Source organism: Oryctolagus cuniculus, chromosome 10 (assembly GCF_051225735.1).
Source record: "Oryctolagus cuniculus isolate XC-2025 breed Fujian yellow rabbit chromosome 10, ASM5122573v1, whole genome shotgun sequence".
In the NCBI taxonomy this organism is placed as follows: Eukaryota; Metazoa; Chordata; class Mammalia; order Lagomorpha; family Leporidae; genus Oryctolagus; species Oryctolagus cuniculus.
This window is the reverse complement of record NC_142876.1, coordinates 38024072-38096160: the sequence shown is the minus strand read 5'-3', so window position 1 is coordinate 38096160 and position 72089 is coordinate 38024072.

Here is a 72089-nt window from a genome sequence, read left to right as displayed (position 1 = left end):
CCTAAGTGTATGACCCAATACTATCAAATTATTAGAGAATATTGGGGAAACCCTGCAATACATTGACATAGGGAAAGACTTCTTGGAAAAGACCCTAGAGGAACAGGCAATCAAAGCCAAAAGTGAGAAATGGGATTACATCGAATTGAAAAGCTTCTTTACTACAAAGGAAACATTCAGCAAAATGAAGAAGCAACCAACAGAATGAAATTATTTGCAAATTATGCCACTTATAACGGATTAGTAACCAGACTATATAAAGAGATCAAGAAACTCAACAACAACAAAATAAACAACCCAATTAAAAATGGGCAAAGGATTTGAACAGGCATTTTTTTAGAAGTGGAAATCCAAATGGGCAAAGACACATGAAAAAATGCTCAGGATCACTAGCCCTCAGGAAAATGCAAACAAAAACCACAATGACTTTTCATCTCAGTCCTGTAAGAATGGCTTTCATAACAGAAATCAACAAACAACAAATGCTGGTAAGGATGTGGGGAAAAAGGTACCCTAATCCACTGTTGATGGGAATGTAAACTAATTGACTGTTGAACGCTTTTTCCTTACAAATAAGATTGTAGTATATCTTGTAGTTATAATAAATAAATTTTGAACAAGTTGAATATAGTCTGAAAATTGATCTACCATATGACTCAGTCATTCCACTCATGAGTAGTTTTCCAAAGGAAATTAAAATAACATTTGAGAGAGTAATCTGTACCTCCATTTTTATAGAAATTAATTCACAATAGCTAAGTCATGGAGTCACCCCAAATGTCTATCAGTTGATGACTGGGTAAAGAAAATATGGTATATATACATGATGGAATATTATTCAGGCATAGAGAGATTGAAATCTTGTCTTTCTGCAACAAAATGGATGCAATTGGAGATCATTATGCTTATTTAGATAAACTGCTCCCAAAAGATCATATATTCTCTAATTGGTTATAAGTAACATATCAAGTATAAAAATTATAATGTATATAAGTAAAATTAACATTTTAAGATTTGATTATTGTTTATAGTCCTTGTCTATATTCTTGAGAAACAGTGGTTTATTTAGTGTAAGATTAAGGCTGTTAGTATAAAGTAAATTAAAAGTATATAATTGTGAAAAATAAAAGAAAAATAAGAAGGAAGGGGGAGGGAGGTGGGAGTGGGGTGGATAGTTATGGGAGTATTACGATGCTCTAAAACTTTATATATGAAATACATGAAATTTGTTTTATTTATATGAATTTTTAAATGAAGGAAAAAAGAAAATTGATATCCAGCAAGAAGAAAAGCTTATTAAGGCATCAGATGGGTAAGATCTCTCTCCACTAGCCAGATCCTCCTTCCTGTTCTCCTATAGATAACAACAATGGTCAATTAAAAACCTTTCAAATGAGTAAGATTTCAAATAACATTGAGGCAGGATGTCCATGGTCATCAGTTTAACAGAGAGGCATGAGCCATGAAATGATAGAGGGAGAAAGAATAAATATAGGAAAGATTAATTAAATGACTTGTAAGCTATAAATCTGAATAGGGTCATCAAATTCATTTTAATATAGTGACTGTTGGGTTTAAAATGTATATATATACATTTAAATTGATAAATTGGTTGCAGTATTCCTTACTAATGAAATGTATTTCAGTGTAAAGCACAACAAAAACAAATACATTCTTGAATAGAAAATGTCATTTGACTTCTGAGTTGCAAAAGCTAACTTGTAATTGGGATTTCTGGTATACCTAGAAATGAAGAAGGAAGATCCAGTATCAATATTGGATTGCCAGATATGTAGAGGAAATGTACAGGCAGATTTGGAAACTTTTAATAGATAAGCTAGCCACTGATTTTTTAAAAAGGGATTTCTGTATCAAAATGAACTCCTTAGACAATTTACCTAAATACCATTCCCTATAACCTTGAGTTTGGGTATGACCAAAAGAAATATAGAATGTCCAAAGAAATGTAGACAGAAATGATGGGTGTTGCTACTGTTTGAATGTCCTCTCCAAAAAATGCTGAAATTAAGTTGCTTTTGTAATAGTGTTATGACGTAGGTCATTAGATCTATAATATCATGGCTGATCTGTCATCATAGAAGAAAGAATGCCATTATCCCAGGAAAGGTTAATTATTACAGGAGTGTAGGATGAGTTCTGGCTGATTTCCCCTCTATGTATCACATGTGCTGACTGCTTTTCTGAGACATTCTGATGCAGCACAAAGCCCTTTGCCAAGTGCCTGGTGCCATGTTCTTCCATTTTCCAGACTTCAAATCTTCCATTATTTATAATGACTCTGCTGTGTTATCCTTCCCCCCACCCCAGGAACAATTTATTTAAGAACACAAATTTCATGTCTTTCATAAATACAACTTTAGGATTATAAGGATTCTTCCCAATCTACCTGCTCTCTCCCCTACACTCCCACCCTTCTTCCTCCTCTTCCTCCTATTTCCATACTCATTTTTTTGACTAAGATCTATTTTACATTAACTTGTTGATGCACATATGATTAACTCTGTAAGTGAAGAGTTCAACAAATTGTATGAAAAAAAGACTGTTCTTCAACATTTGAGCCAAGGGCTGTTCAGTCATTGTATCTTGAAGTGTTAATTTCACTTCTATAGATTACCTTTTAGGTGCTCTATTAGTTTTCACAGATCAGGGAGACTATATGATATTTGTTCTTTTGGGACTGGCTTATTTCACCAAGTATGATGTTTTCCAGTTTCATCCATTTTGTTGCAAATGACAAGATTTTTTTTTCTTTTTTTTTTTCTTACTGCTGTGTAGTATTCAATCGTGGACTTTGACTTTATTCTTCCCAATTTGTATTCCTTTAATTTCTTTTTCTTCCCTAATGGCTCAGACTAAAACTTCCAGGACTATATTTAATATCAGTGGTGAGAATGGACGTCCTTATTTGGTTCAGATCTCAGTGGAAACAGTTCCAACTTTTCTCCATTCAATAGGATGATGGCCATGGGTTTGTCATAAATTGTATTTGTTGTGTTGAGAAATGTTCCTTCTAACCCAATTTGCTTAGAGTTTTCATCATGAAAAGGTGTTGTTTTATCAAATATATTCTCTGCATCTATTCAGATAGTTATATGGTTTTTGTTTTTCAATTTGTTAATGAGATGTCTCACACTGATACATTTGCGAATTTAGTACCATCCCTGCGTGTCAAGGATAAATCCCAAGTGGGCCAGATAAATGATCTTTCTGTTGTGTTGTTGGATACGACTGACTATTATTTTGTTGAGGATTTTTGTATCTATGTTCATCAGGAAAATTGGTCCACAGTTCTCTTTCCCTGTTGTACCCTTTTCATGTTTGGTAATTAAGGTGATCCTGCTTTCATAGAAGGAGTTTTAGAGAGTTCCCTCCCTTTCATTTGGAGTTAGTTCTTCTTTAGATGTCTGGTAAAATTCAGCAATGAAGCCATTCAGTCCTGGGCTTTTCTTTCTTGGGAGGGTCTTTACTACTGATTCAATTTTCCGTCTTGGTTATTGGTTATTTTCCCTGTGATGTCTTTTATCTTTGATTCATGACTCTGTGACTTAATGGAGTATCTGCTCTTTCCTATGAATACTCAGAAATGTGTGCTGGGTATCATCAGAGGGCTTTGCTCAGTGCTCCAGGGTGAGGGGAGTGTCTAAGGTGACACCAAAGTTGGGCATGGTAAATCTCCCCCCCTCTTTTTTTACACTTGATCTTAGCCTTTAAAAGGCCAAGAAGCTATCCCTCCACCTTTTTTTTTCACAAGGGAGGTTTGATTACCTCTGTTAGCATAGTCTCATGCTCACCTCCTCTCTTCAAAGGAGACTAATGCTTGGGCACTTGCCCCAGTGGATCTAATTTCCATCTCTGCTGCCAGAAGAACCACACAAAGGATCTGTACAGTCCTCAATGTGAATATGGATCCTGAAGCAATGCCCCCACCAGGGAATCAGGGAGCCCAGTGCATGTGGAGCTGACCACAGTGACTGCCCAGTGTCCCACTCATAATCTGCATGCTTCCACAAAGCCATAGTGTTTTCACAGTCCCAGCACACAAGGCTCCCAAAATTATAAGCTCCCAGCCCCCTGTCAGTTCTCTCAGCCAGACTCAGTCATCTCCTCTCAGTTGGTTCCTGGGCACATGGACATGAGCTGGCGCAGCTGTTGTGTGTGTCCAAAATAGTGCCTGCCCTCTCTCGGATTGTTACAAAATGCCCTTGCTGAGTGGTTGGGGAAAGATAAATGTGGCCCCCCTTTTTTCCCTCTAGGTTAGCAGGTATGCTGTCTCTTACAAGGCTCCAAGCCAGACTCCTGCTAGGCTCTTCTTGTGGCTTGAATGCCAGTGGCTTGGGCTGCTGCAGTCTGGTCTCACCTCACTCCTAAGTTTATGCTTAGACTCTTGGCTGCTAGGGTCCTGTGTTGTGTGCAAGCATACTTTTCACGTAGGTACACAGTGTCCCTCTAATTTGCATGGAGTTTCCTCTACCATTTCTCCCTAACTCTTCCCTGAGATGATGCTCTCTCCACTTTTTTTGAACTATCTTCCCATAGACCAGAGCAGTAAGCTCCCTCTGTATCCCACTATCTTCTGTGGTATTCTTTTATAGCTGCATAAAGATGGTGCACAATTCAGGTGTCTCCTCTGAGTAGAAATTTTGACACATTTTCTTTTCCTAAATTCAAGTGTAAGGCAACATTGGTTCCTTGGTCTGGAGATGAGCCACTAACTGGCACAAATTATATATTTATTACAAAAAGGAAACTCCAGTTGCTTTGTTCAAAGTCCTTGGGATTCAAGGATTTTTTTAATGCAGTAGAACCCCTCATATCCTAACTATTAATGGTCATTTAAAATATAAATTTCTAGGCTATATACCAAACTTCTTGAATCATAATGCAGAGCAGATGAGGCCAAAGATTCTCTATTTTTTTTATCAAGATCCTCAAATGTTAGCCTTACTATTTTTTTAGAATTCATAGTATATGAAAAGGCTTGTGAAAAATAGTTACAAACAATATGTCAAATTTAGATTACGGATGGCCCTAAATGCTAGACTTAGAACTTTGGCTTCTATCCTAAGAACATGAAAGACTACATATAATTGAGCAAAGGAAATTTATTTTTATGAGGTACTATGGATAGATGTGTGTGGATGTGAAAAACAATACAGCAGGTGCAGGTATTTGATACAGCAGTATAGATGCCAGCATCCCCTATTTAAGTGCCTCAACTGAATCCCAGTTCTGAATCCAATTTCTGTTTCACGCTAATGCACACACTGTGGTGGGAGGCAGCAAGTAATGACTGAAGTAGTTGTATCCCTGCTACCCACATGGGAGAACTGAATTGAATTCCAGGTCCCTGACTTTAACCTGATCCAGGCCAGGCTGTTGTGGACATTTGGGGAGTGAATGAGTAGATGGAAAATCACTGTCCATCTGCCTATGTCTGTCTCTGTCTATATCCTTTTCAAACAAGAACAATAAAGCACATTGACACTGTTGCCACATTCAGGACACAATGTCACTATTGTAGCTGTTCTAACTCTGTTATTGTGCTTTTTAAATACAGAATAATAACCTCTTAGATGTATACATATGTTGGAGATGTGTAAGGCATACTGTTACTTTGGAATTGCACTTTAAAATTTATGTGTAAGTTGAAAAAAAAATGTTTGGTAAAATAAACTATTAAAAATTTTCTCAAATAACGAATTGCTAGAAACTGAGAACTAAGATACTGAGGAACATTGAACTAACTTTCATTTTGCGTTTTTGTCTTTGTACTAAGGAGTAGATATCCTTAGAATAGTGATGGTAAATTTGCTAGGTGCAAATAATGGGATCTATCTATCTATGTATTTAGCACTACCCATAATATTGAAAAATTGGTATATAGGTAGCTGGATTTTTATCTTTTTTTTCAAGATACAATATGAATTATCTAATTAAGTGTAAAGTAAACCATTCTACTTTTCATGATTCAGATTACACATAATTACACCTTTATCAAATCTCTTGCATCTTTCTAAACTTTCTTACCTGAAATTCTGTCTACATCAGGATGGAGTTGACCCAATATTTCTCTCATTCCTACCACCCCTACTACATTAAAATTTGACTCTGGTATCAATTTGAAAATTACATTTGCTTTACATATTTATGGGTTCAGACTGAATACAGAACATACAGGAGATTACTTTGAATCATGTCCAGATTTTCTGGAGCCAATCAAGAATGAAAAACTCTGTTCACTACACTGTTGTTGAGGCATTACTCCTTATTTTTAAATGTTTATTTCTTTGCTAAACGTATCTATTCCTGGCCCATTGAAAAGGAGATGTGGCATTGAAGCAATTTGTCTCAAAAAATAAAGGAGAATGAAAGACAATCTCTACATTCTGACAGGAAGATACGCTTACTTCCCACGTGGAACTGGTGGAAAGGGTGACTCCCCAGGGTTTGGAACCAACAATGGGTGGGCCAAACTATTGTTTCTACAACAGAATAATGACATCTCTGCTGGTAGGGAAATGGCTTTGGACAGTAGACAGCCAGTACCTGGCCTGTACAATATGTGGACTAAACAGAGGTGAGTGAGGCGAGGAAATGTTTTTAAAGATTTATTTATTCATCTGAAAGTCAGAGTTACAGAGAAAGAGGGAGAAGGAGAGAGAGATCTTCCATCCACAGGTTCACTCACCAGATGGCTGAAAAGACCAGCACTGGGCCAGACCATGGGCAGGAACCTCTTCCAGTTCTCCCACAAGGATGGCAGGGGCCTAAACAGTAAACTTTCTTCCTCTGCTTTCCTCAGGACATTAGCAGGGAGCTGGATTGGAAGTGGAACTTGTGGCACACAAACTAGTACCCATATAAGATTCTGGTGTTACAGGTGGTGGCTTAATTTGTTTTGCCACAATGCCAGTCCTAAGGCAAGAGAAATTTATAAATAAAGAGCCAACACTCTTGGTCAAGCAGGTGGAGACAAATGTAAGTGTTGTGTACACTAGATGTCATTTTCCATTTCTATAAGGATGCATGAACTTTTCTGTACCCAGTCACCATTTGAGGAAGGAATAAATCAGTGAACCTATCTTTGAATTCAGAGAGATGTTAGAAAGTCAGTTTAACAAAATATTTATCTGAAATATCTTGAGATATTCTACATAGATTGATTTAAATCGGCAGAGACTTCGGTGATTTTTAATAGGTGTTTATGGGAGGATGTGCCGCCTTCATCATTAATAGGCATGCAGAGCAAAAGTAGAACAGTTTTCTACATTTCTTAATTTTACTCTACATTTTACTCTTTGCATCACTGAAGTCTGGAACATCTGAGAGTACAGAACAAGATACAACCTAGGACACTATTGACTGCCTTTGTCATTGTGTAGGGTCTTGTCTGGGAAAGAATATTACAGTAGAACAATCAAGAAATGGAGAAAGAGGACTGACTTTCAACGGTATCTTTACTACACTGACAGTGTATCCGCTGTGGGGCTGTTCAGATTCATGAAATAGTAAATCTCCGTTTCCCTCCCTCTCTTTTTCTGTGTGCCTTTAACACTAAGCCAGTTTGAATGGTATTGCAGCTTACTAAAACAGCATTAGGGGCATGCAGCTGTTAAGGTACCACTTGGGATGTCTGAGTCCACATTGGAGGGACTGGGTCTGAGTTCCTGCTCTGATTCTGCTTCCAGCTTCCTTCTAACATGCATCCTCGGAGTCTGCAGGTGATGATGTAACTTGTCACCCATGAAGGAGACCTGCATTAAGTTCCTGACCACTTGCTTCAGTCTTATCCTGACCCAGTTGTTGGGCCAGCCCTAGGTGCTATGGGCATTTAGGCGAATGACCCAGCAGATGGGAGATCTGTGGTCTGTCTCTGTCTCTCTGCTTTCCAAATAAATAAAATTAATAAGAAATAGCTTTCAAACAGAAGTACTTCTCCATTGATTAGCTGGGCAACCTCAAACAATTTATTTAATACTTTGGGTCTTTGTTTTCTCATCTGTAAGAAGCACCTTATAGTGTTTTTACATTTTTCTGTCAAATCCATACAACATTTAGAGGACCCATTGTGTGTTTTCTTCATGGTACAACACCATTCTAAGAACTATATATGGACGATGAATACCTGGCTAAACTGCAATTTTTTTCCCTTATCTTCTAGGTCAACAGCATTTTCTGGTTATTATTCCTGGGGTATTCCTTTGTGCTAAAAAGATATTCCTGTTTTCTTGAAAGCTCAATGTTCTTCCATATCACTGAAAGCTGAAGTATAGAGGAAAAAAAGCAGTTTAAATTAGTTTTTTTTTTTTTTTTGGCTTCTCACTGCAGTAAAACATAATTTGGCTGAAATAATGAGATTCAATTGCTCATAAGTAAACTGCAGCTTAAACAATGACAGTTGGGCAGTATTTGTTGTTGAATCTCTTGCTTCAATGGCAAAATTTGTTATTGACTCATTTTTGATGTATTTTCTATAGATTAAGAATTTGGTAAAGGGGGCGAAGGAAAAAAATTACCGGAGTGCTAGGCTGAATTCTTTCAAAGTGCACACTAGTGTAAATCAAATTCTGATTTCTTTTTTAAGCACTTCTAACCCTAAGTTACTGAACATAGATTCTGGAATGCAAATCCAGTTATCAAATGTTTTTGTGTCATTTATTCTCCAATTATCTAGATTTAATTCAAATATTTTCATTTGTCTGAATTCTAATTAAATATGATTATATTATTGTTAGAAGAGTTCAGTCAGTCATTATTTTAGTGTGTTAGAAGGAAAAAGCCAATGCACATGGGTTGAAAATCACCTTTGAGGGGCCGGTGCTGTGGTGTAGGGAGTAAAGCCGCTGCCTGAAGTGCCGGCATCTCATATCGGCACCAGTTTGTGTACTGGCTACCTCACTTCAGATACAACTCTCTGCTATGGCCTGGGAAAGCAGTAGAAGATGGCCCAAGTCCTTGGGCCCCTGCATCTGTGTGGGAGACCTCTCTCTCTCTCTCTCTCTCTTTCCTTTTCTCTCTGTAACTCTTTCAAATAAATAAATAAGTCTTAAAAATAAAACAAAAGAAACTTTGAGACACTTTACGGATTTATGTGTGTCTGTGTTTAAGAGAGAGAGAGAGAGAGAAAGAGAGAGAGACATACAGGTTTACTGACATTCCCTATTCATGCTTTGTTTGAGAAATAGAATGAAAATACGTCACTAAAATAACACTTCTAAGTGAGAGAAGGTCATTCTAATCATCTTCAGTCTCCTTTTGTAAACCTGTCTCTATATTTTTAAATGTCCTGATAATCTTGTCAGTTAATAGTCATTCTTCTGGAATGTTACAAAAATCAGAATTAAATTTTTTTTTCAGCACATTTCTAGAGAAAAAAATCCACAATCCAAAAACCAAAAGCAAACCTCTAGAACTGAGTGGGCAAGCAGTGGCTGAGCAGCAGGCAGCTAAACGAGGTAGACGAACGGTGCTGAAACTGGGTCCCTTGAGTCTTCTCTTGCCTCTCTGACTAGGAGGGAGACCCTACATCAGCTTCTTAATGTTGTTATCTGCAGGAAGCCTCAGCTGTGGTGACTCAGTCACCTCATTCCCTCCTTATGAAAATGCTTGTCCTGAGAGATTAAAAAAATGGACTTGTCTCTAGGAAGGCAGTGAGAAAGACGATCACTCCGTTTGTGTATGTACTTCAGCCTTCTCTGAACTGGGCACTGATCTTGATACTTTCAGACTCCTTCCTGGCAAAGCCTAACTACCTTTTGTTCTAGTCTCTCAAAATGTTATTGCTTTCTAAATAAGAGATAACTAGTTGCTGTTGTCCAAGGAATTGTCCCACTCCAAACTTCACACTTTGAAATCTAATCTGGGATATTAAGAAGTGGTACCTTTAGGAGGTGACTACAACACAAAGGCTGATCCATTGTGAACAGGATCAGCCGCATTATCAAATGCCCCTGTGCATGTGAGAAAATAGTGAGAAGAGGCTGTTTTTAAAGTAGAGAGCAAGCCCTCACCAGACTGTGAAACTCCTAATGATTTGATCTTGGGTGTTATATTCTCTATAAATTCATGTTGCTTATAAATTCCTTGATTTAAGGTCTTTGTTAAATTGGTGTAAAGAGATGAAGACATTGCATCACCAACTAGTCTTCTGAAAATCAAAATATATATTTTTTAAATAATTATTTATTTTTTTTCTTTTTTTAACTTTTATTTAATGAATATAAATTTCCAAAGTACAGCTTATGGATTACAATGGTTTCCCCCCCATAATGTCCCTCCCACCCACAACCCTCCCCTTTCCCACTCCCTCTCCCCTTCCATTCACATCAAGATTCATTTTCATTTCTCTTTATATACAGAAGATCAGTTTAGCATACATTAAGTAAAGATTTCAACAGTTTGCTCCCACACAGAAACATAAAGTGAAAAATACTGTTTGAGTACTAGTTATAGCATTAAATCTCAATGTACAGCACACTAAGGACAAAGATCCTACATGAGGAGTAAGTGCACAGTGACTCCTGTTGTTGACTTAACAAATTGACACTCTTGTTTATGGTGTCAGTAATCAGCCTAGGCTCTTGTCATGAGCTGCCAAGGCTATGGAAGCCCCCTGAGTTCACTGACTCTGATAATTTTTAGAGGAGGCCATGGTCAAAGTGGAAGTTCTCTCCTCCCTTCAGAGAAAGGTACCTCCTTCTTTGATGACCTGTTCTTTCCACTTACAGAAAGAGGTAGAGCCAAAGAGAAAGAGAGAGAGAGAGGTCTTCTCTCCGATGGTTCACTCTCCAAATGACTGCAACGGCCAGAGCTAAGCTGATCCAAAGCCAGGAGCCAGGAGCTTCTTCTAGGTCTCCACTCAGGTTCAGGGGCCTAAGGACTTGGGCCATCTTCTACTGTTTTCCCAGGCCATAGCAGAGAGCTGGATCGGAAAAGGAGCATCTGGGACTTGAACCGGCACCCATATGGGACGCCAGCACTGCAGGCTGGGGCCTTAACCCACTGTGCCACAGCACCAGCCCCCCAAAATGTATTTTTTAAATCAAGATAATAAAGAGTGTTAAAAACCTACCCAACCTTCAATATTTACAGCAGTTTTATTTTTTTTTCATTTAAAATTCTTTACTATTTCAATTTAAAATGCTAACTAAACTCTCCCCTTGATTTCTGTTCCAACTCTGTCTTTCACACTGCTTGGTGCTGTTACTTAATATTTTTATACTATTTATTTATTTATAATGTAGATTTTCAGAGAGAGAGATGTTCCAATTTTCCATCCACTGATTCATTCCCAAATGTCTGCAAGATCTGGGGCTGGGCCAGGCCAAAACTAGGAACCTGGAACTCCATCTAGGGCTCCCTACGAGTCACAGGTGCCCAAGTCCTTGGTCCATCTTCTGTTGTTTTCCCAGGTGCTTTAACATGGAGCTGTATTGAAAATGGAGCAGCAGGGTTGTGAACCAGTGCTTACATGAGATGCTGGTGTTGCAGTTGTTGACTTAACCTGATACGTCACAACACTAGTCCCATTCCTTAATATTCTATGTAAATTAGGTAGAACTTACATGCAATGTCATTATTTTTTGTCACATCTGAACATATACCTTCAGTGGTTGTTGTCCCTTGGAGCAAGTATTTTTAATAGTGGTCTTCTAGTTCAGAACACTGAACTCCACTTTCAGAATTTTCTTCAAAGCTTATAGCAAGTTTTTTTAAAAAGTCTCAATAGTGGTGAATCTTCATCTCTTACAGATGGATTCAATTTTTAGAAATAGCTAAAAGTCATTCAGAGCCAAGTTTAGTGAATAAGATGTGTGATCAAGCTGGGTATTGCAGTTTTTGGTTAAAAACAAGATTTGATTATAACCTAATGAGACTTATATTCTTGTGTTGCTCATAAATCGCCTCTGAGAGGAATTCCAAAACTGTTCTAAAACTGTACCATGGCAATTTTCTTTAAATAGATAACTAGTCTTTAATGTTGAGAAAGCTTACACTGGTCATATAGAAGTTGAAACCTAAACACATCATTTTATAGATGAGAAAACTGTGGCTCAAGAAAGTGGCCTCACTTGCCCAAGTTTAGTAGACTAAGGAAATAATGAACAATTCTGAAAATCAAATAGTAGAAAAAGATATTTAGGAAGCAGTCAATCATCATTTCAGATGGCATTGTTTAAATCAGGATGAAGAATTGTACATATTAAAATAAGACTGGTACATTCTTATAAACTAAGGAGAGGGTTAAGACATTGGTCTGTATGTAATTTTAAGTGTTCCAAAATTGTTTTGTGATTACAAAACACATGGCTGGCATCAAGCTCCAAGAGACATCTTGAGTACAGAAAAATCTCATCAGAATTCAATAATCCTCATCCAAAAGGACACATGGTGTTTATTTGATTCAATTATTCATTTAAAGCTCTATTTGAAAAATATGGAATATTACATTAATATTTTGTCTATTTCAAACTTTCTAGAGGTGGAAGACTCATTATTGAAGAACTCAATTACAGCTCGAATCATTAAAATTTCTTTTTATAGCCAGTGCCGCGGCTCACTATGCTAATCCTCCGCCTTGCGGCGCCGGTACACCGGGTTCTAGTCCTGGTCGGGGCGCCGGATTCTGTCCCGGTTGCCCCTCTTCCAGGCCAGCTCTCTGCTGTGACCCAGGAGTGCAGTGGAGGATGGCCCAAGTGCTTGGGCCCTGCACCCCATGGGAGACCAGGAAAAGCACCTGGCTCCTGCCATCAGATCAGCGCGATGCGCCGGCCGCGGCGGCCACTGGAGGGTGAACCAATGGCAAAAAAGGAAGACCTTTCTGTCTGTCTCTCTCTCTCACTGTCCACTCTGCCTGTCAAAAAAAAAAAAAATCTTTTTATATTAAACTATATTTGCTATTTTACCTATATATTTTCCTACTCTTGAGCATGAAGTGCATCAGAATAAATATAAGCACTTTTTTATATATTTGATGACAACCATTAAGCAGTTTAAGTTGTCTTTTTTAAAGCTAAATACTCCATTACCCTCAAATATTATCCATATGAAGTAATTTCAAAAACTTATTCCCATGTGTATGGCTTTTATAACTTGAAATTCTCTTAGGAAATGGACACATTACAATTATTATAGTCCTCCTCAAAGCAAAAACAATTTCTCCATTCCTCTCTCGAAATCTGGGATCTTGAAGCATGTGTCTTGTAAGAGAGGTACAGCTGCCCAGAATGAAACTGCACTGGGCTGGGCTTTCTTTACATGGGAATTACAGACTCTATCAATGCAGGTCATTCCAAAGCAGCCTAAAGTAATATACTCATGAGAGTTTTTCCTCCTCTTTCAAGGTTTTCTGTTTTGTAATATTGAAAGTCAAAAATATCTAGAATCTGCCCTCTACTTGATAATATTTTCTCTGGATGCATATCTTCTCCTCCTGTGTACTTCACATATTATTTAAAATATTTCATACTTCTAAACACCTCATTTAAAATTTTATTTTATTATTTCAATTTTCTTTTTTTTTTTAGGAGAAGTCTGAGAGTTGGGAAGATGAAAGCTACCAGAGGTTAAATAAATTGTGTGTTATTATAAATCTTGTTTAGCAAAAACTACTTGAAAAACATCAGAAAATAATTGTTGAGTGTTTGCTTTTAAAAATAAGGCAAAACAAAGAAATGAATAATTGATTTTAATTTTTTTAAAAAATATTTTTTTCAGATTTAATAGGACATTGGGAGTCAGAGTGGGATAGTTACGTGAAACTAGTTTTGGGAAAGCTATTTCAAAACTATATAGTAGTGGACATTTAGCCTAATGTTTAAAATGTAGGACATTTGTGCCCCACATTGGATGGGATTTGATAGCTGGTTCCCTTGTTCCTGATTCTAGCTTCTGGATTTTATAGATTACCGAAGGCAGCAGTGATGGCTACTTGGTGCCCTACACCCATGTATGAGACCTGAATTGAGTTCCAGATTCCAGTTTAAATCCCATGGCCATTGTTGATATGGAGGAGTGAACCAGCAGATGAGAGCATTTTTTCTTTCTGTATCTCTTTCTCTCTCTCTGTTTATCTGTATCTGTATCAGTATCTCTATCTCTCTGTATCTCTATCTATCTGTCTCAAATTAAAAAAAAAAAAAAACTATTTAGCTCCGTATACTATGTAGCAAATTAGCTTTTTCCTGTGTTGATTATTCTGAAATAAAAAAAAAAAACTATCTTTATATCCAATTTATGAAGTTACTTGTTCTTGCTGGACTTCACTTCTAAAAAGAGTGTTTTAGAATTAACTCTCTTGCAGATTTTATTTTTATAGATCAGTCCTGAATTGGACTGGCGGGAAATAATTTTTCTCAAAGAACAATTTTGCACTTTTCTACCACATCATCTCTAAATATATTTACAGATTCTGAGCATAAATCTTTGGACAGAGTAGTCTGAATTCATCCTACTAAACTAAAACCCTGAAATTCTGATGTATTGAATGTTGGATGTCTATTAGGTTCCAGATACTATTCCAAGCCATGGAAATGCATCAGTGAAAGAAACAAACAAGAGATTCCTTCTGCCTTTACATAAGGTACACTCTGTATCAGATTATAATATGCATCTTTTAGAGGAGTAACAAAAAAACCTCTCTGAAAGGTGAAATTTAATCTGAGATTTGAAATGATAAGGAAAAGTCACCAGTGAAAGTTTGGCAGAAGTATCTACAGAGATGTAAGATGTAAAAAAACATAAATGAATAATGGGACAAATTGTTTAACTTGTTTTACTCATTGTCTGATTGCCTTTCATCTGCCTTTAGCTCCCTATGTTTTCATTTCTAAGAACACACTGAATATGAAGCAAAGGTATGTTTCTCTAGTTATGTGTGCTGAAACATTCAAGCATCGAAAGATGCTGCCCTCTTCCAAGAGAAATATGTTCTACATAACATTTGACTGAAAAGTAATATATCATTTTCATTCTTGTATCCTTCTAGGGATTATATTCCCATGAATATTCCAGACATTTAACAAAACCACAAGTATATTTTTGTCCTCTTGACCCCCCACTATTGACTATTAAATGAATTATGCAGTTTGTTCTCCTATTTTGGTCTGTGATGTTTAATTTGATTTTATTTTCCAAATCGTGTGGAGCATGGTTCTCAGTTATTATATAAATATTATCTAGATTTTTTAAAAGAAGAATTATTTATTTATTTATTCATTCATTCATTTGAAAGGCAGAGTGACAGAGAAAGAGGTAGTAGGTAGGGAGAGATAGAAATAGATAGAGATGAGAGAGAGAGAGAGAGAGTGAGAGAGAGAGAGAGAGAAGCTTCCATCTTCCATCTGCTGGTTCATTCCCCAAATGCCCTCAAAAACTAGGATTGATCCATACTGAAACCAGGAACCAAGAACTCCATCCAGGTCTCTCACATGGGTGATGAGCACTCAAGTCATCATTTATTGGCTCCTAGGTGCATCAGCAGGAAGCTGAATTGGGAGCAGAGAAGCTGGAACTCAATCCCATGTACTCTGATAATGTGATACATGCATTCAAGGTTCCAATATAACTCTGCACCATAGTACTCACCCTTGGATGTTTCTTTCAGGGCAATTTTGGGTATGAATTGCACTTAAATCAGTGGATTTTAGTGAAGCAGGTTGTCTTTCATAATGTGGGTAGACATTATGCAGTAAGATAAAGAAGTAGAGAGAACAAAAAGATAACCCACCTTGAACAAGAGGCAGTGCCCAGCAAGTCGCCTTCAAAGTTTATCTGCAGTTTCAACTCTTACTATTAGAAAATAGGTTGTCTTGAGTCTTCTGCCAGCTTCTCTATCACATTTTGGACTCATCAAACCTCCATGATTCTGTGAACCAATTCCTTAAGATTTCTCTCTCTCTCTCTCTCTCTCTCTCTCTCTCTCTCTCTCTCTCTCTTTCTCTCTTACCCCTATCCTATTGGTTCTTTTTCTTTTGAGAATCCAGACTAATATGGGAACAATAAAACTATCAGGTCTCATTTACTAAATAGACTCTTCCTCTGATTTGTTCATTTTACTAACCCAAGTTCATCAAGATAGATGATGGGCTGAACACACAAATTGGTAATAAAACATTTTTTAAAGATTTATTTATTTATTTGAAAGGAAGAGTTACAGAGAGGCACAGGCAAAGGCAAAGAGAGAAGTCTTCTATCCATTGGTTCACTCCCCAAATGGCCACAACGAGCTGAGCCAATCTAAAGCCAGGAGCTTCTTCCAGGTCACCCACACAGGTGCAGCTCAAGGACTTGGGCCATCTTTTACTGCTTTCTCAGGCTGCAACAGAGAACTGGATCAGAAGTGAAGCAGCCAGGACTCAAAACAGCACCCCTATTGGGTGCCAGCATGGCAGGCGGTGGCTTTACCAACTATGCCACAGCACTGGCCCCAATAAAACATTTTTATATGAACCCTAATGGGTCATAATTCACAGCAGTGTTTTTGATATAAACCCTTTGGAGGAAGAACCAAGCCCTATAGAAAAGTTATATAGTAATTGCAGGGGTGATGAAGCCATGCCCCAAAGTCTGTTTTTTAATTGGACTTTTAACCAAGGTTTAACAAGATGGGAGCAAGTTTGTTCATAACTCTTTATATATAAAGCAAAGAGACATATAATATGATTAAAATACTGGAAAATGGCAGATATTTTCAAATAGGATTTGATTGTTTATACATTTATATTTATATTTATATTTAATGCCTGAAAATGTTGGTCTCTGTTCTTTTTCTGATTTACTGTATTGCTTAAGAGTGGGAGTGGTAAGCAGAATACTGATGATACTTCAAGGAACTAAGATTCCTAGAAGCAATCTGATTTGTTCTAAATGATTCTGCAAGATAATGCCAAAGCCAGAACTGAGGGCTTCTGGTGCCCTTACTTATTCTTTACTATGCCATGGGGAGCATTGGGCATCTGCAGAGCAGGCAATCAGTTTAAATCAATTTAGTAAGGAGGCAAAAAATAAAAGTACCCTGTACTCAAAGGGATGAGTAGGTGCAACTCATGCTGCTTCCAGCCCAGCAGGTACATGGGAGACTTTCATGGCACACATCAGGAATCTTTGGCTTCAGATGGTAACAGCACTTAACGGGTGTTTGAAGTGCAGTTCCCCAGGGCTGACCTCACCTGCTTTAGTCACTTCTCAGGTCTGTAGGTGCTGGATGCCCTTGCATTGGCCATCTCCCCACACAGAAGTTTTCAAAGGGCTAAATAGAGACAAGGCTTTAAGTGGAAACATTGCTTATGTGAATACTATTTGTTTCCTTAAGGATAAGTGTTGGATGTGAGACTGCATAATGATTCAGAATCTTCCAAATGGGCCTAACAGAGCAGAGAAAGCATTTTTTCTCCCCAGAGAGGTGAAAATAAAGATAAAAAATGCAAGCTGAACTCTAGAGAAAATTCTCTCCAGGCTGGGATAGTGAATCACAAAACCATAGAACACAAAGAGAATTTTTAAAAAACTTTTTGCTCAGCCTCACCATTTCATGGAAATAGTTCGTACCGTATACAAAGTAGATATAAAATGCCACTCATTATCTTCTGCAGTTTTCACAAAAGCCCTGAGAAACTAGAATTATCTTATTATTTCCCTTACTCTCATTTTCTAATTTCTTATTATCTTATTCTAGAAGCTGCATGAAGAAATACATAGTAATGATAAACCATAAGTAGGATAAATAATATAATAAATAATTAACAAAGTTTCCTTTCATGACATTCCTGTGCCTCCATCATGTCTGACAGATGATAAACACTTCAAAAAATATCTCATCAATGGATTTGTCTGCTGATCTTTGAACTTGATTATATCAACATGTTCAGTGAATTATTAAATATGCAGTGAAGTATCTGATATTAAATATTTTAATTAGTGGTCAAAATTGTTACAACTCTTCATGATTAAAAGTAGCCAAATGTCCTTGCAATTATTTCAAGAAACAATGCCACTGGTACTTTAAGGCTTTTGGAACATTAATTATTGTAACACTTAAAGATACAGGTTATGTTCCAGAGCCAGATTTGTACTAGTGACACTAGCATGAGTGCAAGGAAGGAGTTCATGCTATTTCAAAGTCATTGACACAATTCCTCTTCTATGATCTGCCTTTTGGTAAGTACCTTCAGAGATAAGAAAGGAGATGCCAAGGGACTGTTATCTGAAGGATTGAGAAATAAATTTTAAAATCATGTTTGTACAAATAAAACTGAAATCAACTTTAATGTAAAAAGCATAAAAACATAAAATATATTGACTAAGAGTTGTTTCTTAAATATATCAAAACTACCAATCCAATGCTTACGCATTATTCAAGTCCTTAAGCCTCATCCAGAGCATCAACACATCTAAAATAATTTTTTGGGGGAAGAACTCTTTGCATTATGTTTTTTTAAGATATATTTTTCATTTATTCAAAAGGCAGAGTGACAGAGTGACCTCACCTGCTTTAGTCACTTCTCAGGTCCACAGGGGCTAATGTCCTTGCACTGGCCATCCCCAAATAATTGCAACCTTCAGAGCTGGGCCAGGAGGAAGCCAGGAGCCAGTAGCCTCCTCCAGGTCTCCCACATGGGTGTCAGGGGCCATGCACTTGGGCCATCCTCCATTGCTCACCCAGGTGCATTGGCAGGAAGCTGGATCCTAAATGGAGCAGTTGGGATCAGAAATGGCATCCATCTGCAATGCCTGCATTGCAGCTGGTGATCTAACCTGCTATGCTACTACACTCCCATTACATTTTTAAAAAAGATTTATTCATTTATTTGAAATGCAGAGTTACAAAAAAGGAGAGGGAGGGAAGGAGAGAGAGAGTGCACCAGCGAGCTTCCATCCACTGATTGGCTCTCCAGATGGCCACAATGGCTAGCTCTGGGCCAAGCCAAAACCAGGAGCCAGGAGCTTCATCTTGGTCTCCAACATGGGTGGCAGGGGCTTAAAGACTTTGGCTGTCTTTCATTGATTTTCCCAAGTGCTTTAGCAGGGTGCTGCATCAGAAAGTGGAGCAGCTGAGACATGAAACAGCACCTATATGGAATGCCAGCATTGCAGGTGGTGGCTTTTATCATCATGCTACTGTGTCAACTCCTGCATTATGTTGTTTTTCTTCAATATTTAAACAGTAGATGGAAGAACAGAAAGCAAAGTATTTTGTCGAAAATTCTACAAACTTGGCTTACAGTGCTGAAAAATAAACTGAAGAGTTACCATACATTAAATAAACTACCAGACTGAGGATAGCTCAACTTTTCCCTGAAAAGTATTTCAGAATAAATGGCAGCTCATGAAGAATCCATGTCTGGGGAATGCATATGGCTCAGCAGTTGCAACATTGCTTGGGATGTCCACATGCCATATTGGAGTCCTTGAGTTTGAGCCAAGGCTCTGCTATCCATTTCTGCTTCCAGCTAAGGTACACCCTGGGAGGCAGCAGCTGATGGCTTAAATAGATCCCTGTCACCCATGTGGGAGATGCGGATTGACTTCCATCTCCTACTTTTGGCTTGTCCCAGACCTGGCTGTTGCAGGCATTTGGGGAGTAAAACATCGGGTGAAAGATCTTTGTATGTCTCTCTGGTTCTGTTGCTCTGTGTTTTTCCACCTTTCAAATTATGCATATATTTGTATATTATATATCTATAATAATATATTATTATGTATAATATATATACATTGAATAATATAATGTATAATATATACAATGTATATAATGTATAAATATATTATGTATACTAATATACATATATAATAGTATAATATATGTTTGTATATATGTATTTGTATATTTATTTATATAAATATAAATTGTGCTTAAATTCTGGCTTGTTGTAGTTTCTGGTTCATACAAATTCCCATTCAATGCTTTGCTTAATATTGCGAATTTCTCAAATTGACTTATCTCTGGCACCTTGGCTTGCCCTGAAATGATATGGAAAGTGAGGTTTGGTGATTTGATTTGCTTTTGAAATAAAGTACTTTGGTAAGTCTCAGAAATCAAGTGCACCAATGAGATTGAGTGAATTCTCTTAAGATTTTCTTTTCAAATGAGAAATGATAATGTATTTTGATGGATATTAACTAATTTTAGTGAGCATATGATATGTTTTCCATATTATACCAAAGGGATGACAAAAGGTAGTTTGAGAATCTCATGGTCTGGACATAGACAATGACTCACAATACAGGGCAGTAAGTGCTATAATAGAAATACAAAAGAATGTCATGAGAACCCAGAAGACAGAATGACTTGTAGGTTTATTTAGACTGAATTCTGGCTCAGAATATAGCATATTCTGGTAGATACCGTAAATGCTCTTCAGAAGAACATATATTCTGCTGTTATTTTATAGATGATTCTATAAACGCCAGCTTGGACTCATTGGTTATTAGTGCTACACTATTCTATATATTTTTAGATTTCTTGTCTACATGCTTTATCAATTATTGAGAAAGGGGGATTGAAATCTCAGACTACATATAAGGATTTGTGTGTTTCTTTTTGTTGTCATATCATTTTTTTAATCCTGTGTTTTAAAGCTTCCCAGGTATTTTAAAATTATCTATTTATTTAATCTACTTGAAAGTTAGTGAGGCAGACAAAAAGAGGTGTTCCATTTGCTGGTTCACTCCTCAGAAGACCTCAAAAAGTCAGTACTACTAGGAACTTAATCTGGGTCTTTTCCATGTGGTGGCAGACTCAAGAACTTGATCCATTATTTCCCACCTTCCAGGGCACACATTAGTAGGGAACTGTAATCAGAACTTGTACAGGACTTGAATCTATGTACTTTAATATGAGATGGAGGTATCTGAAATGGTGTCTTTTTTTTTTCTTTAAGAATTATTTATTTACTTGAGAAGCACAGTTACAGACAGAGAGAGGGAGAGAGACAGAGAGATGTCTTCCATTTGCTGGTTTACTCTCCAAGTAACTGCAAAGACCAGAGCTGCACCAATCTGAAGCCAGGAGCCAGGATGTTCTTCTGGGTCTCCCTCATGGGTACAGGGGCCCAATAACTTGGGCCATCTTCCATGCTTTCCCAGGCCATCAGCAGGGAGCTGAATCAGAAGTGGAGAAGCTGGGACTCTAACCAGAGCCCATATAGGATGTTGGCATCACAGGTGAAGACTTAGCCTGCTAGACCACAGCACCGGCCCTCACAAATAGAATCTTTTTTTTTAAGATTTATTTTATTTATTTGAAAGAGAGTTACAGAGAGAGGTAGGGACAAAGAAAGAGGGGTCTTCCATATGCTGGTTCACTCCCAAGATGGCTGCAACGGCTGGGGCTGCACCGATCTGAAGCCCGGAGCCAGGAGCTTCTTCTGGGTCTCCCACATGGGTGCAGGGGCCCAAGGACTTGGGCCATCTTCTACTGCTATCCCAGGCCATAGCAGAGAGTTGGATCTGAAGTGGAGCAGCCAACTCTCAAACCGGCGCCCATATGGGATGCCAGCGCTTCAGGCCAAGGCTTTAACCTGCTACATACAGCGCCAGCCCCACACAAATAGCATCTTAAACTTTATGCAAAATATTTGCTCTGTTTTTGTGTTAAATGTGTAGAAATTTATAATTATTACAAAATTTGGAATTGACTTATTTATTATTATTAAGTAAATCTCTCTATATTTCATTATGATTTATTTTAAAATAGTATGTCATTATTCATTCTTTTACTTTTAGCACATTTGTGCTTTTATATTTAAAATGAGTTTTTCTTAAGTAACATAGAATTTTGTGTAGCATTTTCTTCCAATTAACAATGTCTGACATTTATTTGAAGACATAGACCACAGTCATCCCTTGGTACCCATGGGGATTCATACTTGGACCTCCATCACAGATACCAATATCTGCAAATGCTAAAATCACATATATAAAATGTCATATATATGCATATACCCTATGAACTTTCTCCTCTATTGGTTAAATCACTTCTATATTGCTTATAATGCCTAATAACATAAATTCTAGGAAAACAGCGGATACATAATATAGGGAATAATGACAAGAAACAGATACGTTCATGTCCTATACAGAAGTGGTTCTTTTGGTTTTGCTTTGGGTTATTTTTGGTCCACATTTGGTTGAATTTATGAATGCAGAACTTGCAGATATAGAGAATAGACTATTTACATGGAATCTGCTTATTGACATGGTTAGGTTTAATTCTACTTGGTCTGCGTGTTTTTGTTCCTATTTCTTCTTTTTTTTCTGCCTTTTGAAATAATTGTTTTTATGATTTTATTTTATCTTCTTTTGCCTTCTGTTTTTCAGATCTTTGTTTTGTGACTATAGTTCTTGTTTAGGCTTTATCTTTATAACTGATTTAACTTATGATGTTTTCCTTCTGTTGATATTATGCCAAACATGTTATAATAACCAATTGTTTAATCCACATCTTGCCTACTGATTTTTAAACCAGTTTTGCTTCTATTATAAACACTTTAATATATTGTGATTATTTTTGTCTTAAACAGCCCAACATTTTAAAGATCTAAATCATAAATTTATTTATTCAAATTGTTAATGTTTCCAAAATTTTCTTTAATTCTTTATATACATCTAGATTTTTCTTCTGCATAAAGGATTTCTTTTAACCTTTCTTATTAAATAGGTATGGTGGGAGTTATTTCAGCCTTGTCTAGTTGAAAAGATCTATTTCTAATTCATTTTTAAAGAAACATTTCGGTCTGTATAGATTTCTAGACTTTGTTTTTCTTCAAGCATTCTGCAGATGACTTCCCACTCTCATTTCTCTTAGACCCAACTAGAAGTTTGCTGTCATACTTGTTTGTTCCCTTGTTCAAAATTTGCTACACCTGAGCTACTTTAAGGATTTTCCTCTTAATTAATCATTTTTAGCAGTTTTATTCTTATGTGACATGCTAAATTTCTTTAATTTGGAGTGCTTGGTGTTCTTTGAAATCATTGGATTAAGGGATTTGGATTTCCTCAAATATGGGGAAAATATAGCCATTATTTCTTCAACTATTTGTTTCTGTCTGACACTTTCAATGATTTCAATTATAGTTCACTTATTCTGTGTTCACTTTTTTCAATTTGTTTCTTTTCTTTTAGTTTCATTTTGGAAAGTTTTTATTGCAATCTCTTCAAATTCCATAATCTTTCTATAGTAGTGTTTAATCTGCCATTAATCCCATCTGTTTTATTTTTCATTATGAACTTTATAATTTTAATCTCTGGAAGTTCTATTAAGTATGTGTTCATGCTTTTCATGTCTCTACTTAACATGTTCATTCTTTCGTCTTGATTGTTGAACATTAACTGTTTTAGTGTCAATTCTATTAATCCTGTCATCTGTGTAATTTCTGGGTCAGTCACCTTTGACTGATTTTTCTCCTCATTATGAATTTTATTTTCTTGCTTCTTTACATGCTTAGTAACTTTAATAATATACCAGTCATTGTAGATTTTAACTTGTTGGGTGTTGGATATTTTTGTATTCTTATATTCCTGTAAATATTATGGGTCTTTGTTCTGGAGCATGGTTGAATCATTTGAAAACATTTTGATACCTTCATATCTGGCTTTCAGGCTTTCTGGGGCAGAAAATATTAAACATTCAACGTAAGGTTATTTTTTTTTTCTGTTTTATTGAGGAAAGACTCTTCTATACCTGGTGCCCAGTGAATTATAAAAAATTTCACATTGACTGATATGAACACAAACTATTCCTGGACCCGTATAAGATCTACAGGTTGCTTTTTCTAATCCTAGGAAATAAATTTTCCCCAGATTAAGGCCACTTCCTCACATTCACCTTTTGATCAGTATCCAGGTGAATATTCAAGTGGTTCCCTTAGCAGATATATAGAATGGACTCTTTTCTTAGATATTCTTCCCTGCCACCCTTAGCTCTCTGGGTTCTCTGGATTCCAGCTACACATCATCAATTCTGAAAACTTTTTGAGATCCTTTTGGGTTCTCAGGCCTTATGCCACAGCCTGGAAAACTCTCCTGGCAACCAGTGGAGAAATCCATAAGATGTATGTAATTTGATATTTATATCTCAAGGATCAATACCCTTCATTGATTGATGCTCATCATCTTGAAAATTATTGTTTCCTATATTCTGTCTATATTTAAATTGTTTCAGATGGAATAGTAACTCCAATCTCTTGCCTTCATCTTGCCTAAAAGAGAAAAAAATCCCATATCCCAGTATTTTTGTCAAGGATTCTTCACAAACCTTAGCTCACTTGGATTACAAGTAAAATCAACAGAGCATATACATTTGTTTCTCTGCTAAGTTTCTGCTTGTCAACAACATGTTAAAGTATTTCTTTGGACTTTATTAGACATCTAGAGTGATATCTTGACTAAGAGTCTTCCTTTCCTTCTTCATTTGTTCCTTCCATCTTTCTTTCCCTCCCTCCCTGCCTCCCTCCCTCCCTCGCTCTCTCCCTCCCTCTCTTCCTTTCTGTCCTTCCTTGGGCAAAACTTAAACATACGGTCATTTCAAAAGATAAATAAGAACTATCTTATGACTTTATTTTGATCCACCTGAAAAAAAATTAACTTTAACATTTCTAAAGGTAAGAAAATTGACAAAGCAGATACACATTTTAAAGATAAACCAGAAATGTGATGCAGGGAATTTAGATTGTGAGTGGTCTAGGGAAGTGGGAAACATGGGACTTCCTATGACATAGTGTGAGTGACAGACTTTAATATCACTGGGTACACAGAACTTGGAACTTGACCTATATTATTAATAAATCCATAGTACAATGAAGCACTTTGTAAGAGGATTTACCTCTACGTATTTCATATTTCCAGAGTCAACTTTCTGGGGAGTATGAGTGGAATCCAAAAAGGGAAATTTATTAAGTTGATCTTGATCTGGGATGGGAAATCTTTTCAAATCTAAAATCTCTCCAAAGCAATGATTCTCTAGTTCTTTATTAATACTGTACTTTGAAAGATAGGAAAGGCAGGAACCATTCACCTTTTGTGTCTTTGTTCTCGGGAAGTTTGGAATAAGTTGTTTCTTGTTTCATTTGCATTTTGTATCATGTGACCTCATGATACTCATTTGTCCAACAATGTGCCCACTCCATACCAATATTTCTCACTATAGGTTATCTGACTGTGCATTTAATTTGGAAATGATTTGTGATGATGCTCAATGTCTCTCATCCTGGCTTTGTTAAACAGCTACCCTATGCATGCTGAGGATCACTGACTTTAGGGGAGGTTACTAGGCTCCGTGGAGGGCTGTAATTGTGTCTCCAATGGGTGAGAGTCCTGAGATCTGCTGGAGGACAAAGTGGAAATTACGACAGTGTATTTTATTCCATTCATCATGTCATGCTTGTTAGCATGCTGTTTTATAGCCACATTGCTCCACAGTAGAACTATTCCAGTGTGTAAATTCTATGTTTTTAGTTTCATTTGAAAAAGATAAGGTATAAAGATAAACAAGTTTATGTTTCTCACTCATCAACAAGAATTGTCCCCAGTAGGTCACAAGTGATCAATCAAGATAGCACAAAACTCCTCCCCAATGGACACCAAATATATTATCTGCAAAGAGGGAAAGAAACTAATAAGTAAGATTTACTAACTAGTGCTCAATTCCCTCCAACTTCTGAAGACACATTTGAATTGCCAGGGACAGACCTTGATGCTTCAAAAAATAATCTCTGCTTGTTGCTTGGTTTTTTGGACAGACAGTGAGGATTGGGCCCAAAACTATCGAGAATGTAGCTTTTATGTCATATATTTCCTGGTCAAGGCACTGTGAAACTCTGTCCTACCTCTAAAGGGCTACATATATTTGTTGTGGATTTCAAGTAAGTGAAAAAAATCATTCATTTTTTTCCTCATAATTTTTAAATATGAGGAAAGAAGACAGATTAGACATCTGATTTTTACTGTTGCAATTTTTAAACCATTGCATCAATCAAAACAGTATTTATTGAATATCTAAAAGGTATGCATCCAAGTACTACAAGCAGTGTAAATAAAAGTGAAGGAGAACATACTGCAGCTCTGATCTTGGTCGATATGAGTTTACAATAATTTAATACTTTAGGTAATAAGTAACTATAATTTATTGAGTACACACACATATAATTGCTAGATTCAGTATTAGATATTTTATATTTATCTCTAGGCCTCATAGCAAGTTTTAAAAGGTGTAAAACAATCTTTACCTTATGAATTAAGAAACTGGTTGCTAGACCTATTTAAGTAACTTGTCCAGTCACACAGTTTTTAAGCAAAAAAGCTGGGATGAAAACCTATATCTCTCTATTGCCCAAGTGTGAATTCCACCACACCAAACTAACTTTTTACAATATTTTCCTTTGGTTGATGTAACAAAGTTCTACATCTTGGTGGCTTAAAACAACAGAAAAGTACTCTCTGACATTTCTGGAGGCCAGAAGACTGAAAACAAGTTTCAGTCGCTCTGAAGGAGTATCCAACCTTTGTTTTTCCTGTAGCTTTTTGCGCTGCCAGGGACAAGTTGGTGTCAATTGTCTTCTAGACATCTTACTTCAGTCTCTGTAGTTTACATCTGCCAAGTACATTAAATGTATATATGGAAGATGTCCTAAACAGCACTCTGGCCTCAGAATCAGCCCTTAAGGCATGCAGATCAGGCTGAAAAGCCCATGAGAGTATTTCAGGCATGGAAAGCCAAGACACTCTGGCAAAAAACAAAACAAAACAAAACAACAACAACAACAACAAAAAACACAAACCTAAATGAAAGATCTCCGTGAGTGAGATCCCAGTGGAAAGAACGGGTCATCAAAGAAGGAGGTACCTTTCTCTGAAGGGAGGAGAGAACTTCCACTTTGACCATGGCCTCCTCTAAATATGATCAGAGTCGGTGAACTCAGGGGGCTTCCATAGCCTTGGCAACTCATGATAAGAGCCTAGGGTGATTACTGACACCATAAACAAGAGTGTCAATTTGTTAAGTCAACAATAGGAGTCACTGTGCACTTACTCCTCATGTAGGATCTCTGTCCTTAGTGTGCTGTACATTGAGATTTAATGCTATAACTAGTACTCAAACAGTATTTTTCACTTTATGTTTCTGTGTGGGAGCAAACTGTTGAAATCTTTACTTAATGTATGCTAAACTGATCTTCTGTATATAAAGAGAATTGAAAATGAATCTTGATGTGAATGGAAGGGGAGAGGGAGTGGGAAAGGGGAGGGTTGCGGGTGGGAGGGACGTTATGGGGGGGAAGCCATTGTAATCCATAAGCTGTACTTTGGAAATTTATATTCATTAAATAAAAGTTAAAAAAAAAAAAACAAAAAACAAACAAACAAACAAAACAAAACAAAACAAAAAAAGTTAATGGAGGGGCCAGAGCTGTGAAGAGCAGGTAAAGCAGCTGCCTGCAGTGCTGGCATCTCATATGGGTGCTGGTTCGAGTCCCAGCTGCTCCACTTCTGTTCCAGCTCTCTCCTGTGGCCTGGGAAAGCAGAAGATGGCCCAAGTCCATGGGCCCCTGCAACCGCATGGGAGACCTGGAAGAAGCTCTTCGCCCCTAACTTATGTTGGGTGCAGCTCTTGCCATTGGGGCCAATTGAGGAGCGAACCAGCATATGGAAGACCTCTTTTCCTCTCTCTTTGCCTCTCCTCTTTCTGTATAACTCTGACTTTCAAATAAATAAATGAATGTTTTTAAAAAAAATAAAAAAGAAAGTATTCTCTACTGAATATCTCAACACTTTTCACACAATATTTCTCCTTTATGTATGATACTGTGTTTTTACATTTTCATAAAGTCCTCATTTATATTGAATTTGACTCTATCCAAATACAGTGTGTAATTGTCTTAACTGATTAGGAATGCAAAGACTCAATTTCCTAATATGATCACATTCATAGATACTGGGGATTAGGACTAGAAAATATCTTTTTGAAGAGCACAAATTAAGCTCATAACATTATTGAAGTCCACTATATGTTGTATTTTTCAGTTTGCTACACTAGGAGCACATTCTTTGGGACCCAGATTCTGGCACATAATAAATACTCAATAAGCTGATGATGGATATCATTAGTCCTAGTAGTACAAGATCTTCATGCATTAGAAACTTAGATTTAGCCTTGAAGTGTCTCCTGAGTCTTTTTTTTTTTTTTTTTTTTTTTTTTGACAGAGTGGATAATGAGAGAGAGAGAGACAGAGAGAAAGGTCTTCCTTTTGCCGTTGGTTCACCCTCCAATGGCCGCCACGGCCAACACGCTGCGGCCGGCACACTGCGCTGATCCGATGGCAGGAGCCAGATGCTTTACCTGGTCTCCCATGGGGTGCAGGGCCCAAGCACTTGGGCCATCCTCCACTGCACTCCCTGGTCACAGCAGAGAGCTGGCCTGGAAGAGGGGCAACCGGGACAGAATCCAACGCTCCGACCAGGACTAGAACCCGGTGTGCCAGCGCCGCAAGGCAGAGGATTAGCCTAGTGAGCCACAGCGCCGGCCTTCTACTGTATATTCTTGATAACAATATTACATAATTCAAAAATCGAATGCATATTAAGTCAATTATTCTCTGCGTATTAAATAAAACTAGTTTTGTCTGACTTGTTTCTTCTCACCTTATTTTTTTCTAAATCTAAAGTTACACATACCACTTCAAAATCAGTAAGTCTGAGAAGTATTGGGGAAGATAAATTAGGAATAGCAAAATGTATTTTTGTCTCCTGAGTCTTAACTGTGAATGAAGATCAGAGGGTTTCCCACTAAGGAAAAACACATCTAATATTCTGATGAGTGAATTCCATTGCACACAATTACTTATCCAAATGTAACTGAACAACTTTAGAGTCTGTTCATAGAGATAGAATACAGCTTACAGAAAAACACTTAACAAACAGGTACACAGCACTTGTGCTATTATGAGTGACAAATGGTATAAAGAGGAAATATATTGTACAGATTATATTTAATAAAAGTGCTTAACACAAACCTTTATCTAATTAAATATTATTTTGGTGTGAGAGAATTCAAGAAATTAAATATATGCAGATATTTGAAAGTATTCAAAGTATTGAAAGCATTCCCAAATGACTTTTCAGAAAATTATAACATTATAGTTAAATGCATTTCATGAAATATGTCTCCATACATAGTTTTGAGAATTTTAACAAACTGAATGTTTATGACTTCACTTAAGCTGCATATTTGTTGAACTTTTATGCTGTTAATTACATATATGAAATTTATTTTTCTCCAAAGACTGATGTGATTTCAAATAATAATAATATGAAAGATATGTGAGTGCAAGTCATTTTTAGAATTTTCACATCCTGAAATTTAGCAAAATAAAAATAAAGAAAGAAAGAAAAAGAAAGAAAGAAAGGAGGAAAGAAAGAAGAAAGAAAGAAATTAAAGTCTAGAATATCTGCTGTTACACAGATAGGACTTCGGCTTAAAAGTAATATGCAGTGATACCTAAATATTACTCATCTTCTTTTGTGACTCTAAACATTAAAGTGGTTAAAGCAGATTATTACTGAAGAGTATTTTGGCATAAATATTGCACGATTGAAGTTTAATTTTTCCAATGAAGGAACAAGCTATTTGACTCATTGGTATTATCTTGTTTGAAAGACAAAGGGGAAGTAAAGGGAGTGGAGAGTTAGGTTATGGAAAGTTTTCAAAATGGGACAGCAAAGATAGACAATACTCATCAATTACAGCAAGGATGGTGCAGAGTAATTAGAGGTTTCAGTAGTCTAGTCAGGGTCAAGAATAGAATCTATCTCAGGTGATAGAGAAAACCGAACAACTGGAAACCCAAAAAGCAACTTGATTGTTGACGTTTTTCTGATTTTGTCTTGTACACATTACACAACAGATGGCTCATCATCTATTTTTTGACAGATGTCTAAATAAAGAAAGAAAATGAATTCCGAGTTTTCCTTTGCTATCTCAATTTCAGTAGTCTTAATTAGGACATCAGCCTACAAGGTTATGTTCAATGTTTAAGATGGAATTATTCTGAAACCATTCCGTGAGGTATGCTTCCCTGCTCAAGGTGTGAAGGAACAGTTATGCCCAGTGTAAACTTTGTTGTGCTGTAGAGGTCATCCTTCCATTCCTTGGTGGAGGAAATGTTGAGTCGTGAGGTTTTGTCTGAAAAGTCTAAATTATTTTCCTTAAAATTTCTGAAATCTCTGATCACTCAGATTTTTTATCCACAAGGTTGAGAAAGGTGATATGAAGAGTGGTACCCTAACGTTTTAGTCTTCTAGCGATTGGTTTAAATTGCATTCACTTCATAGAAATTGTTAAAAATATGAATAACTCCAACTCCAGAAATATTTAATTCAATGACTATGCTCACATCTCATTAGATAATTCTGTGAATGGCTCAGCAAACCAAATAAGGTAAGAATTGGGAAATATGTGTGAGTAATTGAGTCAATCTGAGTCTATGTTTTCCCATTTATAATGTGGGAGCTTCAAATGATAATACTATATCAGTGGTAGAGATCTATTCATTAAAAAGGCTCATACTTATTCCAATTATCCCTATGCACTAAGTATCACATATTTATACCAATTATTCTTCATTGGACTAAATGGTGCTATAAATGTGAAATGTTTTAGCCATTGTCCTTTACATGGTTGAAACAATGAAATCAGTATGGCTATAATCATGAACATACTATAGTTTTTCAATGATTTGTCTTTTTAGTTTTAGTTCTGATCTGGGGGATAATACAAATCTAAGAGGCTATTGTTTCTACACAAATAGCCTTCCTCTATACAGAGTTCAAAACAGATGAGTTTTGTATTCTCTAAAAGATGTAAAACCCTGTACAACCTAGTGCTGCCAAATGTGAATACATTTATCTTTAGGATTCAGATATGATACATTAAAATTCCCAAGAATCCTCAGGATTTTCTACAATTACAAGATATTCTATATTTTCATAATTTATTTGTGTATGTTAAAACACAGAACTATGGGGCTGGCATTATGGCATAACAGGTTAAGCTGCTACCTACAATGCCAACATCTCATATGGATGCTGGCTTGAGTCTTGGCTGCCCTGCTTCCAATCCTGTTCCTTGCTAATGCCCCAGGATTTTGATTCCTTCATCCATGAAGGAGACCCAGATGAGGCTCCTGGCTCCTGGCTGCTGGCTCCTAGCTTCAGCCTGGCACAACCCTGGCTGTTGCAGTTATTTTGGGAGTGAACCAATGGATAGAAGGTCTTCCTCCCTCTTTCTCTCTCTCTCTCTCTCTCTCTCTCTCTCTCTCCCCCACCCCATTACTCTGCCTTTTAAATAAATAGAATACATCTTAAAAATACAGAACTGTGTATTTATTGTTTTATCTTTTTCTTTTTCCCCAAATGCTCTAAAGCTGTATAACCTTGGTACAGAAGAATCATTTCATGTATTTTATTATTGTCACTCCCTATAATTTTAAAATATATAGCTTTATCTTACTGAAAATTTTCAAAGAAAACATCAACAAAGATCATTGGGCAGCATTTGATACAGTCGTATATGCTAGAACATTAAGAATATTACAAGAATTCATGTGTCAAAATCCACAACTTGAGGACATTTTGCTTCCAAGACATTACTTGGAATGTCAGTCATACAAATTTTTTAGTGCATATCATACATATAACTTATTAATATATGTTTTATTTACAAGAATGAATTTTTTTTGTAGCAGATAGGTCCACAAATGCATATAGGTTGAGCGAGCATCCCTAATCGAAGATCTGAAATCTGAAATGCCCCTAAACCTGAAATTTTTGTCCCTTACAAGATGCTACAGGTGGAAAGTTACAAACTATGAAACTTTGTTTCATACACAAAATTATTACAAATATTTTATAAGATTACCTTCAGGCTATGCATATGAAGTGTATTACTTTTACTGAGTGTATAAAGTTCCTGAATTTTGTGACCCATGGTAGATTGTGCAGAGTACACAATTATTTGCATTGTAAGAATGTCTTCCTTTGTATGGTTGTTGAATTGCCAGGACCATGAAAACACTGTTGGTAGAGATGTTTTGAGTAGCCTAGAAATGAGTTTATATCACCTCTCTGTCAATCAATGGAAAGTTTTTTTTTTTTTTTTTTTTTTTTTGGAGTACCTACTGAAACTTTTTAGACATTCAGCAAATTTTTTGGTAATGATTAAGAGTGCAAGTACTGGGTCCAATTAATTTTGATTGAAGTTCTTTCTTTACACTTAATTACTTATATATTCATGAGGCATTTACTTCATTCTTCTATACCTTAGTTTCTTCATCTATTTAAAGGAGATCAATACTCTTATTGTCCTCACAGAGATTCTGCTTTTCAGATCCTTTTTATAAGTAATAGAAGAGTTATAATTGGTTCTCTTCACTGAAGTATTCATCAACTTAAAATTGTTATGCAATCTTCTTTATAGGTGTACTATTTGGTACTTTTTAAATATAACATCAATGTTATCTTATTTTAGATATCACTCCTCAGTTTCTTTTTCTACTCAAAATTATTACTGTCTTAATATTTTTCAATCTTGACAAGTGTAGATCACATTATCCTTTTAACTTGCTATATACTATTTCCTTGTTTGAGTACAATTCAACTAATTTACTATCTCTGCTGCACAAGTACAATTGTTTCTCTAGATTAGGTATATGAATCCTTATATTTACAATATATTGGCAAGTTGCATGTAATTTTCCACTTATGTGCATCCCCATCAATGCTTGGTATTTATTACTAACTTTTATTTCCAAATCTGATGGGTGTGAAATGGCATCTTATTGCTGTTTCAATTTTAATTACCTGATTATTAACAGGGTTAAGCAGGTTTTCGTAGGTTTATTGATGATTCAAGTTTCCTCCTCTGGGAAGTTTATAGACTTTGGTCATTTTTTTATCTATCTTTTTCTTAATTTTCTGTAGTAATTCTTTACATAGAGACAATCTAAAATTTAACTTTGGCCCTAGTGCTTAGAAAATATAGTGCTGGGTTGTTTCAGATTCAGCTGCAGACAATGAAAGAAAAGTTACAAACACCTGTTTTGTTTCTGGCACCTTGACCATCTGCCTGCTCAGTGGACGTGTAACCACCACATTAAAAGTGACGTCAGGAATATAAACTAAGTATAGTCCTTAGATGATTGTCTACATCTGAATATTTATTAATACTATTTATCACATATAGACAAATATGATAGATAGAACTTAAAATGAACATCTACTTGGGTTTGTTCAGGTATTGAAATATAAGCATAATTATTTGTCACAATAATAAAATGTAGAAATGATTGATTTTGATTTTTGAAAGCTACTAATTTGGTGTACAAAATTATGAAGAACTTTCAAATAGTTAAACAATATTAGCTGTTATTATTAATAAGAGGGAATGCATTAGACAGATAACATTAACAAGAACATAATATCCGTTTTGAGCCAGCAAATGTTTATAAAAATTTAAATGCTAATAAAAAGGCAGGATAATAGAAATTAGATTATATCAGAATGCTAATCTTCAGAAGCATTAAGAGCTATATTTAATTTGTAGTTATTTAATTCAGCTTTGGACAAGAGTCTTTCAAGTAAAGAGTCCTATTGGAGAAGTCTTCATATCTCATGAGGATGAATTAAAAGCAGACGCTCAATTTTGTTACTTCTAAATGTCATGAGAAGGAAAAATTGCAAAATTATGTGAAACAATATCCATGATAACTCATCTTTTATTTCTGCATGGTGAAGAATATAGAGAGCTTAAAGTCCAGATGAAACAGTAGAATATAAATAAAATAGTTAAAACAAATTTTCTTCTTACTTATAACTTCATTCTTTAAGGAGACTGTAACTATCTGGTTGAATCTATGAAAACCAAAATTTTAAACATTATTGAAAAAACTATTTGAGATTGTTAACTGTCTTCAATATCTGAAGCTTAAAGTTTGTTGAAATGCATCCAAAATTTTAAAAAATTTCTCTGGAAATATTACAAATTTTCCCCTTGAATTACAGGTCTGTATGTGTAAATACATTAATGATGTTATGATATGTCTGTTAAAAGCGACCTTCCCTTTTAGTGCATCAATGCTCAAGATAATGACTAAAGAAGTCCTTGGTAGCCAATAGCACAGAGAAACAATTACGCCTACACTATGATGTTTAGCTTTCACATTTGACCGTTCAAATTTATAATAATTAAGTTGCATATTAGTTTATTCTTGCCAAAGAAACCCAGATTTGATCTTGCATACAAAATTCATTTCTTGATATTGACATTCAGAGTTTAAAAAAATCTTTTATTGAGCCACAATGTGTATTTGGCAAATTTCTGCCTAATAGATATTACTCTGCTGTTTATTTGCTTTTCAAATATCTTTTTCCAGTGTGTCTGCTTACATTAGGATTTTACCTATGACATCTTTCTAGCAAACTTCACCACTTTGATGATCCTATTCTATTGCTTTCTGTATTTCTATAGCTACAGAGCTTTTGGTTGTCAGTCTAATTTTAATTCTGCAATAGATGATCCAGAGTCAATCCACAAGCCAGTCTTATATTGTTTGCTCAGCAATACAGTGGTAATCATAAAGCTTGTTCATCTTGGTAGTATCTGTTTCTCAGGATTCACACAGGGGACCAAAACTCTTTCACCATTCCAGAGACTCCTGGGCCCCTCACTGTGGTAATTCTGCACCAGTGAAACTCTGACCCTTGCCTTCAATATTCTAACATGATAGGAATATGGTGGCAGTCTGCATGCTTTCAGCAGAGATGATGTTCACCGCAAGGGTGCATCACAGGAGAAAAAGAAAAAAGAAAGAAAAGAAAAAGGAAAAGAAAAAACCAAGGAGATCTGGGCCTGGCATTTTGGCGTGGCAGGTCAGGCCACCCCCTGTAAGGCCAGCAGCCTGGATAAGTGTCCCAGCTGCTCCACTTGCAAGCCAGCTTCTTGCTAATGTGCCTGCAAAAGCAGCAGAGGATAGCCAAAGTTCTTGGGCTCCTGAACCCATGCGGAAGATCCAGATGAAGCTCCTGAATCCTAGTTTTGGCCTGCCGCAACCCTAGTCATTGTGGTCATTTGGGATGTGAACCAGTGGGTAGTAGATATCTTCAGCTCCTCCCTCCCACACACACACACAACACATACACTGCTCTCTGTAATTTTGGCTTTCAAATAAATAAAAATAAATCTTAAAAAAAAAAAGCAATGAGAACTTCCTTCCATTTTATATTTTCCCATGGGAGGAATAGATAGGCCAGAAACAGTTATAAATCATCATGTTCTCCCTTAATGTAAATGCAGATGCATGTTATTATAGTAACTTTCTTATGTACGGAAATACTGAATTTTATTTAGTTGGTTTAATTCATCAGCACCTTTATCTGAAAGCTTTCAAAAATTCCTCTGGGAATTTGGGATTTAGCAGGGCTTTTGGATGTTGCCAGGTTGCTCCTGTCTCCCTTTAAAGCTACACTTCTTCCCAGCCACTGTCCCCGTGAAATTACCAAGCCTGCAGCCACGGTCTACTAAGGTATCCCACTCAGGGGAAATCGACCTTTGATTCACGCTTTCTAACAGCAAACTCTGGGATTGTTTTGTACCACTCCGTTGCACTTGGTGAGCAGGTTCACCCTCACAGAGAGTTTCCACATCATTCAGCGGCTGGGGTGGAGCTCAGAAACCTCTCTGTGAAAATGACAAGCTCAAACTTCTTGTGCCTGACTGATTTCTCAGTACCTGTAGTGGTATCCGCATAGCTCAGTTTCCTTCCAGGGAAACTATAGAGTTCCAGACAGCCTAAGCCTTTGTTAGGAGTACACTGCTCCTTTGAGTTGCCGTCCCTATATCCCATAACTTGCTCTTTTGGTATATTTTATTGTGAATATCCACAATTTTAAATGATCACAAAACACCCAAACCACGTATAAATTGTCTAATGTGGTACCCAGATCATAGTAAATTCTTAATAAGTACTACAGAAATAAATATACCATTGTAATATGCATAATAAAAATCTTCATCATTATCATTAGATATGGAAAGTACCTCCGAGTTTATGTAATAACTTTCCAATCAGATCATAGGTCATTTAGTGTGGAATCTCCCTCCCAAGGCAATATACTTTCATTTTGGGTACCTTTTACTATAAAAACATGATCCCTAATCTTAATCCAGATTCTGTCTCTTTATCAATCTGCCAACAAATCTCATTTTTCTCTGTGTATGTTTTCATTGTAAGTCTCAACTTCTTTTTTCTTACCTGATCCTTTCAAGTATTTAAATATTTTCATCTTTTTCTCTTGTTCTATTTCTTTTCTTTTGTCATCTTTCCTTAGGGGTTTCATTTTTCAGGATTTTTAACTGCATGTGGCCTGTATGATATCCCTAATTTTCTTTATAATACTAGCATGAGTTATTTTGAATCTAACAGTAACTCCTTTTTTCTCTCCAATGGATCACTTTGCACAGATAGTCTATCAGCTACAACTTTCTTGTCCATGACTAATATTGAGTTTTTGCTTTTTCCTGCCATTTTTAAAACGCCTCTGTTTTGTGCTCCTCATATTGTATGCTTGTCATTATATTGTACAGATGTGTGTGAGAACCTTGAGGAGAGAGGGAACTCATTGATCCTCTGTGAATTCTTAGTACTCAACACAGTGTAAAGCATCTCACAGATCATTGTAAATGCTTATGAACACATGACAAATAAAGGAACAATTAAAAAGACCTTGATTTTAAAAATATAAACAGTTTTTAGTATGATTACTAATAGTCTGCATATGCAACTTTATTTTAGCTCTTAAGTACAGATCTTGGGGGTGGTGGTGTGGTATGTTAGGTTAAGTGGCTGCCTGTGACTCTGGCATTTAATATGAGAAACAGCTTTGAGTCCTGAATACCCAACTTCCAATCCAATTCCCTACTAGTGCACCTGGGAAAGCAGCAGAAGAGGGCACAAGTACTTGGGCCCCTGTTACCTATATGGGAGACCTGCATGGAGTTCTAGGCTCCTGGCTTTGGCCTGGCCATGCCCCAGTTATTGTAGTGTCTCTGTCTCTCCTACTCTCTCTCCCTCTGTAACTTTGCTTTTCAAATTAATAATTAAATCTTTTTTAAAGTTCAGAATTGCATCCTTTTATTATTTTTGTTTGGCTCTAAAATATTCGGAATTGAGCTAATTACACTCTGTGGCTAATGGTAAACTATTGCCATTGGCAAAATTTGGTCTTTTTATTTGTTCCTATTGAAATTTAGCATTCTATCTTGGACCCATTACTCCTGGCTTTTGCAATTTATATATTCTGCAACTAGTTATTTCACAAAGCTTTGCATCATTTGCACTTTTGTTAAGCAGAGTAAGAGGCTTAAGAAACAAGTAACAACAAAGAGTCAGTGATATATTAAGTACTGAAGTGTTAGCTATGGACTTTGAATGCTTGAAAAATTTGGCAGAGAGGTAGAGCTTGGGCATGTGAGCTAGATAAGAAAAGAATAGCATCTCTGAGATGTGGCTCAGCCAAGAAGGCTGGGTTGAATTTGGATAAGTAGAAAATAGAGAAATTTGTGAGCAAAGGCAAAATAAGCATCTCTGAGTATTTGCCAGATGAAGGGGGAAAGATATATAAAGGAACGTGTTAAGATATTCATGAGAATAATTGGATCCAGGATTCTTCTTCCTTTTTACCCTTTCACCACCAATGCAGATGAAGGAAAAGACATCACATGGGGAATCTTGCCTTTTCTCAGGGCTTTCTTGAAGAGCTGACTTTTCACTTTAATTATAAAAGATGAGAGGGACGGAGAGACGAAAAAAGAAGAGAGAGAGAGAGAGAGAATGTAAAATAATAAAGACCAAAACATTGTCTCCTGTTGTTTCTTCCATTCCAAGCACATCCAGTATTTTCCTCATTCTTACTTGCAAAGCTAATTCATACCCCATCCTCCTAAATATTTGAGAACATTTCCACTTGCTCTCAATAGAGAAATCACTCAGATGACTAAATCTATGAATCTGGATCTTGGAAATCCCATGTTCAGAATAGAGGGTAAAGACTTCATTGGGTCCTTTCTTTTTTTTTAACTTTTATTTAATGAATATAAATTTCCAAAGTACAGCTTATGGATTACAATGGCTTCCCCCTCATAACTTCCCTCCCACCCACAACCTTCCCCTTTCCTGCTCCCTCTCCCCTTCCATTCACATCAAGATCCATTTTCAATTCTCTTTATATACAAAAGATCAGTTTAGCATATATTAAGTAAAAATTTCAACAGTTTGCACCCACATAGAAACACAAAGTGAAAAATACTGCTTGAGTACTATTTATAGCATTAAATCACAATGTACAGCACACTAAGGACAGAGATCCTACATGAGGAGTAAATGCACAGTGACTCCTGTTGTTGACTTAGCAAATTGACACTCTTGTTTATGGCGTCAGTAATCACCCTAGGCTCTTGTCATGAGTTGCCAAGGCTATGGAAGCCTTTTGAGTTCACCAACTCTGATCATATTTAGACAAGGTCATAGGCGAAGTGGAAGTTCTCTCCTCCCTTCAGAGAAAGCTACCTCCTTCTTTGATGACCTGTTCTTTTAACTGCGATCTCACTTGCGGAGATCTTTCATTTGGGTCATTTTTTTTTCCCCAGAGTGTCTTGGCTTTCCATGCCTGAAATACTCTCATGGGCATTTCAGCCGGATCCGCATGCCTTAAGGGCTGATTCTGAGGCCAGAGTGCTGTTTAGGACATCTGCCATTCTATGAGGCTGCTGTGTATCTCGCTTCCCATGTTGGATCATTCTCTCCTTTTTTTATTCTATCAGCTAGTATTTGCAGACACTATTCTTGTTTATGTGCTCCCTTTGGCTCTTAGTCCTATCATTATGATCAATTGTGAACAGAAATTGATCACTGGGACTAGTGAGATGGCACTGGTACATGCCACCTTGACGGGATTGAATTGGAATCCCTGGCATGTTTCTAACTCTACCATTTGGGGCAAGTCAGCTTGAGCATGTCCCAAATTGTACATCTCTTCTCTATCTTATACCCACTCTTATATTTAACAGGGATCACTTTTCAGTTAAGTTTCAACACTTAAGAATAACTGTGTATTTTTTTTTTGAGAGATTTATTTTATTTGAAAACCAGAGTTACAGAAATCGATTTTCCATCCCCTGTTTTACCTCCCAAATGGCTGCAACGGCCGGAGCCAGGAGCTTCTCCCTGGTCTCCCATGTGGGCGCAGGGGCCCAAGGACCTGGGCATCCTCCATTGCGTTCCCAGGCCACAGCAGGGAGCTGGATCAGAGGTGGAGCAGCCGGGACTCAAACCGGTGCCCACATGGGAGGCCAGCACTGTAGGTGATGGCTTAGCCCGCTGCACCACAGCGCTGCCGGTTAAGTCTCTGCCCGTAATGACAGCATCAGCCCCAGCCGCTCCATTTCTGACCCAGCTCCCTGCTGATGCACCTGGGAAGGCAGCAGAGGACAGCCCAGGTGATCGGGCCCCTGCACCTGTGTGGGAGACCCGGAGGAAGCTCCTGGCTCCTGGCTGCTGATAGGCTCAGCTCCGGCCATTGCAGCCATTTGGGGAGTGAACCAGCGGATGGAAGACCTCTCTCTCTCTCTCTCTCTCTCTCTCTCTGTGACTTTCCAAGAAGAATCTATAAGTCAATCTTTTAAAAATCAATGCTGTGTTTCTGTGAACTGCACAATTAATTACAGAATTCAACCAATAGCATTAAGTAGAACACACAAAAAAAATACTAAGAGGGATAATGTATTAAGTTGTTCATCAACAGTCAGGGCAAGGGCTGATCAAGTTACCGTTTCTCATAGTGTTCATTTCACTTTAACAGGTTTCCTTTTTGGTGCTTGGTTAGTTGTCACCGATCAGGGAGAACACATGATATTTGTCCCTTTGGTACTGGCTTAATTAACTCAGCATAATGTTTTCCAGATTCCTCCATTTTGTTGCAAATGACCGGATTTAGTTGTTTTTGACTGCTGTGTAGTATTCTATAGAGTACATGTCCCATAATTTGTTTATCTAGTCTACTGTTGATGGGCATTTGGGTTGGTTCCAGGTCTTAGCTATTGTGAATTGAGCTGCAATAAACATTAAGGTGCAGACCGTTTTTTTTGTTTGCCAATTTAATTTCCTTTGGGTAAATTCCAAGGAGTGGGATGGCTGGGTTGAATGGTAGGGATATATTCAGTTTTCTGAGGAATCTCTAGACAGACTTCCATAGTGGCTTGACCAGTTTGCATTCCCACCAACAGTGGGTTAGTGTCCCTTTTTCCCCACATCCTCACCAGCATCTGTTGTTCGTAGATTTCTGAATGTAAGCCATTCTAACCGGGGTGAGGTGAAACCTCATTGTGGTTTTGATTTGCATTTCCCTGATTGCTAGTGATCTTGAACATTTATTCATGTGCCTGTTGACCATTTGGATTTCTTCTTTTGAAAAATGTTTATTGAGGTCCTTGGTCCATCTCTTAAGTGGGTTGTTTGTTTTGTTGTTGTGGAGTTTCTTGATCTCTTTGTAGATTCTGGTTATTAATCCTTTATCTGTAGCATAGTTTGCACATATTTTTTCCCATTCTGTCGGTTTATGCTGGTCCTTTCTAAAATTATTATTCAGAGACATAGAGGCAGAGATAGAGAAATAGCTCCTATTAACTTTTTCACCCTTCAAATGCCTGCAACACGCAGAAATGGATCAGGCCAAAGCTGAATGCCAGGAACTCAATCCAGGTCTGTCACAAAGGTAACAGGGAAACAACTTCTTGAGCCAACACCTGCTGCCTCCTAGGACACATATTAGAAAGAAGCAGAAAGCAAAGTTAAGTGGGTCTTGGCTGCATGTACTCTGATAAACAATGCTGGGTTCCAACTAACAATATAACCACTAGGCCAAATACTCACTCTTCATTGGATATTTGTCACTCATTTTCCAAATTCTGTTTGATGGCTTTGGGCATTTCAGATGCTGGAACTACAACTCTATTTCTAATAAAATGAATTCTATAAGTGATTTTCTTTCTTTTCATATTGACTGCTAAAATACCTAGAACCAGACTTGTTCTTGTTTACCATCAGTATTCATATCACCATACAATTTGCTTTTCAACCTTCTTACCTACATTTCTTTGTGCTCCCCATTGTTTTATAGGCATCCCCTTTTAGATCATAGTGAAATTCTCTCCAATCAACCTACATGCCCTGGACATCCTACTTAAGAATCACTGATCTAAATATTTTTGTCTGAAATGAGGGTGTTAATTTAAACCTAATATATGACTTGTCAAAAAAAAAAAAAAAAAAAGGAAAATTGACCCATCAATGGGGAGATGATCAAGTTACTAACATCAGATTTTAAAGCTTTATTTTTGATGACATTATTTATTATTTGCATTGCATCACATTGTGTGAATAATTTGCAAGTGATAGATTATTGAAGTTACTAAAGGGTTTCTGCATGGTTTTCTGTATATGTATGAAAATATACTTAAGTACTAACATAAGTAACACATAGGATACCTTTCAGTTTACCATATTTCTGTGATTTTTTTTATCCATGTTCTAAACAGAAATGTTAGGAATATGTTTCTTTTCTTTTCTTTCTTTTTTTTTTTTTTTTTTGGACAGGCAGAGTTAGACAGTGAGAGAGACCAACAGAAAGGTCTTCCTTCTACTGGTTCGCCCCCCAAATGGCCGCTATGGCTGGCGCACTGTGCTGATCTGAAGCCAGGAGCCAGGTGCTTCTTCCTGGTCTCCCATGTGGGCACAGGGCACAAGGACCTGGGCCATCCTCCACTGCCTTCCCAGGCCACAGCAGAGAGTTGGACTGGAAGAGGAGCAGCAGAGACAGAATCCAGTGCCCCGACCGGTACTAGAACCCAGGGTGCCGGCGCCACAGGCTCATAGCCAAGTACGCCACGGCGCCAGCCCATATTTCTGTGATTATAGTCGAAGACCAGGAGTTTAGATTGCAGTTTATAACTTATATGACAGTGACATAATCAGAATCCACATGGTTTCAGATATGTGTGAGTCATAACCAGATTCCTGATTCTTTTTAGCTACTATTGATGGCATTCAATAAAATAAAATAATAAAAAAAATAAAAAACAGTGTAAAAGCTGTTTTTTTTTTCATTAAAAAATTCTGTGCAGACTTTAGATACACATAATCTATTCAGCCCAATCTATAATGATGACAGAAAGGGTCTTTTAGAGGATGTTCTTTAGAGCATGAAATAAAACATAGATGATAAAACATAAGTTATGGTTCAATGTGTCCCCCAAATTTCATGTGTCAATAATATAATCTATAGTTTAATAGTATTGAAAGGTGAAACTTTAAAAAAATTATTTATTTGAGAGGCAGAAATACAAGAGAAAAAGATAGATGGACAGAGAGAAAGAGAGAGAGAGAGAGAGAGAGCTCCCATCCATTGGTTCACTCCCCCAAATACCTACAGCAACTACAGCTGGGCCAAGCCAAATCTGGGAGCTGGGAACTCAATCTGAGTCTCACACATGGGTGACAGGAACTGAATCACTTATGAATGACCTTCTGTCCCCCAGATCTGCATTAGCAGGAAGCTACATTCAGGAGCCAGAGACAGGTACCATACCAGGTACTTGGATGTAAGACATAGGTATCCTAACTGATGATCAAATTACTAGAACAAACATATGCCCTACAAATGTTGAATCTTGAAGAGGTAATCTGGTTACAATGGCTCTGTTTTCATGAATAGATTAATGCAATTATCATTGGAACAGGTTAGGTATCTTGGTAGTGGATTCCAGTTCAAATAATATGTTGGTCCCCCTTTTGCCTTCTATGTCCTTTGCCTCCTCTCCTGCCCTTCCATCTTCTGCCATAAGATGGTGAAGTAAGAAGGCTCTCAGCAGATGCAGGACTTCTCTTGAAATTGGAGTTCCCAGCCTCCAGAGCAGAATATATTTTATAGATTACCGTCTTTCAGAAATTCTATTACAGTAGCACTAAACAGATTAAGACAGTAGTCTTAAGACTTGTATCTTTCATTAGCATGTGAAGTTGAGACTTAATACTCAGTAGTAGTGAAAATACTCAATAATTTGTTGCCAAAAACAATAATGACAGAAAAGAAAAACAAAACTGTGTTTTCAGGCTTTCTTGCGGTTACAGTGAAGATATGTTTAGGTTCAACCAGACATTTACACAACAGATTTTTCATTGAATTCTATGAAGAAAGTAGAAGACTGCATGGAACCCATTTTACTAGGGTTGATCAAGGAAGAATAGGTGGGATAGAAAGCAGCATTCATAGAGGCTTCTTGATTCAGTATCTACCTGACAATGGCGAAGGTAACAGTGCCTACATTGAGATTCTGGAAGCTCAGCTTTAGAATCTCTTTCTGTCTACCTAAACTAGAGGAATTGAATTCTGTTGCCTTCAATCAGAATCCTGTCAATTGTGAGTTTCTTCTACAGACTTATCACACATTACTTGATATGAAACAATCTTAAATTTGCACCTGGTTTGCCTATTTTAAGATTTATAATGTTTCCACTAGACACAAATATATGACCACTTTCTTTCCATAATGCCATCATAACTTAATGAGACACAAAGAATGAATCACAATTAGGTCCATAAAATACTGACTAAATTAAAGAATCTGAAGCATATTTGGAGAGTATTATCCATATACTTTACTCCTATCATCATATAATTACAACTTAATCTTTATATTTAAAATTTTTAAATATCACCATTCTCCACAAGCAATAATTATTACATGCACAAGTGGACACAGTTATATGAAGTAATTAGACTATAATAAAGCAACCTAAGAATTAATCAATAATCATTTATGGAGCAATATTTTGCAGCAAACTTGGCTAGGTATAAAGTAGTCCAATACATAGTCTACTTTACTTCTCAGATAGAAGATTCAATACATACAACTTATCACCAATACTAAAAGGAGAGATGGTTGACTGAGAAGGAAAAAAGTGAGGCTACAAACCTGGCCCTGTCACTTGTAAATTTCATGCTTTAGCAATACTATTCTGAATGTTCACCTTGACATTTTTAAACCAAGAAAGACATGATGTAATATTTGGAATGCTATTCTAAGTTCCAAAATGGCTTTTTCCCAACTCACTCACCTGCGGACACTTCAAACTATAGATCTAGCCAATCCAGTTTTTGTGACACTCTTAGCCCTTAAAATCAAGAGCAGTATAGCATCATCATGAAGACACAATGAAGTGTGGCGCTGTCTCAGTTCTCAATGAATCAATAGTTGGTCTCTGTGGAATGAACATCAGACATTCGCTAATCAGGGTAAACCTTCTCCCAAGCATCATTGTTTTTACTTTGGATTCCTAATCAGCATTTTATTACCATCCCCTGGGAGCTGGAACCCCTCACCTAAATTTCCAGCCATGGATGTCACCTTCTGCCAACAGACCATCTGGATCCACTGTGCTGCCATCCACCTGATTGCCATTATTGCCTATGCCTGAAGCCTCCTGCTATGAGGCCCAGCAGGCAGGGCTGGACATGCCCAAAGCTGGACATTAGTCCAAATGAATCCTGAGATAATGATACCTCTCAAAATATCTGAATAGATCCTATTAGCATCACTTCTCAAGAGCCAGTCCCATAAAACTAGTAACATTTATAAAATACTTCCTATATATCAAGCACTGTTATAAATACTTTGTTTACATTATTTTATTTAACATTTATAATAACCAAGGATTGGGTACTATAATCATTACATGTTTTGAATACATTAAACAAATATGACAGAAGAGGCTTAGATATTTTCCCAAAGTTCCAAAACTAATAAGTATCAAACAGGTTTTAGGCCCAAACACAGACTCTTAATGCCTAAGCCATGTTAATTTACAAAACTACTGACATGTGAGCATGATGTCAACCTCATTCCTTCCCATAGGCTGGTGGTTGAGATTTTAGAATTCCATTAGATTAGAAAAGTTACTAAGTGCTGGTGCCACGGCTCACTAGGCTAATCCTCCACCTGCGGCACCGATAATCCAGGTTCTAGTCCCGGTCTGGGCGCTGGATGCTGTCCAAGTTGCTCCTCTTCCAGTCCAGCTCTCTGCTGTAGCCCAGGAAGGCAGTGGAGGATGGCCCAAGTGCTTGGGCCCTGCACCTGCATGGGAGACCAGGAGGAAGCACCTGGCTCCTGGCTTCGGATTGGCACAGCACCAGCTGTAGCGGCCATTTGGGGGGTGAATCAACAGAAAAGGAAGACCTTTCTCTCTGTCTCTCTCTCACTATCTAACTCTGTCAAAAAAAAAAAAAAGATACTAATCACTATTATAATGTAATTAAATAAAACAGAAAAATGTATATAATATAAAACAATTTTTAAATCTAAACTATTCTTTATAGTGAAAGGATTTTAGCCACAGTTATGTGAATTGCTCAGAACACTAAGATTCTACTCTTCAACATCACAATATTTTAAACGTTTGTTTTAAAAATTTTCTAAAATATATTACATTAACTTTCCAAAGCAGTAAATATAATAATGAATATCATGTATAATTTTCTGATCTTTAGGTAAATAAAGTAAGTAGACATGACCAAAGGTCTAAGTGGTTTTTTTTTGAATGGTATGAAATTTCAAGAATTTATTGTGTGCAGATTTATAATAAGTTGTCATGACTCTCTTCCTGACTCTTACCAGGGATAGAACTGACATATAAAAGGAGAGGCATGGTGTTTAGGCAAAAGGAGTGGAATGTAATTCCACCTAGGTTGGAATGTAATCTGGGTTTGGATTGAGCACATTTATGAACTGGATAAGATTTGACTTTCGAAGTTCATGTAGATGTTTAAAATTTTTTTGCTTCTTTTTTTTAACTTTTATTTAGTAAATATAAATTTCCAAAGTATAGTTTATGGATCACGATGGCTTTCCCCTCCCCCCCATAATTTCCCTCCCTCTCGCACCCCTCCCATCTCCTGCTCCTTCTCCCATTCCATTCACATCAAGATTCATTTTCAATGATCTTTATATACAGGAGATTGATTTAGTATATATTAAGTAAAGATTCCATCAGTTTGCACCCATACAGAAACACAAAGTGTAAAATACTGTTTCAGTACTAGGTATAGCATTACTTCACATTGGACAACACATTAAGGACAGAACCCACATGAGAAGTAAGTACACAGTGACTCCTGTTGTTGACTTAACAATTTGACACTCTTGTTTATGGCGTCAGTAATCTCCCTAGGCTCTAGTCATGAGTTGCCAAGGCTATGGAAGCCTTTTGAGTTGGCCGACTTTGATCTTATTCCAACAGGGTCATAGTCAAAGTGTAAGTTCTCTCCTCCCTTCAGAGAAAGGTACCTCCTTCTTTGATGGCCCCATTCTTTCCACTGGGATCTCACTTGCAGAGATCTTTGATTTAAGTTTTCTTTTTTTTCCCAGGTGTCTTAAAATTTAAAGTCTTATGTTAACTGTTAATGGGTTATGGGAGAAGATTTGATCTAATTATGACCACAGGGAGGTGGGCCCAATGGTAGGTCTTCAGGTCACTGGAGGTTTGCCCTAGGAAGGTGGGTCTCATAAAAGAGCTGAAATTTAAGGGGAGTGTGCACCCTAAGTTTCTATATTCCCTGTTTCGCCATGTGATCGTCTTCTGCTATCCTCCAGCCATACCCATGTCTGAACCAATGAGGCTGCTATATCTTGCTTGAACTGAGAAAGTATGAAATATAGTGGAGAAAAACAATGCTCTTTCCTAAGAAGCCCTTCTCTGGAATTTCAGTTTAAGAAATGAAACTCTCATACAACCACAACACTACTTTCCACTTTGTCTTTCTCCTTCCCTCTAAGTCTCTTCCCCCTATCCTACTTACATACATGCAGTGTTCTTTTAAAAGGGAAAGATCCTGCTATTCATTAACAATGAAAATAATCTTCAAGGATCAAAAATAAACAACTATAAGATGAATATGAACTGAAGTTGACAGTAGCAAAGTTTGCCTTTCACGTGCTTAATTATTTGTGTGTTGTGTTTTTCTTCTACAATTTTCTTTATTTTGTCTCATGACATGAGTGTGTTACTATGGATCCTAGGGTATTTTTCACATGTGGTTATGTTGGATACCAAGTTGAACAAAGGGATTGGGCTTTCTTTGGATTAGTACATACAGTAATGTTTTAGGTCTACCTTTAGTCAAGTTAGAATAACACACGATCTCTTTGGAGTTATCCGTGGTATAAAAGGATGAATGTTTAACTTGCATTTTGAAGTTAATATTTAGTTAGTAATAATATATAATTGCCTAAAATGCTCCCCTTTTTTATAATTCTCTATAATATAATAATTTACATAATAATAATAATTTATATAATAATAATATAAGCCGGCGCCGCGGCTCACTAGGCTAATCCTCCGCCTAGCGGCGCCGGCACACCGGGTTCTAGTCCCGGTCGGGGCGCCGGATTCTGTCCCGGTTGCCCCTCTTCCAGGCCAGCCCTCTGCTGTGGCCAGGGAGTGCAGTGGAGGATGGCCCAGGTGCTTGGGCCCTGCACCCCATGGGAGACCAGGAAAAGCACCTGGCTCCTGGCTCCTGCCATCGGATCAGCGCGGTGCGCCGGCCGCAGCGCGCCGTCGGCGGCGGCCATTGGAGGGTGAACCAACGGCAAAAGGAAGACCTTTCTCTCTGTCTCTCTCTCTCTCACTGTCCACTCTGCCTGTCAAAAAAAAAAATAATAATAATAATAATATAATAATTCTCTATAATAAAAGTGAGTTGTGGAAAAATGCATAGACAGCCTAAGATTTACATGCTTGTCACCTTTTAACTTTGTAAAATAGTGGATATATATATATATATTATGTGTGTGTTGATACACACATATCTATGTAAATACATAGTAATTTACACTAACATCAAAATCTTGCTTACTTACACCTGCCAGTATGATAATCTCTGAAATTCTGATAGACTGACAGAATAAAAATGGATCTGTTGGAGTATAACATGGGTCAAATACTTGAATACCTTAACACCCATCATACATGGGACCTAGACAGAATTTCCAGTCCTGGCTTTGACTGTTATGGATGTTATGGGCATTTGGCGAGTGAACTGGTGAGTGGAAGATTGATCACTCTCTCTCAACCCACTCCCCTACACCTATTTTACCCTATTTTTCAAATAAAATTTAAAAACTAAAAAAAAAAAAGCCATCTGCTTAAGACTTCTAGACTTCTACATCCCCAGATGGAGTTCAAAATAAAACATGAACTAATCATAAAGAAACATGACTCCTCCATTTTTAACCAGGGAAATATAATTGTTATTACTGTTATTTGGAAAAGAAATTAAAATTGCTGCTGATAATACATTTGAAAGTAGATCTTTTAAAGTAGGCAATGAAGAACACTGTTTCTAGACTTACTTCACTCAGACTCTGTATTTCAGTTTTCCACCCAAACAGGACTTTCTCATTGAACCACTAGCTGCAAATTCAGCAGGAAGAGACCATTTTCTCCTTCAGGTTCTATCGCCTTTTGTTTGTGACACTGAAATTCAATTCTTAGAATTGGTCAGGAATGGAACTTGACCAACATGGAAGACTGCATGTCCTAAGAAAACAACATCTAGAGACATCTTGCAGAAGGCTTAGAGCAACAATAAAAAAGAAAATAAAAAAAACCACTTAATTCCCAGCATACTGCAATGTATGCAGCTTCTCACAATGCCTTCATAAGACATGTGAGATGAAGAATCCATTTTTAAAAAGAGAGACAGTTCTAATCTCCTGATCTGGATTCCCTTTGTTACAAATTTTATTAACACATTTGCCTCTGAGAAGTTTGCAAACTAAGGCAAAGACAAACAAAGAGCATATGCTAAATTGATCATTTTTGTATCTGAATATTCACTATTTCAGAGACAAGAAGCTGCTCAATCTGATTTGGGGTATGATTATGCTGTAGTCCAAATTGAAGTGTCTGTGGAAATGGATTGGCTAAGCTTCTCAGTTGTCAGTCATATCACTTATTCTGTGCAGAGTGAGATGAGAGCACTCATGGGAAACAGTAGAAGTGGGTCTGTGATACACCTAGACAGATGGGTGCTCCTTTCGTGCAAGGAGGCCCTCCCCGACTCAGCAGCCGTTGTTGCTGGAGAGGAGGGAGAATCCTCTCCAGTTCTGCCAGTGCCACCTCATGCTTTGGTCGGGGGAGGTCCTCTGGGGGCACATTCCAAGAATTCAGAATTTGGAACAAGTGTTCTCAAATAACATCAGCAAATACCTCTGAAAGAACTGGACTTGGGATGAGGGAGGTTTTACACATGACACAGCAGTATCTTTAGAGAGAGACGAGATGATAACATATAAAGATGTAAATCAGGAAAAATCCGAGCAGCAGTTTAAGACAAAAGAAAAGTGGAGCAAATATTTGTTGCAGCAAAGTGTGTTGTTCAGAGGAGGAGGAATTTCTGTGAGAGATGGCATTTCAGAAGTCAGTGCTCATCATTTACCAAAAAAACACACTGAAATCGTATCTCTTGGTCTTAGCAAAGGATGCAAAGACATAATTAGGTTTACCCTACAGCAGTGAATCTAAGATTTTTTTCTTTGTTTTTCCTTTCTCAGCTGTTTCTATGACGATTACTGGGAGAAACAGACCAGTCGGAGAATGGGTGGGTGGAAGGGTACAGATAGGGAAGTAGGTAGATTTTGAGGAATTAGCGCACGTGATTGTGTGGGCAGGCAAGTCTGAAATCCAATCCATACCCTGTCAGGATTTCTATCTTATAAGTCATAAGGCAGAACTCTTTCTTCTCTGGGAAGCCTTGGTTATTTTGCCATTAAGACATTCAACTGATTGAGGCCAGTACACATTATCAAGAGTAATTTTTACTTAAAGCCAACTGATTATAAGTGTTAATCCATCTACAACACATCATCATAGCAGCATCATGGCAAGTGTTTCACTGAACTGTGGGGCACCATGGCCTTGTTTTGCTGATATGTAAAATTAGCCACCCCAACAACCTGGGACAGTTCCTAAAACACCCCTATACCGAGCCGGCGCCGTGGCTCAATAGGCTAATCCTCCACCTTGCGGCGCCGGCACACCGGGTTCTAGTCCCGGTTGGGGCGCCGGATTCTGTCCCGGTTGCCCCTCTTCCAGGCCAGCTCTCTGCTATGGCCAGGGAGTGCAGTGGAGGATGACCCAGGTGCTTGGGCCCTGCACCCCATGGGAGACCAGGAAAAAGCACCTGGATCCTGGCTCCTGCCATCGGATCAGCGCGGTGCGCCGGCTGCAGCGGCGGCCATTGGAGGGTGATCCAACGGCAAAGGAAGACCTTTCTCTCTCTGTCTCTCTCTCTCACTGTCCACTCTGCCTGTCAAAAAATTAAAAAAAAAAAAAACACCCCTATACCACCCACCCACACCCACACACACAAAACATACACTCACATGCACACACACACTCAGGAAGTGGTTTATGAAGCAGGACAAATCCCCTAAAACATGTTTCTGCTCTAAATGACTCCAGTTGTTCCATTTTATACAAGCCTTAACATTGATGCTGTTTGCTTTTGTGACATTTTTGCAAAATCAGTTCCAAAATCAGTTCTTTTCTTTTCTTTTCTTTTTATTTTTTGGACAGGTAGAATGGACAGTGAGAGATAGAGACAGAGAGAAAAGTCTTCCTTTTTTTTTTCCATTTGTTCACCCCACAATGGTTGCTGCGCACAGCGCTGATCCAAAGCCAGGAGCCAGGTGCTTCTCCTGGTCTCCCATGCAGGTGCAGGGCCCAAAGACTTGGGCCATCCTCCACTGCACTTCTGGGCACCGTGGCTCAATAGGCTAATCCTCTGCCTGCGGCGCCGGCACACCGGGTTCTAGTCCCAGTCAGGGCACCAGATTCTGTCCCGCTTGCTCCTCTTCCAGCCTGTTATTTTCTTTCATAAAACTTGTGAGGGTATTGAATCCCTTTCTTGTTAGTACTCACAGGTTCACCACAATCTGAGACCACCTGCCTTTCTGCTTACTTCCTGACACCTCTCTAAGCCAGTTTTGACTTCTATCAGTTGCTCTACATATTACATGAAATGCTCTGATTTAACCTTTTCCTTCCTTCCTTCCTTCCTTCCTTCCTTCCTTCCTTCCTTCCTTCCTTCCTTCCCTCCTTCCTTCCTTTGTATTTTTAGATCTTCCTCTGAAAGAAATTTCATTTTAATTTCAGATATTGACATTTTCATCATAGAGCATTCCTGACTTGTTAAACACAATCAAATTACTCTCTGAAGTCCTGATGAATGACCTTCTGATTAATTGTTAAGGACTGTGGCATCTCCTCATGGGTATGTAATTATCCGTGTATGTGTCCGTTTCCTCCATTTTTAATCAGCAGAAATCATGAAACTTGAGCATCTTTTTGTTTTTCAGTGGCTCTCACTCGGAGCCAGTGTGCTGTAGTTCTTCAAATGTTCTTTATTTAAAAAGATTCATGTATTTATTTGAAAGTCAGAGTTACACAGAGAGAGGAGAGGAAGAGAGAGAGGTCTTCCATCCTCTGGAAACTCCCCAATTGGCTACAATGGCCAGAGTTGTGCTGGTCCAGTCCAAAGCTAGGAACTTGGAGCTTCTTCTGGGTCTTTCATATGGGTGCAGGGGCTCCAGGACTTGGGCCATCTTCTACTGCTTTCTCAGGCCACAATAGAGAGCTGGATCAGAAGTGAAGCAGGCGGGACATGAACTGGAATCCATATGGGTTGCTAGCACTTCAGGCGGTGGCTTTACTCGTTATGCTACAACACCAGCCCAAAATGTTCTTTTAAAACAAATCATAATAGAAGGGGAGAAGGGTGTAGGTAGTGATGGAAGGAAGGGATAAAGGAGGGAGGAAATGATAAAAACAAGGAAGAGAAATAAAAATTAAGTTGATAGGGAGGCTGGCATTGTGATACAGTAGGTTGTGGTGTCACTTGGAATGCCTGTATTCCATGTTGGAATTCCTGTGATCAAGTCCCACCTCTGCTTCCAATCTGCTGTCCTGCTAACTGATGCGCACCCTGAAAGGCAGATGTACATGGCTCAAGTACTTGGGTCCTTGACACCCATCCAGAAGACCTGTATGGAGTTCTTGACTCTTGGCTTTGATTTGGTCCAGCTTTGACTATTGTGGTCACTTGGGGAGTGAAACAGTGGTTGTAAGATTCTCTCTCTCTCCCTCTCTTCCTTTTTCCCTCCCTCCCCCCCCCCACCTTTATCTCTCTCATTCTGGCTTCTAAACAAATAAAAGGGAAATAAACTTTAAACAATTTGAGAATTTCACAGAGAGAGAACATACATACTCTTAAACCACCAGTTGAAGAGTCCTGTAGTGGTCCTCTAGATTTGTTCCATCTTTTAATAAAGAAGGAAAATGAAATCTGGAGAATTGTACCACTAGTGTAGAAAAAAGATAAATGATTTGGGTCAGGTTCACAATGGTAGAATATGCCTGACCCAGAGAGCTTTCCTTATTGCCAAGCTGTGAATAAATGTAAGATTAATGCAATTGCAACACTAAATTCCCCTCCCTAACCCTCCACATCTACAGACATTTTTTTTTAACCTCCTCTTTTATAAAGTATGGTAATGGCACTCCTGAAGCACTCTATTCCCTATGGAGTCTCTGGGTTGAAATGGCAGGAAAAGAACCTCAAGGAGCTTGAGTGGCTAAGTTGCCACTAGGAGAACAGGCTCCTTGTGTAGTTCTCTGTCTTATCAGTAATTTGCTTGAGCAAGAAATCGGTTTTAACACAGTAAGCCCATGGAATCGGAAACTGTTCGTTACTGCAGCATATTCCTATCTTATCCTTACCCCTCAAATGGGCAATAGTGAGGGTGTACATGCAACGAGGACAATGAGTGACAGAAATACCATGAAGACATTGAAACTTTAGCCGATGGAGCTTTCTTTATTTTTGTTCTTTCCTTTTGCAAGGAGGATGGAAAGATTCCAAGAAACAACTTCAGCTGCCTCACTATTTTACCTAGGGCTGGCCTCAAATACCAACCTTACAGAACTGCCTTTCTCCCTGGACAATTTGCACTTCAGAAAAGCATTTGGAAGCAAGTTTTCATAAGGTAGAAAGTAATTTAATGTTGAAAAGGTAGAACCAACCATACATGAATAAATGCATATCCATTGCATATTAATAATGCAATATAATAATCTACCCTTCTAACTTTTAGAAGACTCCTCTGAGCCCTTTCCCAATGTTAAGATGCTCTGAGCTCCAGGCCAATTCTGACTTTTTCTCCTTGTTTCTACGAAGTGTTCAGGAGAGTTACAAGCATACTCCCGGAAATCTATTTGAAATGAAATACTGACAAAGTTTTCTGAGACCAGGGAATAGAGAACCAAAATGTGTGTAGCTATGTCATACCTAAAAGGGTTGCATGAATAATTGCTGTGTTTTGCAGATTAGCAAACTTAGAGTTGCAATTACTAACTTTTATTATTTCTAAGGATGTTATGTATATGAATGTAGTAGAAAATTATAAGGTTATTTGGGTTATTGTTTGTTTTGAGGCAGTAGTCATCCAGTTGTGGAATATAGGCTAAGCAGAAAACACTGCCTCTTGACTATGAATGTAGATGAAATTTCTGTATTTGAAACCATATGTTAGGGACCGGCGCCGTGGTGCAGTAGGTTAATATTCTGCCTGTAGTGCTGGCATCTTGTCCCGGCTGCTCCTCTATAATCCAGCTCTCTACTATGGCCTAGGAAATCAGTAGAAGATGGCCCAAGTGCTTGGGCCCCTGCACCCTCATGGGAGACTAGGAAGAAGCACCTGGCTCCTGGCTTCTGATGGGCACAGCTCCGGCCACTGCAGCCATTGGGGAGTGAACCAACAGATGGAAGATCTTTCTCTCTGTCTCTCCCTCTCACTGTATGTAATTCTACCTCGCAAATAAATAAATAAATAATCTTTTTTAAAAAAGAAACCATATGTTTGATTTAATGCTACAGTTGCCCTCTATGATTCATAAGATTCATTCATTATTCATTCAACAAACACATGACAGGTACTGGGCACAGCAATGTGTCTATAAAGATCAAATAGGTTACATTCCTTGATTTCTAATACTCAAAGATCTCACATTTCAGTGAAAAAGAACAATTAGTGAATGAAAATTTTATAATGAAGGGGAAGACAAGGAATTCTAGGGGTTTCCTTGGAGGTATTTTGGAGATGGCCATTCTTATATCGGGACTTTTAAGAGAGGCAAAACCAAGAATAGGCCACTGCATACAAAGAATATGCAATGGAAAAAGAGATTATGAAAAAATATGCTTTTGTTTTATGACTAAGTGAATGCAAGAAATGTTTTATAATAAGCCCTGCTATCAGAGCCGCCACAGTGGCATAGCGGATAAAACTGTCACCTGCGACTCCAGCATCCCTTATGGGTATGGTTCAAGTCCCTGCTGTTCCACTTTCTATCCAGCTCTCTGACAATGCAACTGGGAAAGCAGTGGAAGAAGGCCCAAATACTTAGGCCCCTGCATATGCATGAGAGACCTGAAAGAAGCTCCTGGCTCTGTATTAGCCCAGCTCCAGCCATTGTGGCCATTTGGACAGTGAACCAGGGGATGGAAGATTCTCTCTCTCTCTCTCTTTCCCTCTAACTCTGCCTTTCAAATAAATAAGAAAGAGTCCTGCTACAGTGAAAGATAATATTGGGAAGGTAGAAAGACCAGAATATGAAAGTGTCCAGTTCTTTTGGATTTTATTCTCTAAGGAAGGGGAAGCCATGGGAATATGTTAAACCTCTGAAAAGCAGGATCTAAGCATAAACTTTTGTATAATATCATCCATTCACAAAGTTCTGTAATTACAAGAAACTAATAGACTATTGTTTTAATTTTCACATTTCTTTCTGCTTAGATTTCATGCACATTCAGTTATCTATTTTCAACCATAGTGGTATTTAGTTTCGGATCTGAAGATCTTAATTTCGCTTTTTATTATCATTCCAACAAATTTGAATCTTTAGGACAAGAATTCTGTCTCCTCTCTTTCTTTTCTTTAAACATTTATTTATATTGATTTGAAAGCAGAGAGACAGACACACACACACACATACACACACAGAGAGAAAGATTTTTCACCAGTTGATTTACTTTTTTAATTCCTGAAACATCCAGAGCCAGGCAAGCTGAAGTCAGGAGTTGGAATCTCATTCCACGTCTCCCATAAAGGCAGCAGTGACACAACCACTTCACTGTTGCCTCCCACAATCTGCTTTAATAAAAACTAGAACCAGAATTGGAGCCAGGATGTAATCTTGGAAACTCTATTATATAATGTGGGCACCCCAAACACCTTGTTAACCATTGAACCATATGTTTGCTTTATTCTGGTTTTTTTTTTTTTGTTTTTTTTTTTTTTTTTTTTTTTTTTTTTTTACATAGCCTTGGATGTAGCTTTGATGCTTGCATATGACAAAGGATTATTGCAAAGATTCCATGTGTTGGGCCCTTAAGAGCTCTCTCCATTCCACATGGAAAATGTTGAATATAGTTAGAAGATCTTCTTGGGAAAGTCTGAGGTTCCAAGAATTCAGTGAGCATGTAATTTAAGTTAGCATACCAAGTATCAAGACCAATCCATTACACAGCAGACTCATAGAATGGCAAATGCCCTAAACAGCACTCCGGCCCTTAAGGCATTTGGATCTGGCTAAAAGGCCCATGAGAGTTTCACAGGCATGGAAAGCCAAGACACTGTGGCAAAAATGATCTGAATGAACGATCTCAGTGAATGACTTCCCAGTGGAAAGAATGGGCTATTGGAGAAGGAGCTACCTTTCTCTGAGGGAGGAAGGAACCTCCACTTTGATATGGCCTTGTCTAAATAAGATCAGAGTTGGTGAACTCAAGAGGGTTCCATAGCCTTGGCAGCTCATGACAAGAGCCTCGGATGATTACTGACGTCATAAATAAGAGTGCAAGTTGTTAAATCAACAACAGAGTCACTGTGCACCTGCTCCCCATGTAGGATCTCTGTCCTTAATGTGTTGTACTATGAGAATTAATTGTAAAATTACTACTCGAACAGTACTCTATATTTTGTGTGGCTGTGTGGGTACAGTCTGTTGAAATCTTTACTTAGTATGTACTAAATTGATCTTCTGTATATAGAGATAACTGAAAATGAATCTTGATGAAGAATGGGATGGGAGCGGGAGTGGGAGATGGGATGGTTGCGAGTGGGACGGAGGTTATGGGGGGAAAATCCACAACAATTCAAAAGTTGTACTTTGTAAATTTATATTTATTAAATAAAAAAATAATAATAATAACTCAGTCCACAAATACAGCCGATCGGTTTCAGTAATTAAGGAGCACAGAGGTGAGGACTCCACGGGCAAGGGGACAGGGCCCTCGTGGAGGGGGGATGTGGGGAGCTGAGGCTACAACAGGAGCTTTGGGTGCTCACACCGTTAGTGATGTCAACTCGGAGACAGGCCACATACAAGGGGGTTTTAAAGAAATTCATGGAAATGTGTCTTATGCAAAAACTCTGTGCAAAATTTTTGATACCAAAATAAACATCTTTTTGTTCCATTTTGTCAAAAAAAAAAAAAAAAAAAAGACCAATCTGTGACTCAAACCTGTTGAATCCCATAACAAATCTGGGTCTCAATTCCCTTAAATGAAAAATGGGTACAATAACTATTGTATTTATAGTAGGAGGATTTGTGTACTTTAGAGAGTATGATATAAATGAATGTTTTATAGGAATTGTGAAATATAAAATTTCTAGCAATGGTGATGATGACAACAATGTCAATAATAAAGATAATGACAAAGAGTGTCAAGTATCTGGACATGTTGGAACATTCTCCACTCTAACACAGTTCAGATATACTCATCTATGAAATGAGAACTTTATTCTGTGTCATTTTATGCCCAAAGATATTTACTGTCTGAACCATAGGCTGAATTCAGCTATTGGTTCTCTCTCACAGTAGAGCTTCAATTTAGGAAGCCATTTTGCCTCTTGGAGAAGAGAATGTGAAGTTAGAATTACCAGGTGTTGGTGCTGGCTTTATCAGTAACTATCATTTTGGTTTTCAGAGTCAGAAAATTGGTGATAATACACTTTTGACTTTCTCCATAGGATTAATTTTCTGGTCAAATTAAAGGATATGAAAATCCACAACCACATGTGTGCCAAATAATATGCTATTTAAATAGATTCAATATGGCCTGGCACAACATAAAACTCACTCGGTGATTTTTTTGAATACACTTGTGCCAAGAAAGTTGAAGCTGGGCAACTTACAGTTATGACCAATCACGAAATCCACCTCCTCTAAGCCAGACTTGTACACACAGAAGCTTTATGCATAGAAATGGTTTTCCCTATCACTAGGATGGTAGGAGCAAGGTTATTGCAGCTGTATGAGCACATAAAAAAGTCAGGAAATGAAATGTCAACAGCAAGTGTAATACCTTTCTAATATATGTCCTTCACTTATTGAGACAGTTACCGGGCTGTTCTTGAAAGAATGATTTGTTTATAAACTAGGTACATTCTTTCAGCTCTTTAGAGGAGGAGAAAATGCCTCCATCACATTTGCCTTCTTCCACATCATCCAAAAAATGTATTTCATACATCTCTATGAATTTACATACGTTTATTCTCTCACTCCTGATTAATTTCTGGGCACCTACTATGTGTTAGTCATACATGTGACTATTGAGGGTAAGATGTCCTTACACTCAAGCACCTTTCAATTTAGTAGGGAAAACCAGTTGTGTAAACAAATCAGGGCAACAAAACATTATAGTTACTATGATAGAGGTATACGCAGAATGCACAGGGAGACACAAGAGGGAGTGTTTAGTTCTGCCTGGGGAGGGACAAAAGCTTCATGGAGAAGATGATATTCGATGTGGTTCTTAAAATATAAATGATTTTTACCAACAGACAACAGAATGGGGAAGTAAAAGAACTTCAATTTGGAGTAGGTCAGGGTGTGGGATGTCCAATTTAGTAAACCACAGAAATACTATCAGATAAAGGATATCTGATATACATTATCCAGTCAAATATGTAGATATGGGACCTAGCGTGCAGGGTGTAGTCAGGGATGTACATCACAGTTTTCCAGTTCTGGAACTGGAGAAGAGTATCATGGTTAATCCAGTACTTAGACATGATTCTTGGCCGTATCATGTCTGTCATCAGATTATTGCAGACTTAGAGACTTTGTGTATTAAAGAGTATTCTAGCCTTTATAAGGCATGAGCCTCTAATCAGTGCCACAAAATTTGTGTTCAGGTAGATAAAAGTCATCATTAATAGAGTAGAAATAGGGACACACATGGAGGTCTCTCATCATGGCTGGGAGGCAGCATTGCATGTTCTTTAACATGGAGTCCATCAACAGCCAGCTCATATCCAAGCTCTAGATGATTAGGTATTGGATCAAGGGTGAGATCCTTCATCTCCTAATGCTTTAATTTTCACACCTATGAAATGAGGGTAATACTAGCATGTGCCTTACAAATTTCTAGCATGTAGTAAAAGTTGTGTCATTACTAGGATTATTGTTATGTGAAGATGGTGGGATCTTTGTCTCTGGACTGGCCAAGGATACTGTTGATAGACACTTCATGCAAAACACCATGCCTCACCTTTTTTAAAAAATTATTAAAATGTATGTGAGAGGGAGAGACACACACAGAGAGAAAGAGGCAGATGACAGAGATCTCCCTTCCTCTGCTTCACTGAAAGGTTTGTTCAGGTTTTTATCTAAACATTTTGATTTTCATGCACCTAGAGGTAAACAGAAGTGGCCTATATTAAACACTGGTCAAAGCTGTTTAAAATGATTCTTGGCAGGGATGGGAGGAACCTCTCCATGACATAAATTTCTTAAAATCCACACATAAAAGTAGTGACCTCTCATAAATAAATAAAAAAGTCCCAGCATGTAAATGCATTAGCTGAAATAAGTGTTTGATCCTTATAACCAAAGCCCATTTTCTTTCTTCCATCCAGAAAGCCTTGAAGTGTGAGTATTACACTACTTGCAGATTTCTATGTAGGCAGGGGATAAATAGTCCGCTTCTGTAATTAATAACTATTAAACCTGTTTGACTGATCATATCTTTGGGCTTCTGAAATCTCTTCTGTGCAGGTGTGCATTAATGGAATCCATTAAATTCATATATTTCAACAGATAGTAATTTACGATCTTTTATAAGATCTGTCAGGAGCCGCAGCAGGAGATACAGGACTGTCTCAGGGCATTACAGAGCAAACGGAGCTCCCTCCCTCAGAAATGACTCGCCTTTGCGTACTAAATATGAATGTCAATGCAATGGGCAGTCATATCAGGTGCATTCTACAGCATTAGCTCTCTGGGAATATGTAGAATAAGCTTTTTACCACTGGTGAAACCCTGAATAGTAATGAACAATTTTCAGGGACACTGAAGGAAAAGAGTATAAGCGTTCTATCTATGTTATATTTACCATGGAAAGAGAAATGAAGAACATAGCAAGGCTATAGTAAAGTAATGGGGTTTTCTCTGGGTAAGTTACCTTCCCAATGCCACTTGTGCTTGCAAAATCTCACAGTTAGCATCCTCCCCATTCTTACAAATGTTTCTCAAGGATTTAGAAGTCAACCTTGACTTCCTCTGTTTCCCATCCTTTGGCTTAGCCAGAAGAGAAATGCTGTCCTGGACAAAGAGTGCTCCTTCAGCAGAGCCAGGCTTCTGAATGGGCAAAGGAGTCAGCCGACTTCCTGAGGGGACGTAAGGGGGGTGGTGCCGCCTTACAGAGGTAGAATTCTTTTTGAAAGGTTTACATAATTAATTGAAAGCTGAAAATAAACCTGAAAGAGCCAGTAAAAAGATAATATAGCTAGTGGACAGTCAGCTAAGAGAAGAAGGTTGGCTAGTGAGGGATGAAAAGTTATGCTGAACCATCCGAGACAGGATGACAAGAAGTTCTTAAGTTAAAAGCCATTAATATTTTAAAAGAATTATTTAGTTATTTGAATGACAGAGTTACACAAAGAAATGGAGACACACACACACACACACACACACAGAATCTTCCATCCACTGGTTTACACCCCAAATGACCACAATAGAGAGTAGGACAAACCGAAACTGGAAGCCAGGGAATCCAACTGGGTGACAGGGACTATATAGATTGCAGGGGCCAAAGAACTTGGCCCATCCTCTGCTGCTTTGCCACGTGCATTAGGAGAGAGCTGGCGTTGAAGCAGAACTGCTGGGACTCCATCTTCCCCTCATATTAGATGCTGGAATTGCAGGTGCACCTTAACCTGCTGCACTACAGCACTGGCCCTAGAAGCCAAAATATTAAAATATCATTTTCCTATTTTATAAATACAGCAAAAGTGTTTTTCAGTGAGTTTGGAGTGGAAGAAAGAGTTGAGTTGAATTTAAAACCTATATAATTGCAATGAACAATCCTATTTATGGAAATGTTTTTGCCATTCAAAGAATTTTCAAAACAATCAGGTTAGGTTGGCAGTCACCATTTTAAAGGAGATAACTGAGTCCTGGCCCATTCAAAAGCTAATTCATGTTTAATTCATTAAAAATGATCCTTCTACATAATCCAAAGGGCAATTAAGGCTAGGAAATAGAATAAATATGAGCTGAATAGTATTTCTAAGAGATTGACTTGGAAATGTTAAAGAGTCAAAATCAAAATCACAGAATCATTCAATTGGAGAACTTCATCTCTTGGGTGATGGTTAAACCTAGACTGGACATGGCAGTGGGAAATGTACTCCAGGGTCTGATTTTGGCTGTAGGAACATGTTGGCCTTTTTGCCTTAATGGATCATCCCTTTCTCGGGCTTCTGTTGTATGAGAGCTGATGAGATCCAGCCTGAGGCAAGGGGACCGTCTCAGTACAGATTTTCTCTCCATCTGCAGGAGTAAACACTTTACTGGGAGATTTAAAGTGAAATTCAGAATTACAAGGAAGTATCTAGGAAACGGATATTTTTTTCTTCAGTGAACTCTTAAGAGGGCTTGTCAGTAAAGTTCAAGCAAGCAGGTGTGCTGAAAATTGCTTTAAAACCAAAGAGACAGTAGGAGGCATGCATATGCCAGAAATCATAGCCCCCATGAGAGAGACAAGCCCATTTTTCAGCAGGAGCAGCTGGTGGTGCATCTGCAGACAGGTTGTTGTCAGGAGTGTTGAGCAGAGAAATTTCAAGAGAAAGGCACTCACGAGAAAGGAAGAGGTGCAAGGCCCCTAGTGGATGAGATTAGCAGGAAACTTGGGTGATGGGCTGAGTCCTGCGCTGACATTGTTAGAATTTAGAATTCCATCTGAGATTGGGAGGCTGGAAGAAAGTGGCACTGAGACTTTAGATTGGAGTTTGTTAAATCCTGAGCAATAAAAATTGCAGTTCACTTTAATGAAACTTCCTGGGAAGACTATTAGTATTAAACAGGGAGACTCTCCCCCCAGAAATAATGCTAAATCACAGTCACAAATAATTCCTAGTCCAGTTCAGCACAAGGCAGAACATGATTGCACTTTTTAAATTAAATTCACTCTTATTGCCTTGGTGGTTGCCGTTTTCAGAAATTAATAGGAATGGCACACGTGAGCTGAAGGGACGAGGGTGGCCATACTCTATTAAGGGCACAAAGGTGCAGATGATAGAAGTGGGTAGACAGAGGCTTGGCTGGCTATAGTACCTTTATGAAGCATTTACTTCAGGGGAGTAGATAGACAAAAAGAACTAGGACTCTAACAGAATCAAGATTTCATGAAATCATTGTTTATTTTAAGGCACAAAATAACTATGTTCCACTAAAGGACAATTTACTGTTTCTTTTAATATTTTTGTGAAAATCATAAGAATCAAAATTGTCTTTTATCCTTTATTGGACCCATAGCTTGGAGCAAGTTGTCTGTCACAAGGTGAATGCTCCTTTCTTACATTTTAAATTATATGGAAATATGAAAAATAAATCTTATGTGAATTTAAATCATTATTAGTACCCATCTTTATTCCACATGCTGCAATGTGAATCATTTGTTGAAATTTAATAAGTGAATCACTTATTCATGAATTTGGCAAATATTTGTTGAGCCTTCCCACTATGTACCAAGTGATTACTTTTTGGATACAGAGATTAACAGCACTTTGTTCCTACCCTCTAAGAGTTCACTCCAGAATCAATGAAACAGACAACAAAATGAACAATCTCAATACAGAGGAGTAAATGCTAATGAGACTGTTTTCATCAATCAAAAACATGGAACCTGGACCTGAGCCTGAGGAATGGCACTAGAAATATCATCAGGAAAAGCAGATGTTGGCAATGATCTTTAGGAAATGGGTGATCATCTAAGTGAGCAGGATCGGATAGCTGGTTCTAAGGGGTAGCAATATGGGCACAGGCACAGAGGAGAGAGAACAGCAACAGTTCAGCAACTGAGCCAGGAAACAGAGAGCTGCGTCAATCATGGATTGAAGACATCTGAAAAACAAATTTGGGTCAGAAGCTGAAGTTGGTCATGCTGAGGTGTACGTACCACAGTAATTAGAAGCCACTAGAAGATTTTTGATAGTAGTGATGTACACTGATTTGAAGTTCTGAAAGGAATTATGGTGTCATTGTGGAGGATGTTTAACAGTAAGAAGACAGGCCGGCGCCGTGGCTCAATAGGCTAACCCTCCGCCTTGAGGCGCTGGCACTCTGGGTTCTAGTCCTGGTCGGGGCGCTGGATTCTGTCCCGGTGCCCCTCTTCCAGGCCAGCTCTCTGCTGTGGCCAGGGAGTGCAGTGGAGGATGGCCCAGGTCCTTGGGCCTGCACCCCATGGGAGACCAGGAGAAGCACCTGGCTCCTGCCTTCAGATCAGCACGGTGCCCTGGCAGCAGCGGGCCAGCCACGGCGGCCATTGGAGGGTGAACCAACAGCAAAGGAAGACCTTTCTCTCTGTCTCTCTCTCTCTCTCCCTGTCCACTCTGCCTGTAAAAAAAAAAAAAAAAAAAGACACTGGATGTATGCATGTCATTTAGGGAATTATTACAGTAGTCTTGGTAAGCAGAAACCAAAGAATGAAAGAACACAATAGAGAAGATATCAGGTATAATTGAGATATTGATGCAACTGAGTTGGGAAGGGAGCATATATCTAGGAGACACTCTTTATGCACGTGGAACATACTCACTTCTTTAACACCATAAGAATCACATTAATTAGGCCATAATGTCATGTCTATATTGCTGATGAGGAAATAGAGAATAACTCCAGAAGATTACTTCATTGCAATACTCATCAAAGCACCTGTTGCAGGTTGAAGTATCTCATGACAGGAAATTAGGGAATCAGAATCAAAACTAGCACCCGTGTTGTTTTAGGTGCTCCAACCTGGAGACAGCAACAAGAAATAGGTGAAGCAAAGTATGATGGCCACATCGTTTGCAAATCTTGCAGCCTAATCAGCTGATAAGAGAAACAATGCCACAGAGAAAAACATAGACTTTAGTCCAGATTGCAAGGTGAGTCCTTGCTTCCCTTACCCTTTCTCTCTCTGAAATCATAACCATTGGGGTCATATGTTTATTGTAATGGGTGATATTGGAGGCATGGTTACTTGTAATGCAGGGTTCTCAAAGTCAAGATTAAACAGCATGAGAAAAATAAACAGCACTCAGAGTACAGTAGCTGGATTTTTTCAAATTCAAGCTGAAGTCTGAAAATTCTAAGTTTATTTAAAAAAATAGGTTAAACCTAGACAGGTAAGTTAAAATGATGAATAACAAAGGTTGAAAAAGACCAGTGAGGGTGGTGTGGTAAGATATTAAACAATGAGACAACAACAGATGTGAAAGTAGACTCTTCACTATCCATGTAATGTGGCAAAAATTAATATAGCAGTAATGTTGAATTGTAGAGTGCAAAAACTCATCAGTCTATAATTTTATACTCAGAATATTGACAAATGATCAAAAGTGTTGTAGTTTCTCTCTTTTTTAAAACAATATTTATTTATTTGAAAGGCAGTGTTACAGAGAGGGAGAGCAGATGCAGAGAGAGAGAGTGAGAGAGAACGAGAGAGGGAGATCTTTCATCTGCTAGTTCATTCCCTAAATGGCCACAATGGCCAGGCCCAGGCCAGGCTGAAACCAAGAGCCAGGAGCTTCTTCTGGGTTTCCCACGTGGATACAGAGGCCCAAGTACTTGGACCATCTTCTGTGGCTTTCCCAGGTGCATTAGCAGGGAGCTGGATCAAAAGTGCAGCAGCTTGGACTCAACACTTTAACTCGCACCCTTATGAGACACTGGCACTGCAGGCAACGGCTTTACTCACTAAGCCTCAGCACCAGACCCTATATTTTCTCTTAGGCAAGTGCTGAGTGAATTATTCACAAGTTTTCAAGCAAATTCAAGAAAAGAGTGAACTTGGGCAAAGGATAAAGTAGGAATCAAGAAAAATGGTAAATATTGATATAGATAAGATATATTGGTAAATTATTTAATTATCAAGGTTAAAAATAAAGAGTAACTATTTTGTATCTTTTAAAAGTTAGCACTAAAATTCTGGAAATAAATAGTGAGAATTTTTGGAAGGCTTTATTCAGTCTTATATTAAAACATAATTATCGGCAGGTGCCATGGCTCATTTGGCTAATCCTCTGCCTGCTGTGCCAATGCCCTGGGTTCTAGTCCCGGTTGGGGTGCTGGTTCTGTCCCGGTTGCTCCTCTTCCAGTCCAGCTCTCTGCTGTGGCCCGGAAAGGCAGTGGAGGATGGCCCAAGTGCTTGGGCCCTGCATCCACATGGGTGCCGTAGCGGCCATTTGGGGGGTGAACCAATGGAAGGAAGACCTTTCTCTCTGTCTCTCTCTCTCACTGTCTAACTCTGCATGTCAAAAAAATAAAAATAAAAAATAAACATAATTATCATATTCTAAAAGAGCAATCAATGAATAAATTCATAATTTAATAAAGGTTGTACATATATGGCATATATTTATCTTTATGTTTATACATTTGAAAGTATGTAATGTATAATGTAGGGCTTCCAAACTAGACGAGGAAAGAAAATAATGAAAATCCAGGGTGTTTGAATTGTGATGTAGGAGGTTATGCAGATTCCTGTGACACTGGCATCCCAGATCAGAGTTTCTGTTCATGTCCTGGCTGTTTTGCTTCCAGTCCAACTTCCTTCTAATGTGTCTAGGAAGGCAGCAGCAGATGGCCCAAATTCTTGGGCCCCTTGCCTCGCATGTGGGATATCCAGTTCCTGGCTCCTAGCTTTGGCCGAGACCAGGTCTAGCTGTTGTTGCCATCTGGTGAGTGAACATGTAGAGGAAGTTCTCTCTCTCTCCTTGTCTCTCTCTCTCTCTCTTGCTCTCTCTCTCTCACACACTTTTCTTTTAAAATAATTAAAAACACAAATATTTAAAAACAAAATGCTGATAAAAAATGTCAGAGGAAAACCAAAAGGCAACAAGGAAAACATAACAAGCAGAAAATATCAAATATAATTGTCTTAATAAGTACAAAGATAATAAATTTTTGTTAATAAAAATGCAGCATAGATTTTAAATTCATTATGCTGCTGTAAAAATGAATTAGAACAAGGTGGCACACAATGATAAAAATAATAGAAAGGGATGGGCATTTGGCTCAGGGGTTAAGTTGCCCCTTGGCATATTGGCATCCCTTTGTGGGAGTGCCTGATTTGAGTTCTGCATCCTCTATTTCCAATCCAGCTTCCTGATAATGTGTATCCTGAGAGGCAGCATATGATGGCTCAAATACTTGGGTTCCTGCCACCCAAGTGGAAGACTCTGTTAGGGATCCAGGATCCTGGCTTCAGGTTGGGCAAACCCTGGCTGTTACGGGCATTTGGGGAGTAAATTAGGAAATGAAAGATATCTCATTGTCTGTCTGTCTATCTTTAAAATAAAATGAAAATACATAATTTTTGAAAAATGGGAGAGACAACAGGGATAACATGGAAAATTCATAATCAAAAGAATGGTATATAATAATATAGTACTATTAATATTATACATGTCATATAGCAAAGAATATTGAAAGGGGAAAGGAGTGATATAGTGTAAAAGGAACGATGTTAAAAATATATAACAATTATAAGAATAAATTTTCATTATGTAAAATATACAGAACAAAAACTAACCTAACTAGGAAAATTAAAACATTAAGTCATACCAAAAATTTTAATACATGTCACTGAGACAGAGAAAATTCAAGCAGACAAAAGAAATTATAATTGAAATAAACATATTAACAAATTTGAATATTTCCATCCACTCCTAGGTTTATTTCATCTTGATTAACATGATAAGAATGTCTAATGAGCTGCCACAGCCAATAGATGATGTAAAACTTACTGATAAGCCTTAGATTTTTTCCAAGTGAAAAATTCTAAATTGTGTTAGAGTTCATAAGTTCAGTACATTCTGTATACAAGGTTTACCTTCAAAAAAGTTTACCATTTCCCTACAATTTTAAACATCTACAGTAATGAAACTATAAATTATAAAAGATAACATTAAAAATGGTTGCAAATGTAAAGTCGCAAAAGCTATCATAGTCATATCTTCCTTTTGCATTGATCCTTAATCATTACATAATGCCCTTCTTTGTGTCTTTTTAACAGTTTTTGTGTTAGTCTATTTTGTCTGTTATTAGGATGGCTTCACCTGCTTTTTTCTGTTATTGTGGAATATCTTTTTCTATACTTTCACTTTCCCTTTTTTTATTTAATAAATGTGAATTTACAAAGTGCAACTTTTGTATTGTTGTGGCTTCCCCCCCCAACCTCCTTCCCTCTCGTGGCCCTCCCCTCTCCCACTCCCTCTCCCATCCCACCCTTCATCGAGTTTCATTTTCATTCACCTTCATATACAGAAGATCAACTTAGTATATACTAAGCAAGGATTTCAACAGGCTGCACTCACACAACTGCAGAAGGTATAGGGTATTGTTCGACTAGTAGTGTTGTTTTTATGTTTCATAGTAAAACACATTAAGGACAGAGATCCTACGTGGGGAGCCTGTGCTCAGTGACTCCTGTTGTTGATTTAACAATTGACACCCTTATTCATGATGTCAGCAATCATCTGAGGCTCTTGCCATGAGCTGTCTAGGCTATGGAAACCCCTTGAGTTCACCAACTCTGAACTTGTTTAGTCAAGGCCGTATCACAGTGGAGGTTCCTTCCTCCCTTCAGAGAAAGGCACCTCCCTCCCTGATGGCCTGTTCCTTCTGCTGGGGTCTTGTTCACCAGGATCTTTCATTTAGGTTGTTTTTGCCACCATGTCATGGCTTTCTATGCCTGTGAGACTCCCATGGGCCTTTTAGCCAGTTCCGAAGCCCCAATGGTTGATTCTGAGGCCGGTCTTGTTCTATACTTTCACTTTCAATCTACATTCATCTTTGTTGGTGTGATATGTTTCTTATAGGCTGCAAATAGAAGTGTCTTGTTTTTCAATCCATTCAGCCAGTCTGTACCTTTTAACTGGAGAATTGAGGTCATTTACATTCAATGTGACTATTTATAACAACTTGGACCTACCATTTTTCCATAAATATTCCTATTGTTTACTTTGGATTTCCTTTGTACTTTTACTGGGAGACTTTCTGCCTTCACATTCCTTAATGGTGATGACTATGTTTCTGTGTTTCTGTGTGTAGCACATCTTTACGTATCTTTTGTAGTGCTGGGCAAGTAGTGACAAATTCTTTCAATTTCTGTTTGTTTTGGAAGGTCTTTATTTCATCTTCATTCATAAATGAGAGCTTTGTAGGGTACAGTATTTTAGGTTGACAGCTTTTTTCACTTCAGGTTTGGACTTTACCTCACCATTCTCTCCTAGCCAGTAGGGTTTCTGCTGAGAAGTCAGCTGTGAGTCTACTTAGAGATCCTCTGAAAGTAATCTGGCATTTCTCTCATGCAGATTTTAGAATCTTTTCTTCATGTTTTTCTGTGTTTTGTGATTTTAAAAATCATAGAACAAGATTTATATAACTAAAAAGAAATGTTGCAATTGTCAGAAATTGTTTTTGGAAGTAATATTTCTTTTAAAAGTAATATAATTGCAAGCAAAATTGTAACAGTGTTCTGAAAATGTTACCTATGAATCAACTGAAAGGTGAAGAACAGTCTAGAAAGGACAAGGGATACTGTAGAAGAAAAGGAATGGAGGAGATGGAGTATGGGTTTTTCTGATTATTTTCCAATATTGGTTAATCACTGTAATGCTGGAGTCATGCAGAGATATGACACCAATGGAATAATATATAATATAAAAATGAAAGCATTTGAACAGCTCCCAAAGAGCACAAGCAAATATCTAATATGAAAACACATTGATGTTCACTATTTATCAAGAAAATGTCAATTAAAACAAGATGACATTATTTCACGGCCATCAGATTTGTAAAACTTTTTTAAAATATGCAATTTTAAGTGTTTGGATGGATTTGGGGAAATGAGAATTCTTCCAGTAGAATGTAGATGTCTATACACTGCTAAATCTATCTTGACAAACAATTTATCAATATGTATAAAAAGTAAAATTATACATATCTGTCATTCTTTTGTAGATCTACTTGATAGAAAAATTTGTTAGGTACACAGGAAACACATGAATTAGGTTTCACTCGTTATTGTTAAAATCAACAATTTTTTAAAGATCTATTTATTTATTTGAAAGAGTTACAGAGAGAGAAGGAGAGGCAGAGAGACAGAGAGAGAAAGAAAGAGAGAGACAGAGACAGAGAGAGAGAGGACTTCCATCCACTGGTTCACTCCCCAATTGGCTGCAATGGCCAGAGCTGTGCCAGTACAAAACCAGGAGCCAGGAGCTTCTTCCAGGTCCCCCACTTGGGTGCAGGGGCCCAAGGACTTGGGCCATCTTCTACTGCTTTCCCAAGCCATAGCAAAGAGCTGGATCAGAAGTGGAGCAGATGGGACTCAAACTAGCGCCCATATAGGATGCCAGCACTGCAGGTGGCGGCTTTACCCACTGTACCACAGCGCCAGCCCTGAACAATTTTAATACATCTAGTTTCCAATCACTATGAAAATTTGGTAATTCTTGTTTACTCTTATAATGGAATACTTTCTAACAGTTAAAATGAATCAACTGAGTTGAGTGAAAATGTACTTGCAAAAGTACACATAAATTGTTTCTTCAGTTCATTTTGAGATACAATCAGAAATTAATAAGGATTAATAGATGGATAGATGTATAATAAAGCAAGAAAGATAAAATGTTGATAAAATCCAAGTGATAACCATAAATGTGTTCACTATAAAGTTCTTTCAATTTTACTGTGTGTTTATTTTATTCGAGAGGCAAAATGGGGGGGGGGGGTGCGGAATAGAAAGGAGAGAAAGAACTTGTACCTGCTGAATCACTCCTCAAACACCAGCAACAGCTGGGTGCAGGCCTGAATTCAGAAATTTACCCAGGTCTCTCACGGGAGTGGCAGGTACTCTACTACTAGAACCATCATCTACTCTTCCCAGGCATTCTAGTAGGAAGTTGGACAGGATGTGAATAGCCACACTCAAAAAGCACTCAGATATGGGATGTGAATGTCCTAAGCGACAGTTTAACCTGCCACACCAAGGATCTCACCTTTAAGTTAGAATTTTTAAAAATAATTTGTTGAAAAAAAGAACAAGTTGAATGTGATAACATACTGAGAAATTATGTTATTTGTGGAATAATAGCCTAGTTATAAAATTATAAAAGTGTGCTTGGAAATGATTCATGATAAAGTTTGTACTAGGAAGGGAGAAAAGGAAAGGAGTGGACAATATGCATTCAGTTCGATTAATCATGTTTCTTACATTAAATAAAGAAAATGGAGTGAACAGTTAGTCTATCATTTCCTGAATTTGATTCTTGGCTCTACTCCTGATTCAAGCTTCCTGCTAAGGCAGAGCCTGAGAGGCAGCAATGTTGCCTCAAGTAATTGAGTTCCTGCTACACATTTGGAAAATCTGGATTGAGTTCCGAGCTCCTGCCTTCAGCTCCCAGCTCAACCCTACCTGTTTCAGGAATACAGAAAGTTAATAGTGAACTAGTTAATGGGAGGTCTCTCTCTCTCTCACCCTCTCTCTCATAAATTAAAACACACACAGAGAAAGAGAGATAGAGAATAAAATTTGAAATAAATTTACATAAAGATTTCCATATCTTAATACCAGGTTGCTTATTCAGAGATGTAGTTTATTATTTTTGAGTATATTTCCATCGGCTGATTAAAACTCTTATAAATATCAAAAACACAATGAGTAATATCTATACTATCAAAGTAATCTTGTAAGGATAATATTGAATAAAAATCAAGATACAGAATCTTTACGTGGATTAACTCTTATTCAAATATAAACATCCTTATGTATTATTTGTGGATATATGCATAAGAACAAAAGTATAAAAGCAGACATGTGAAGATACTCATGAGACAAAAGACATTGGTTACCTCAGCAGAGGGAAATAGTAAGATGGGTGACAGAGTAGTTAAGGAGTGAAAAGGTCATTTCCATCAGATTTGCAACATTATAGTCCTCAAAACAATTTTACTTTTGATAAATCTGGGTAATAGAACACAGTTCTCAGCAGTTTAAAATTTTCATGATACATAATAAAAAAGAAATCATAAATCTGTACAGTATAAAAAAGACCATACTTTTCAAGTCAGAAACAGCAACAGAAAAAGAACTCTCTTACGATTCTTGAGTATTTGCTAGCACACTCTGAGTACTTTTTCCTATTGTTCAAGGAAATTAGCTTAGATCATCAATTCTTATTATATTCACTACAATATGGATTATAATCCTGTTCTGTGTTGTCACCCTTAACTGATGTATCTTGCATTGTATCCCCATACCATAAAGACTAACAAGTTTTTAGTGGTCATTTTATGTTATATTCTAAACAACTGGAGAGTATAACTGGATTATCCTAAACAGTTCTCATTTTATCTTTTGATATGGAGCTGAAATTGTAAGAAATCTCTAAGAAACTCCCTGAGGCAGTTGCCTATCAGAATTGATCGTTCAGTTTAGCCTCTAGTAATTCACAATTCCTTAAGAAAAGGGTATCTCCATTAAATAGAAGGCAGAAGGTGTGCAGTAGTTATAATTAAACTCTGTCAGTTCCTCACCTGGATTTACCAGCCAAGCAGTAGCTCCACAGATCTGAGTGAGGAGGGTGAGATGAGCGATGGTGAAGGTTCTGGAAGCAGGGTAATCAGAAACTACAGAAATACACAGAGACACTATTAACTATGGGGAAGAAGCTCTGGAAATCAGATACCTATTTCTTTTCCATGGGAAAACTCGCTGAGACTTCCTTCATCATAGCAAACTCTTCAGTGGCTGTACTCAAAGAACCTGTGTACACAGAAAATAAGAATCATGCAAAGAACCATCAAAACAGATGCCTACTTGTTTCCTTTTACCTTCTTTCTCTTTCACAAAATATGGTTTCTTGTGTTGAAATAACACAATCAAAGCCATGAACATACTCCTTAAAATCGTCTTGATTGGAAGCATTTTTCATTTACAATCTGAATCCACCCCTACTTCCATCTCTATAGAGGAAAAATACAATGGAAATGCAAAGTGCTAGTAACATATGCATTCCCAACTTTTTCTTTAGGGCATTATAAAGAATAATGAGTTATGTTTGAAAATACCTTAGGGGATTTCAGATGGAAAGGTGGAAAATTTATAGATTTTTGAAGGTTTTATTACATTGTTGTTATAATGGTTGTACAGTCTGTGTAACATACCACCAGCCAAGATTCATCTTCTTTCTTGGTCCTTTTTTGTTCTTGAAAAGCAAACCTATAGTCCTCTATAGATCTTGGCTAGGTTAATCATTTTGCATTCTGTTGGACACCATTGGGCAAAATCTAGATTACTTA